General features: G+C 39.1%; 1 long non-coding RNA gene and 1 pseudogene across 1 annotated transcript; both read left to right on the plus strand.

Moving 5' to 3' along the window:
* The first annotated feature begins 26,886 nt into the window (after positions 1-26,886).
* Positions 26,887-27,599, plus strand: LOC148020759 (uncharacterized; annotated as a pseudogene).
* Positions 27,600-33,036: 5,437 nt separating this feature from the next.
* On the plus strand, positions 33,037-41,896 carry LOC148020760 (uncharacterized). Its single transcript, XR_015694596.1, has 2 exons — positions 33,037-35,767; positions 35,852-41,896. It is a non-coding gene; the product is annotated as an uncharacterized LOC148020760 (long non-coding RNA).
* The last annotated feature ends 30,193 nt before the right edge of the window (positions 41,897-72,089 follow it).

Here is a 72,089-nt window from a genome sequence, read left to right on the forward strand (position 1 = left end):
AACCACAATTCTTAAGGATCAGCATAAACAGCAGTCTGTGTATATCTAGGCAGTAAGCATCTTTCACCTCCCACAAAATATACCATTTCTTCTAGCTAAAATGGAGCAGATCGTGACATCCTTGAAGGCTTTCTTTACAGATTTGTGAGTGATCTACTCTCATAGCAGTAGGCCATCTATAGGGCATGACAACAATAGAAGGTTGCACAGACCTTTGTCTGTAACCCAGACCTGTAGAAGATTGAAATGATTCAAGAAGCTACCTTGGCAAAAGAGGTTCAAGAGGAAGGTGTGCCATCTACAATCTTGCGTGATCAGATCAGAATTTCAAGCTTTTAAGAAGCTTACCTAAAGCCACTATTCTTCGTCCACTGAAGCTCACAGCTCCAAACGCATAAGGTTTCATATGTGCAAGACGTTTACTCGCAAGAAGAAGTAGTCAAAGAAGAAATAGGGAGATCCAACACCAAAGCTAGCAAAACAAGCTCATAGGGCAACATGGACAACGTGAATTTAGGGACACAGGATAGCGCAGACAGGTGAAAATCGTGATGTTATTAACACCAGAAGATACCATCACCTTCTACATTGTTCCAGCGTCAACTTTGAAGATGACCCTTGCCTTGATTCCAATGCCAACTTTGGTAACCCTGCTTAATGTGCTATCCAACGATCAATATATGTAGCTATCAGATCCTCAAGCTGCTTTTGTTTGCTATGGTTAGAATTCATCGGCATGTTCTCTGACATTGGCACCCATATTGATCTGCAATCAATTGATCTCCTAAGAAGTATGAAGCCAAGAAAACGCACAAGAGAACCCAAACTATTCATTGACAAAGGCTCATAACACCTAACCTACATTCAACAACTGTCAATTTTGGGCTACCATTTCTAATCTTTAAGGAGTTTGGTTTCCATTTGTAGGATCTTGAGCTGCATATAAGAAACCAAATGCACTACAAGGACTAAAAGAGAAAGAACATGCTCCTCCTCTTCATCAATAGTAGAAACAGCATTGATTTTGGAAACAGTGCCATGTGTAAAAGGTGCAGGTGGTAATCAACAATAGCAAGAGCTGAGTCTTGTACTCCTGGCATTACTAGCTAAATGAGACACGAACAAGAAGAGTATGTGATTACTGAGCATCTCTGTGAGCTTGGAGTAATCAGTTTTGTTCACCATGTTGGATGCAGTATATATTCACTTGGAGAAAACAAGGTCTACTCTAATTCTTCTCTTGAGAAATAAAATGGTATCAATATGGACTATTGCATTTTCTGAGACTGATGAATGATATCAGAATATTTGTGTTGGGAAATCAAGCCACACGGGAACATCTAGAGGTGTATTGAAAGTCTGGGTTTCAAAAATTGATTCTCTCTCTCTAATGGCTCCATTCTAAACTTCTTGAGAAGATCTATCAAATAGCTCAACTTCAAGAGCAATATGTGGCTGCTCCTCAGTAACAAGCCCCATTTTATCTAGCAATGAGTGATTGCTTGTAGTTGGACTACTGCTTTCAGTGGTCATTTCAACTTCTTGTTATCTTTTGCATAATGCTATTGATCTTCAAAATAAGAAAAGACTGATGTGGAGCTAAATCATGTTGAGAATTAGCAATCACACCCAATGTAACCTCTTTGTATGAGGCAATTTGGGATGAAGACATGCAAGTTGCAGGAGTCCCATATGCACAAAAAGGGAAAATTGTATCCATCCAACAACTATAAAGCATTGTATTTGACTACCACTTTTGATAGATGAATGAATACATAATGATGCTTTTCTTTATCAGTTAGTGTCAGTCTTGTACTTGTTAGTCCTACACAAGATTGTGTTTATGAGTCCAAGCTTCCATCTTGGAACCTAATTCACTTATGTAACAGTTGTGGTCTTCAGTCAATGTCATCATGAGTTTAGTCTATGCTTACAAGCCGCCATAGCCATGCTCTAGATCCCGCGTATTTTAACATGGTATCATAGCTCAACTGAGCATGGCCCAACTCTCCTTTCACTCCTCTCAGCTCCTTTCCATCTCTGCTCAGCTCAGTTTGAGTACTGGACCCTATCTCCAACTTTGTTTGTATTCCTACCTTCAATGAAGCTTCCATGGCAGCCATAGCCAGCAGTACCATGTCAGCTTGAAGCTTTCATATCTCTCTCCACAGGCCAAATCTCTCTGAGCTTCCTTGTGGAGAAGTGTTTCTCTACTTTCAAAGCTCCTTCTTGGCACCTCAATCATTGAGATTGGGCAACTATAGCTTCAGCATTGCCTCTTTTCAGAGTCGCCGCCATAAGTGTGTCTGTGGACAACACCTACCTATCTCTGCTGGAGCAGCCATATCTCTTCGAGCTTTCTTCTCGAGAGTTGTTCTTCAGGTCAAGACACAACTTCTTGGCACAAAAATCAAGGAGATTGATGCACACCATGCCCGACATTTGCATTTTTCCAAATCTGGGCGTAGTTTTGACAGCGACCACTTTGAAGATTTAGATCTCTCGACTCAGAAAAAACAAGTACAAACCCTCTTAAGGGGAGTTAGACCCATTGGTGAAGATCCTCCATTTTAAAGGGTTTGAGCAAATTCGACCTGTGGAGCTCGTGGGAGCTCATTTACCAATCGTTGGTCCCTGTTTTGACAAGACAACCAAAGCCACTTACCTTCAAGCTCATTTTTCCTTCATTTTTTCTCTCCTACAACTTAAACCAAGCCAAGGCCACTCTAATCTAAAGTTTTCAACAAGTATTCAGCCATCAGATTAGCAAGGAGGGGAAGCTATGAAGAGTTTTTGAAGATCATCAAGTCAAACTCAAGCAACAAACATCAAATTTCAAACTAATATCTTTTGATACTTCACTGTCATTGCTTGTGTCTTTTGACACATACAAAGATCAACTCATTGGCTGGTTATTCTCAGTCATTTGAAACTAATTTCCATCATGGGAATGACCAAAATCAAGTCTTTTGTGAAGATACTTCTCATGAAGAGTAACATTACTCTTGTTGCTCAATTCAACTACACGGAAGACTTATTTATTCCGCTTGCATGGATGGATGGATTTACTTGTTTTGAAGAGCAATCGATGAATTTATTTGAAGATTTTGAAGACATTTCTGCTACCTCAAAGGCAATGATACATTTTCTTGAGGGGGACATGGACATAAAGACTGATGCAACTATTGCAAGCAAAGTCAATGAAGAAGCAGATCAAGAGGACCAAAAGAACAAGAATAAGAAGAAGAAGCAGAAAAATCACGAAGACTTTGAAGTGGCAAACAAAGTGAAGTACAAGTACAGAAAGCTAGACAAGAAGAACTGCAATGAATCGAAGATCTATGTCAAAAAAAATGCTAAAAACCGCAAGGGCCTCATGGTCCATGATCCTATTTTTTACTGCCTTTTTTAGCCTTGTAATGTCTAGCCCAAATGTCTTTATCATAAGCTTGTAAAACTCCTCATGTAGCCTTGTACTATAGCCTTTGTAAGGCCCCTGCTATAGCCTCTGGATGTCCATCATGTTTGTGGTACCCACACTTAGCCTTTTCTGCGACAGCCTCTGGTGTTTTGCCATGTTTATGGTGTGCCCACACTTTGCATGTGTTACTTTCACTAAAGCCTCTACACACTTTGTACTTTCTGGTTGTGATTGAGGAGGGGTGTTGAGATATTAGCAATCACACCTAATGTAGCCTCTTTGTATGAGGCAGTTTGGGAAGAAGACATGCAAGTTGCAAGAATCCCATATGCACAGAAAGGGAAAACTGTACCCATCCCACAACTATAAAGCGTTGTACTTGACTACCACTTTTGATAGATGAATGAATACATGATGATGCTTTTCTTTATCAGTTAGTGTCAATCTTGTACTTGTCAGTCCTACACAAGATTGTGTTTATGAGTCCAAGCTTCCATCTTGGAACCTAATTCACTTGTGTAACAATTGTGGTCTTCAGACAATGTCATCATGAGTTTAGTCTATGCTTACAAGCCGCCATAGCCATGCTCTAGATCCCGCGTATTTTAACAATTCCTTAATCCTGTCAACTCTATCAAAGACTGCAATAACAATAGTAGTAGTCAAAGTTGAGGAAACAAGTATTGCTTATAGGACAGTATACTGCAGAATATTCATGGATGTTGTCTTTAATACAAGGCTCTACCTCCTTACTGAAGGAATTCAAGCTTGAAATTTTCTTCTCATAAATCAACATCAAAGGATTCTCCAATTTGCATTTCAGAGCTTTCAGCATTGGTGATGAAGTAGGGAGAAATGTATTCTCTGTTGGTTTGTAATAGACAGATTAGTGCATGATCAAATGGGGTCACTTGCTCAAGCTCAAATCTAGAGGATAGCTATAGCTGAGTGTTACTACAAATGTGGAGTCCCCTTCTAAGCCAGTTTGCCAATCCCATCTTTGAAAAGATTAGTGTCTCTTCCACTATCTTCTTTTTTGAGTTCAGTCGTACCTAGTTTCATTGTAAGTCCCAATGGGTAAATCAATTCAGGATTGAACAACCGTCAGTTGTTGGCCCTGCGTACTATCTTCAACACAGAAGGATTATGATGGTTCAACCAAATAGTTTGGCTCAAATTTTCTAGTTTGATTAGGGAATGGTAAAGAAAATATAGAGGCTTCCTTTCTAAACTGTGTCTCAAGGTTAATGTCTTCAACATCTGTTTGCACAAGGAGTGACTTGCAGCATCAAAAGCTAAAGGAAACTTGCAAACATGTTGTACCTCTACTAATTCTACTTATTTAAGAGTCTTCCAAACTTTCAAAATAACATGACAATGAAGTGGTGCAAATTGAATCTAGATCAATTGAAAATAGAGTAAGAGAGAGTCTTCTCTTTCATATAGTCAAGCTATTGAAAACTACAGGAAAAGTGTTTTGCCATCCTGGCCTAGATTGCCATCTTGGATATCTAGGCCAGAGACTACCAAAATAGTAACTAAAAATGGAGAAGTGAAAAGAAGAAAAATCGGTAATTAGCAAAGCTATTGAACTACTACCAGAGCATTATCATGTGACAGCAAGAACTGTGGGGACTTGTTTTCAAACTATCCTGCTGGACTATAAGCATATGTATGAACAACAAGATACCTCCTGACAAGACAAAAGTCTTCAACATGATATCTAGCCATCTAGTGTGATACATAAAGCTTTCCATTTATCTAATTCAATGTACAATTTGGAATCATCTCTACAATAGCATATAAAGTCAAGTGCAAATGAGCTGCATGAGTGGTCAAGACAATCAGGCATTGAGAGCTAGATTTCAAAGCCAAATTTAGAGCGCAAAAGAGGCTCGAGAGCCATGAAGGAGACGTTTTTGGCAAAATATAGAACGATCATGGATCAAGGAGCTAGAGTTTCCCTAAATACATTTCAACGCCGAAAATCCAATGCAAGTGTCCGTTCGTCAATCGAAGTCCCAATCGAAGTCCGTTTGACTCCTTATTTAATAGCTATAAGGTTTGATATTATGAAGTCGCTACTGGATCCAGAAGTTGGAAAGCAAGTGACGGAGGCTACAGTAGTAGATTTCGATGCCAAAAAGTTGTGTGCCGAGTCGCATCGTAAATCCAAGGTCATTTGTCCATCCGTCCGGCCCAAAACCACTTGTGAAACAGTGTAAACATGAGGATGAATTAGTTTTTTTAAAGATTAGTAATTAACAAGATTAGAGAAGCCACAAAACTCAAGAAACACGATGAATTTGGGGGGTTGGGGGGGTGGGGGTGGGGGTGGGGGTGGGGGTGGGGGAGAGGGAGAGGGAATAGTGTCATGCTGCTACACGCACACCATGTAAAAAAAAATCTAGAGTGTGGCTTCCTTTTAGATTTAGAGAGCCATTGCCACTTTAGGCATTAGTGTTAGTGTCCATGATTCAAAATATTAGATTTTTTTGGATAAGTTTTTAGTCAATTATTTATATTCTAGATATTATCTATTGTAAAAATCCATAAAACTATAGACAACTTCTAGATTAGGATGACATGTAAAAGAAAGGATGTAGCTTTTAGCCAATTTGAGAGGATTTTATGTAAAAAGAGAGATTGATGAAATTGCACGACGCGCGATCGCTGTTTTCAGGCAGTGAACAGCAGTCCGAAGTGGAAGATGAAGAAGGAGTGATCTAGTTGAATTTTGGGTAGGTATCCTAGTAGTTAACCCCCCTTTCAGAGCTAATGGAGGCATCAAATTGGCGATCTGAGTAGCATAGAGGAAGGTATTATTTTATACACGTTTTTGTCTATTAGAGTTATATTTTCTCATAATGCCGAAAGAAATTGACAGGCTTCATCTCTGTTAGTATTCTTCTATATTTTCTAATTCTTTTTTAGAGTATTCTTCTACATCTTCAATCTCTTCGAACCCCTTCTCTTCTCTCTACTCCTCTCCCTAAATCTACCTTCACCCTATTGTCTCTTATCTTCAAGAACTTGGCTTGAAACATTCAACCCTTCTCTTATCTCTACCATCTCCGAAGTAAAAGCTCTTGAACCCCCATACATTCTTCTCTTGCCAAACCCTATGCGCTGTGACAATGGCCAGGTAGATACTTTTTCAGTGACCCCTCAAATCATGCGAAAATGGGATTTCTTGGTTGTCTACATCAAGCTTCATACTCCTGGCTATGGATTCCTCAAATTTTTTGCTCCCAATCGCTCAAAACCACGTGCAATTTGATGCACCAAGTGAAAGGATTAGATTTCAGTCTTTCTCTCTCCTTTTTCTCTCTCGTCATAAACGTAATTCATATGGGCTAAGAGAATGAGAGGGAATGGGTGTTGATTCATGACGAAATGTGAGGGATAGATCAAGGAACCACAAAGGAGCCATCAACTTTTCTAAATGAGCATCAACGGCTTCTTGTTTTTGAAATATGATGTGTATGTATACAGATTATAGTGTAAGCACCTTTTATTGAATTTTTATGATAAATCTTTCATTCTTGTGATGGAAAATGATTAGAATGGGTTGAATATGCTTGAATATGTCTGAAATCATAGAATAATTAGTAATTTCAACAATTCACGTAATCAAAATCAAAATCCGTAAAACTTGCAATGCAAGATTTAATAGAAAAATGATAATTTTATAATTCAAATGGTGTTCTTATGGAGTTATATTGAATGTAATGTTGAATCACAATCCATAAAAGCTTCATAAATCTAAAAAGTTAAAAAAATAGTACTTAATATTAAAACAAATAAATCATAAAAATATAAAAATAAGTTTTCAATAAAAAATTTAGTTTAAAGATGAAAAAAATTATTGAAAATTAGGAGAATGTCCATGAGTATATAATGGCTATAGAGCATGAGGTTGATCTCAATCTACATCCATTTACACATTAAAGTAGTTGTTTAGAGTGTGTTTTTATGAAAAAAAATAGTGAAACATAAGAAACACCCTACATAATAATAAACACATAAAAAAGTTGAAATGTCAAGAATTTTATATAGAAATATAAGTGCTTGTGCATTGAAATAAAGCATATAAGCTTCATTCAATATTTTTAAAGAGAATAGCACAAATTAGTCCAATGTTGTTTCTAAGTAACACACCACTTTGTTAGAAAGAAAATCATTAAAAGAATAGTTTTTTTACACGACACGTTGGTTGATTTGTGGCTAATTTTTGTTTAAGCATTGTATGGTATTGCACATTACATCTATATTCAAACATAATATTAAGAGAAAATCTCTTGGATACATGGCACTTGATTGCTAAAATAATTGACCAAAGATAAGTGTATGAGGACCCTTGAGCTGTAAGATAATACAATTTTCTTTTGGAGATTCTTATGTGAGGAAACAAAAATATCTCCTAAAATGTTTTATCAAAAGAGTGGACAATGTTATGATTGTGTTTTATGTTTGGACGACACATCTTGGGGCCAATCCTCGGGGTGTAGGAGAGCCATAGGAGCCACATCAATCAGCAGGGGGTGCTCTGTAGGTGTATGCAAGAAGGTGTCGATCAAACAAAATGCAATGTGCCAAAACAACATTCATCTTATTATCCAAATTCAAATGAATACCAGCTTCATGTACCCAATCAAATTTGGCAGTCCAATATAGGACCTTTTGGGTGGTATTATGTTTTTGGAGTTGGAATTGAGGATACTTACTACATTGACAACCTTCTAAGGGTTGATGGGAAGATATCATATCATCCTATGTCCATCAACCTTCTAAGAAAGATATATTGTTCCACTAGGAGACTTTTAGTGAGTAGATCTACAGGATTCTCATCGGTCAAGATTTTGACAACAATCTCAATAGACTTCTCCTCTACCACCTCTCTAATGAAGTGATTGAATCTCTCAATGTGCTTTGTCTTTGCATGAAAGACCTGGGAGACTTTTAGTGAGTAGATCTACAGGATTCTCGTCGATCAAGATTTTGACAATCTCAATAGACCTCCTCTATCACCTCTCTAATGAAGTGATAGAATATCTCAATGTGTTTTGTCTTTGCATGAAAGACCTGATTGTTGACCAATTGAATAGCACTCATAGAATCCAAATGTAGTATAGGAATGAAAGGGAAGTGGAACCCAGGAGGAATAAGCTTGGCGGTGAGAGCTATGGCAGATGGAGAGCAAGAGCTAAGAGAGAGAGAGAGAGACTCAAAAGTGGAAACTCCAACAACCACAATGTGTGACCGGGCCTTCCTTTATTCAAACTGTCACTAAAAGAATAAAGAATAAGTGACTGTGACGGGTGCCCGCCACCTGCAGTGTGCAGTGGTGGGTACTGTCAGTATAGTAATACACATGTGGCTAGGCAGAGGCGCCTTTACCCCCAACAACCTCCCACTTAAAGGCAAATTTGCCCCAGTGAGAGAGAAAAAAGAAAAGACAGTACAACATGTACACGTATACAACAGGATGAGGAAAAAGACGTCATCTCATCCAATGCCCATCAATCTCCAGAGGAAGGCAAAGCGCTCGGTAGTGAGGCTCTTCGTGAGCAAGTTTGCAGGATTCTGCTTAGTCGGAATCTTGACAAGGTCAATCTGGACGGGTGGCTATCATGGCATACATAAGACTACCCACGGCTGATGTATAGGGAATCTTGGCCATCTCGGCCCTCTGCTCATCTGTCTGCGGGCAATCGACATGTGAAACCTTCACATAGAAGGTAATGGACAGCCAATAGGCTTAACATCCTACATGTGAAAGCGCTCAATGACTTTATGAATATACTCCCTCTGTGACAAATAGAGTAGTCCCTGAGATCTATCGCGCGTAATGCGCGTACCAAGTATATGAGAGGCATGTCCCAGATCTTTCATCTCAAAGCTCTTCTTGAGCTGAGCCTTAAGAGCATCTAGCTCCTCATGAGTTGTCCCTTCTAAAAGCATGTCATCCACATAGAGTACCAAAATCAGTAAGGAACCGTCATGGGCTTTCTTCTGTACAAGCACGGATCCATAGCATTGCAGATGTAGCCCTGCAACGAGCATCAGGTGATGCCGCACACTGTCTAGCTGGCCATGGAGCGGGGGCTGAACGGGAGTAGGTGGCTCCTCCTGAAAGATAACTCTGCATACCTCAACCACTTTCTCAAGCTACATATGCATTTTGTCCTCATGAAAGATGACATCATGGCTACGGATCACTTTCTACACCTACGGATCCCATAGACAGTAACGCATCTCTCCTACATCTCCATAGCCAATGAAAATGCATTTGACACTTTTAGGATCCAACTTATTGTGTTTGTCCTTGGGCACATGGCAAAATGCCTCACATCCAAAGACACGCAAATGATCATAAGAGGGGGGCTTGCCTGCCCATACCTCCTCTACAACCTGAAAGTCAATGCCACTACTAGGCGACCTATTAATGAGATGCACTGCAGTAGTAACTGCCTCTGCCCAAAAGTACTGCGATAAGCCAGCCTGGCTAAGCATGCTACCGACCCTTTCCTGAATGGTCCTATTCATGCATTTAGCCATACCATTCTAGGGAGGGATGTAAGGGGCGGTCAACTAATGCTTAATACCCCACTCATCACAAAACTGCTCAAAAGCATGTGATACATACTCACCTCTATTATCTGACCTTAGGCATTTTAGCCTTTTCCCAGACTGGTTCTCTGCCAATGCAAGCCAACGCTGAAATGTGTCTAAGACATCGGATTTTCTCTTTATGGGATAAGCCCAAACCTTACATGAGTAATTATCTATGAAAGTAACAAAGTACTTTCCCCCACCAAAGTGACTAACAGGGCATGGACCCACATACATCTGACTACACAAGAGCCAAGGGCTCACCCATGCGTTTCTTACCAGACTTTTTATGCATATTTCTAGTTTACTTGCCATACAAACAATGATCACAAGAATCAAAATGCAAAGAGAAAAGGCGGAAGATATTGCAAAGCACGAAGCATTTTCATTCCTTTAATAGACATATGCCCCAAACGAGCATGCCAAAGGGATACATGGGAAATAGAACCCATAGACAAAACATGATCCAATGTAGCTCCAAATACAAGTAAGGGATAGAGGCTACCAGACTTGGCACCTCTTGCAAACATAAGCCTACCACAAGTAATCTTCCATGTAGAGTCTCCAAAAGACACAAAATACCCTGCATCATCAAGTTGTCCAGCTAACATAAGGCTGCGGATCAACGCAGGTACATGGCATACATCATGTGCAAAACAAAAGAACTGCCAGAAGGAAACTGCAGCCTAACATCTCTAATCTCTAATGCCCACAATATCAAGAGACTTGTCATCACCAAGACGCACAGAACCAGACATGGTATGATAGGTATGAAACCAATCTCTCTAGGGTGTCACATGAAAGGACGCACCCGAATCCAAGAGCCAACACTGCGCATACATAGAATGTATCTCAGAAGCCTGTAAGGCATCGCATGAAGAAGCTGCAAGTATGTAATCATCATTTGAATTAGTGGCCTGCATGACATTAACCTCTTCTATCTTCACACTGTACTTTGCACGTACAATACTGCGCTCAGAAGACTTTTCCTGCACTTTTTCTTTTCCCTTTTCCTTGCGCTTATCATCGCACATTTTATGGCACTGCGGCCTAATATGTCCTGCTTTCCCACAATAATGACAAGTAAGATCAGACTTCCGTCCACGGGACTTACTGTGCCCATGTGACTTGGACCTGGACTTCTAAGAGTCCTTACCCTTATGATCATTATCATGCATGCCATGTATGCCATCTCTAACGGTCAATGCATGTGAAGAGTAGGAAGCATCATTGTTTCTCCTATTGATTTCCTCGGTCAATAAAGCACTCTCAACATCTTTGATTTTCAGCCCATCAAGCTTGTTTGTGCATATGGCAATACGGAAAACATCCCATGATTCAGGCAAGGTGCCAAGCAAAAACAACGGGTGCAAGTTGTCTTTGAACTCAATACCCTATGACAACAGACTCTTCATGATAGCATGAAACTGACTGAAATGAGATGAAAGGGAGGTCCCCTCCTTCATGCGAAGGTCCATTAACTGCTTCAGCCAATACATCTGTGACGCAAGACTCTACTACGCAAAAAGCTCCTGGATCTTCTCCCATAAATCCCATGCACTCTAATTTTCATCTTCAACAACATTATGATGGACCTCTTCTGAGAGTGACAAAATAATGGTAGACTTGCATAGCTCATCAACTTCCATCCAAACATCATCATCCATATCCTCAGGTTTAACACCCTTGAAACGTAAGGGTTTAATCTGCAACTTCTACACCAAAACCTGCCATATTTAGGACTTCCAATACCCATAGTTGGTACCATCCAACTTGGCAATGTTAAAGAGAGTTGTATCTTTCAAATGACCAGCCATACCTCATAGAAGTGTGCAAATTTGCAGATTTCAGCTTGTTGTAATAAATGATAGTAGTATGTAAAACTGTCCCAAAATGAAGCAATCACTGATACATATGTCATTGCAACTGCCGGGTAGCAAGATACATCAAATAGTGAGCATCCACGGGCAAGAAGGTACTAAGAACTGTGACAAAGATAGGTGCCTGCCCCAATAGGCGTATCAAATCAACCCACTACAGACTAACTGCAGACATAAAGCTCTCAAGAGAGCAAATACATGTAACTGTCCCACAAGCTCAAGCTCAAGTGTAAATAAGACTTTGTGTACAGGCTCCCACTGGAAGTAAAGCTAGATGCAAAGAGAGCAAGCGACGCTCTAATACATCAAATACATAGCATCAGACATGCCAAATCCTAGTGGAGTACATCCGGAGCATAAATCCCTAGCTATCTCAGACCCGTAAAGCATAAGCCGGAAAGCATTCAAAGAGCATGTAACTGACAACCAAATGTAATGCCCAGTAGATCCAAAATGCTCAAATACATCTGAAGATGAAGCTCCAGGTAACTGTCAAGCATGGGCAAACCAAGTGGTTTCCATATCTGACCAAAGTATAACTGCAAGAAGCCTAAATGTCAAGCAGTGACAATAGGCATAGACCGGTCCAAAAGCATGCCAACTGAAGCCAAATGCCAGTGAAGAACAACCAAGTCGGAGCCTAATCCAAGCTCAAAAGCATTCCGGAACCAAAAAGAAGCATTTGACAATCTCCAAATACATTGGTATGATCATTCAAACCTCCCGTAAGCACCCCATATCCATGAGCCAATGCATACACCAAGTAAATGAGCTTCAGCCCACTGTATTACAACAAGCAATTTACTATTAAATGAAGCTCAAACAAAGCTCAAATCTGCTCCAAATCAGTCCCAAAGCATAGACATAGCATCCCATAACATCTGGGCATCAATAGACATCAAACGGGCAATGGCAAGTAGCATCAAACAACAAATGTCAAGTGTTGCCCTGTTTTGATAATCCTAGGACTATGTATGCAGCAAAGGGCTGAAGGGGGAAGCACTCGAATCGATCACCGGGAGCCAAGCACTAATGTCGGGGAGTCAAGCAATGGTCAAGAAGGTTGCCAAGAGTGCAGGGAAGTCGAGGAAGAGCAGGGAAATGTTGGGAGCAGGTCAGCCCATCCCCCTAAAAATGCACCAAAAATTGCGCTGGCTGTTCCTAGGGGATGGGGGGTCATCAACAGGCCTCAAGGGCACTTGGCAATGTCGAGGGGGCTCTAATGCAGCCTGAAAAGAAGCCAATGAAGGTTTGAAAGCTTGGGGAGGAGGCGGGAGATCAAAACATACCTACAAATGAAGGTGCCATGACCATTGAAGCTCGGGTTGAAGCTCTTCAAATCCGGGCTGAAGTGAATGTCGGGAAAGCTCCAATGCCTTTGCTTTGATACCACTTGAAAGGGAAGTGGAACCTAGAAGGAAGAAGCTTGGCGGTGAGAGTTATGGCAGATGGAGAGCAAGAGCCAAGAGAGAGAGAGACTCAAAAGTGGGAACTCCAACAACCACAATGTGTGGCCGGGCCTTCCTTTATTCAAACTGTCACTAAAAGAATAAATAATAAGTGACTGTGATGGGCGCCCGCCACCTGTAGTGTGTAGTGGTGGGTACTGTCAGTGTAGTAATACACGGGCGGCTAGACAGAGGCGCCTTTACCCCCAACAAGGAATAATAGTAATACCAAGGTGAGGCCCTAACCATAGGCCCTACTTTTGCAAGCCTTAGTGGACGTGATATACTCTACCTTAGTAATATAGATAAGGTCATGCATTCTTGTACCCTATGATGTAGGAAATTCAATGTTTCCTCACATGATCACAAGCTCAAAGACATGGCTATGGAGGATGGTACTGTAGTGCGCTCATGATTGTGTATGTAAGAGAATGTATATGTGGAAAGAAAAGAGAGAGCAAAATAGACAAGCTAGATGCAAAGCAAAATTGTAATCATATTGATAAATTAGAGAGTTGTGTTACAATGAGTACAAGCCTCTTTTATAAGCTTAGGCAAGTGGGTTGCTTACATCATCAGTGATGTCATGATCACATGGATCCAACTACTTCTCTTGAAGAGTCTAAATATATCTTCTCCTTTTGCCACTAACTGGAGGAGGATTCACATGAGCCTATTAGAGAGACATATTCCAACATTCTCCCTAGGTTAAATAATGTTGAGAAACACAGATCCTTAAGCAAGGTCTAGCAATGACTAAGAATCGACACACTGACTGTTACTCAAGTGAATTAGGTTCCAAGATACATTAGCTTGGACTCATAAACACAATCTTGAGTGGAGAGACAAGACTGAAAGTACAAAGTATAATAGCATTCATCATTTAACTCAATGTCAAGTACATACTTTTATAGTTGTAGGATGGTTTCCCTTTTCTCACTGTGCCTATGGGATTCAAGCAGCTTCTCCTAAGCTATTGTATGCCCCTTTCCCTATTGCTCCTTACAAAGAGGATGTCTTAGGAGTGTGATTGCATAAATCTCAACACCTATCCTCAGTCACAACCATAAAAAGCCAGGAGTATACAGAGGCTATCATGAGTAGAACCTTGCTAAATGTAGGCATGGAAAAATCCAGCCATATAAAGCTAGAGGGGCTGTCACAAGCACTCGCTAAGTGTCCAGAGGCTATAGTGCATGGGTCACATGAGGATTATAAAGCTTATGATTGGAGCATGCAAGTACATATAAGGCTTAACTAAGCCAATCTAAATATTGGGAATAGAAGATTGATGAGTCTTGACCTTATGTTCTTGAGTGTCTTCTTCTTCTTCTTCTTCTTCTTCTTCTTCTTCTTGGTCTTCTTCTTTTTGGCAGTTGCTAGAAAAGCCTTCTATGATATTTTATTGGTATAACAAAAATTTTCAATGTGTCCCGTTCTTTTGCAGAAGTCACAAACAATGTCTTTCTTTTCTTTGTACTTGTTATTGACATAGAGAACCTATTCTTCCTTTGAAGTGCTTGCTTATTCTTTTCCTTTGAGATTTTTCTCTCCTTCTAGGAGTGATGCTTTAATGTCTACCAACTTTGGATTTGGAATATTAATTAGTATGGTGGAGACATTACCAAATTTTGGAGGAAGACTCTTTAGCATAACTCCAATGCAAACATATTCATCCATTTTTAAATTAATCCCTACAAATTGAGTTAGCAAACTTTCCATATAATTAAGATGGATTATAGGGGATGTATTAGCCTTCATATTCAACCTAAAAATTTCAATCAACAATCCATATTTTGAATATTTAGATTGGACATCAAACAATGTGTCCAACTATTCCCAAGTGGCATGAGATGCATCACATGTGTTTACATTGTATATATAACTATCATCAAGCTCAAGCTTAATAATGACTTGGACTTTGTCTCATCATTCTTTTGCCATAATGCTACAAGAGCAACATCTTTGGGTTTCTTTTCTTGGCCACCCACGGGTTATTGACCAAAGGTCCTTTTTCATCAAGATCAACTTGATCCTTGTTTGCCAAGTGTGGAAGCCCATTCCTTCGAAGTGGCATGATGGTGAATCTTTCCCCATACTAGATGGTAGGAGCAGTAGCAAATCAACTTCAACAACTGAGGTAAATCCAACAAGAGAATTGAAAAGAAAAAATTGTTCCAAAAGACACAACAACTATTAGTGTTTAAACAATACTATTTAGTATCAAGAGATACTATCTTGAAGCTTAATATCGAATGTTGATGCGTGATCTTCTTAAACCTTCTTGCTGAGTTTGAGGGTTGCACTTGCTAGAACTTTAGTGGTACCATGGATCAGAGTTGCAATGGGCTATTTGATCCAAGGGAGTGAGAAAATGAAGTGATTTTTTAGCTTGAGATCAAATGGCTATTGTTGTCCTATCAAAACAGAGACCAACGATTGGTAAATCAGCTCGCACGAGCTCCACAGGTTGAATCTACTCAAATCCTTTGAGATAGAGGACCCTCACTAATGAATCTAAGCCTCTCTAAGAGGGTTTGTACTCATTTTGCCCGAGTTAAGATATCTAAGCCTTTGAAGTGGTCACTATCAAAACTGCACCCAAATTTGGGGAAATACAAATGCCAACATGATATGATCAATCTCCTTAATTTTTGTGCTATGAAGTTGCATCTTGACCTAAAGAACTATCCAAAGAAGAAATCTTGAAGAAATATATCCTAGTTGAAGAGATATGGTTACTCCAACAGAGGTAGGTGTTGTTAGCTATGGAGGTCAAGAATGGTAGAGTGAAAATGAAGTAAGAGTTGAAAAACTATTGTGGAGGTGAGCTAACCAAAGGTTGCGAGGAGATGGAGGAGCAGTGAGTTGAGCTAAATGGAGCTCACCATGGCTTTGATACCATGTTGAGAAATACTGATCCTTAAGCAAGATCTAACTATGGAGGATGAAAGTTAATGATAAGAAGCACGATGAATGAGACTAGACACACTGATTGTTACTCAAGTGAATTAGGTTCCAAGATAGATTTACTCAGACTCGTAAACACAATCCTAAGTAAAGAGACAAGATTGAAAATGCAAAGTACAATAGCATTCATCATTTAACTCAATGTCAAGTACATGCTTTTATAGTCATAATATAGTTTCCCTTTTCTCACCATGCCTATGGGATTCCTACAACTTCTCTTAGGCTATTGCATGTCCCTTCCCCTACTGCTCCATACAAAGAGGCTGTCTTAGGAGTGTGATTTCATAAATCTCAACAAATAATAGGCAAGAGATGGATAATGAATAATAGGGATAATTGGGCTAGGTAGAACTCTCTCCTAAATAAAGAAACGAATACATCTAGTACATTGTCTAGGATTACTCAAATGTGAATACATCTAGTACAATGACTAGGCTTACACAACATGAATACAATTAGTAGAATGTCCAAGATTACTTAATGTGAATACAGTTGGTACATTGTCTAGGATTACAAAATATGGAGTTACCAAATAACTAAAACCTAACCATTGAAAGATTAGACAATGATTTGTTGTTGAAGAACTATGTGGTTGGATACCTTCATTGAAAACTTTGATGATGCATAAACCTCTTTTGCATTATTTCTCCTGATCGCCAAAAATAGTGTTCTCATGAGAGATGCATGAAGCTTATTGTCAATGCCGGGCACCTTTGTGGATAACCTCCCTTGCTTGTAGCATTTGAACATGTTGTCGTCTTGATGTTGTGCATTTTAGTTTGAGACTTTGGCTCCATGTTTTGCAAGATTTTGTCAAGAGTTGGCTCCTTCTTTATTCCTTGGGAAGTACTTCTTCTTCACTAGAGATACTAATAGTACTGATTGTCATGTGTGAACAAAGGCTAAAAGATGACTTAAGCCTTAGTATGAACATGCACTTTGAAATATTCTTGATGTGAATTGGGCCTAAATATTATTAAGGTTAGAAATATCTTATTAATAGTTATAAGCTAAAAATCTTATTAGCATCGACTCTTGGCTACTACTGTAATTTACGTTGATGCCGGTTGGTGCAGTTGCTACCTTAGAACTCAACCAAAGATGTTGATGAGTTGGAGTTGTGGCCTAGAGCAAAAGCCATGATGTTGCATATGCCACAGTTGATGAATTGATTGCATGCTGCGTGGATTTGCCAAAACTATTGATGTGGCTTTTATGCTTCAATGGCACTAGTGTTGTGAGCTAGAGTAGTGGTGATGTGGAGCCACTTTGGATCTTGCTAATGGGCCATTGAATCTGCCACAGGACTAAGGCTAGTTAAAGCCTTAGATAGGTTTTAATAGAAACCTTAATGAAATAAATAATCTCTCTTTCAAAAGAGTAGGAAAGTAGGTGGATGTAGGAGAGGATGCCAAAGTTAGCAAGGAGAGATAAGTGACATTTAAAGAGGGGAAGGGAGAAAACAAAAGGAGAAAGAGAGTAGGTGAGGAAATCAAGAAGAGAGTATAACTCAAAGTGCCAAAGATGGCAAGTAGGTGGAGAGAGAAGATAAGATGAGATAAGGATGATAATAATGATAAAGAGGACAAATATATCTCTCTTATTCAATGTGGTAGGTGGGAAGCTTGACCAAGATAATGAACTTAATCTAATGCATAAACCTTGCTAATGATAGAATTAGGAAGGATAACAAGGTCCTAAGAGCTTTTTTTGCTCTGACACCATGTAGTAAATTCAGTGTTTCCACACATGTTCACAAGCTCAAAGACATGTCTATGGATGATGGTACCGTAGTGCACTCATGATTGTGTGTGCTGAGAGAGAATGTTTGTGTGGAAAGAAAAGAGAAAGCAAGATAGACAATCTAGATGCAAAGTAGAGCACGAAGTCAATGTAACCCATGACTATAGTATCCTGGCCACCATAGCAAATGCTCATATCTATAGTGCCTTTTAAGTACCTTATGATACCCTTCATGGCATCCCAATATCACTGGCTAGGTGTAGCCACAGTTGCCACAATTCCCACTACAAATGCTATGTCAAGGCAAGTGGCTATTACTCACAGGGTGCACCTATAAGAAATCATCTATATAATGTGCATTCAAAGAGTATTAAGAAATACCCTTTTTTTACATCATATAAGGCCATAAAACAACCCCTTTTACTCTACTAAACTTACATATTTTTTTCAATTTGTAATTAAAAACCCCTTTTATAAATATAATCATGTAGGTCTTATTAAATAAAATATCCATTCTTTAAATTCACGTGGTATCTTATATGTTTTATAAGTTGTACCCCTTGAGGGCTATCCTAGAATATATCAAACTGCCTACCATTGTGGATGCATAAGGGATCTTAGCCACATATGCCTTTTTCTCAAGGCCTTTTGCTCATCTAATTGGAAATAATTGACTTGATTGACCTTTACATAGGAAGATAAAGAATAGCTAATAGGCTTAACATCTTGCATATGAAATTGCTTAGACACCTTCTATGTGTATGCCTATTGTGATAAGTAAAGGAGTCTCTTAAAGAGATCGCGTGTGATACACATACCAAGAATATCTGAGGCTTGTGTCCCATATCATTTTCCCCATGCCCTTCATCTCAAATCTCTTCTTGAGTTGAGTCTTCAAAGCATCTAGCTCGTCATTAGGTCTCCCAATAATCAACATATCATTGAGATAAAGTACTAAGATAATAAGACTACCATCACAAGCCTTCTTCTTGTATAAAGATGGACATATATCACTACGAGTATATGCCTATGAATACATGGAAGCATCAAGATCATGGTACTATTCCCTAGGTGCCTACTTAAGGTCATAAAGGCTCTTTCTCAACATGTACACTATGTGTTCCCTGCCTTGTTCCATAAAGCCCTTAAACTACTACACATAGATATCCTCATGCAAGTCTCCATGCAAAAAAACCATTTTCACATCCATTTGATAGAGATCTAAATCTAATTGTGCAACCAAGTCCAAAACCAATCTTAAGGTAGTTATCTTGACTACAAGAGAAAAGACTTCATCAAGCATAATCCCACTCTCTTGCTTAAAATCCTTACCAACCCGTATGGCCTTGCTCCACCAGATCACTTTTCCTCGATAGTAATGTTGCTCTAAATATGGATGCTCAAGATAAGGAATGAATTTTTCCATCCAATAGTCATGGTACCCTCTACAAGTTTAAGCTAGATCCTGAAGGACATGCAAAGGCACCAAATCTGACATTAGTCCCTATACATAATAGAGCTTCATTAGTTAATTAAATCTACTTTAGTTTTGAACTCTACCCCTTGCAAATTTGCTAAAAGGGCTGTAGAGCCATTCTCTCCTATACAAATAATTTTATAAGGGCAATCCCATTTGGCTTTCAACTTGCCTGGGAAGAGCTCACAATGGGCATCATAATATAGGACTAATTGACCCTTATCAAATTTATACTTCTTAGCCTGAAGTTCATGAAGCATTTTCATTCGCCTCTTTCCTACTTTTTGATGTAACAAGGCTTACAATCACATCCAAATGTGCAAGGGAATTGAATCTTTCTTGTAATGCTTCCTCTTCACCCAAAGAATGGTTTAGGATAAACATTCTATAGGCAACTCAATCTCCAAAGGTAAAACACAATCTTCTTCATATACTAATTTAAAAGGGATGTGGCATGTAGCTCTTTTAAATGCCATATTATAAGCCCAAACATCCACATATAACTTCTTATCCCAATCACACTTACCTTCAAATATAGTATTGGATAAAATCCCCACAAGCTACTTATTAGTATTATCTGCTTGTCCATTAGCTCTTAGGGGTTGTATGGTATCGTCTTGTTATGTTTAATCTTCAGAGCTTCCATCAAAATCTCAATCACTTTATTCAAAAAAATGTGTCCTATGATCAAACACAAGCTCCTTAGGTGGAACAAAACAACAAATAATCTGTTCCAAAATAAAAGTAGTCGTTTCCTTAGCATTATCTTTCATTGTAGTGTGGGCTTTAGACTACTTTGTGAAATAGTATGTCAGCACAATGATATAACGCTTTCATGTAGTTAACAAAGGATATATATGTCCAACGAAATCAATACCCCACTTCTCAATTGGTAGTATAGCCATGATAGAAGTCAGTGGTGGGTGCTTCCTATTCTCCCTATTGTCATGTCTCTTACATGTATTACATCTCTTGATATACGCAAACACATCTTGAAAAATGGATGACCACCAATATCTGGCTCTCAAAGCTTTCTATAGAGTCAATAGTCCAACAAAGTGCCCTCCACAAGCAAAGTCATGATACTCTTCCAGGATAAACGGAACCTCATCAGGCATGGCACATCGATGATAAATGTCATCAACCCCTTGCCAATATAGTGTTCCTGCAAAGATCAAAGTGAATTTCAAGGCTTGCTGTCTAATTTTTCTCCTTTCAACCTTCGACAAAGCAGCTCCTGCCTCTCCTATGGATAGATAGTACATTATGGTAGCATACTAGGATGGAATGGAGGCCATATCAATTTTGAATAGACCCTCGAGAGATCACTACCTTTGGTAAGGCTTCCTTCGACTCCCCGAAATCCACAAGACATTCAACAATGCCCTGCAACTTTGGTGGATTACTCTTAATTTCATAATCAAACTCCTATAAAGTGATCAACCACTTTGCTAGGTGGTCATACGACTGCAACTTATTCAACAATAGCCTCAATTCCTCTATCTTTGTATAAAATACTACATTTTTATACAATATGTAGTACCTAAATTTCTTCATTGCAAAGACCATCCCAAGGAATAGTTTCTCCATGTAGATATAATTAATCTCAAACACTATCAATTTGCGACTAGAAATGAAATTGGATGGTACCACTTCTCCTCCCAAATTCGGGCTAAATAGCAGTTGATACTTTATATCATAACTGCTAAAAATAAAATGTCCCACCCCTTTTAGGTGCTTTTAGGCCTGGTGCTTTTGTCCATTCCTTCTTCACATCCTCAAAGGATACTTGACATAGATCACTCCAAATAAATAGCAAGTTAAAGGACAAAAGATTCATTAATTGCAATGTCCTCCAGCCAATGCATTAATAAATCGTTGATAATATCTGACTGTCAACAAAAAGCTATGCACTTATTTACGAGTACATGGCGGACTCATAAAGACGATAACCTTTATCTTTTCAGGATTAGTTGCAATACCAATCGAGCTAACCACATGGCCCAACAACAATGCATATGGCACTCCAAAGATGCATTTTCTTGAATTGAAAGTAATGTTGAACTACCTACACTGCTCGAAATATTTTCCTAGAATAATCAACTATCTCTCCCTTATGGTGTATGTCCCCAATTCTTTAATAAAGACTTTTAGCTCCTCTAGGGAAATATCACCGAAAGTTTTATCAATCGTACGTTGCTAAGAACCTGGTGCATTGTATAATCCAGAATCCATAACATGATATACAAAGGTACCAAATATAATGATAAATGTTGTTTTTAACTTATCTTCCTCTTAGATAGCCATTTGGCTATAACCGACAAAGCAGCCCATAAACAAATAGATATCTCTACCTGCTAACTAATCTAGAATTTGATTAATAAGTCAATGGATAGTAATCTTTGACCGTCTATTTATTGAGATCCCTAAAATGTACGCAAAGCCGAATTTGATTATTTTTCTTTTTTCTAATATCTACTGGCGAACACGACTCCGTGTGTTGTACAAGAAATAACAGGCCAGTCTTACACAAATTTTATAGCTCCTCAAATAGTCCGTCCCTTACCTCAAAAGGCATACACCTCACTTTTTGTCGAATAGAATGGCTACCTCCTTCAAGGGAAAGTATGCACAATTAAACTAGGAGGAATACCCCTTAGGTCATCATAGTTGTAGGCAAAAATATCACTAAATTCTTGGATCAAGGGCATGTAGTCCTTTCTCTATTTCAAAGTAAGCATAGATTCTAATTTAATCGGTTGTGGCTCATCCAATATACTGAGATCTAGCTCAATCACATCTGCATCTCTGATTCTATCTTGAGCTTCTATTGGCTCATTTAGAGTCACTTGGTAGACATCTTCTACAATGGACCCCTCTCTTGATTCATCGCTTGATGAAGTCTCACTGCCAAAAGGATCCTCTAATGCATCTAATTCTGTTGAAGATAAGGGTACTCTCTCGCTTTGAGAAGATTTAGGATATGTATCCACTATTACACATCTGGCACCTTTGCTAAAAATCACGTGACCAGCGGGTATATCAACTTGACAATTGGATTACAAGATCCATGGCCTTCCTAACAATACTTGATAACTTGGCCATCTTGCAAATAGTCATGTGGACTTTGGTAATGCAACCTTTTGATTATCTTAAACTGTCATTAGCCATCTTGAGAATTGTGGAGGCATCCTTTTGGATTTCCAGTCCTAGCCTTTCCATAAATTCTAAACTTATGATATTGATGGAGGATCATGTATCCATAATAGCATGATCCACTAAAACCGGTCATCTCCCACATGGGCTATTCCCAAGGGTTCAACAATATACCCAATGCAATGGATCTTCTTAAACTCTTTAAATACTCCTAGAGATAACTTGATCAAGTGCAAGAGGTTTACGTTAGGCTTTACCTCACAACGAGAATTAGCTAAGTCAAATTCATGATAATTAGCAATGGTTCTCTTTTCTCGCCAGACCATTCTCTCTCTTGGTCACTAAATAGGCTTAGGTGTTTTTTTCTTGGCCTTTATCTTCTTCTTCGGCAGCTCCTTATTGGAGTCAGCTTTGCCATCAGCAACTTTTAGAGGATCGGCTTTCACATTAGGGCTAATGACTTGTGTCTCCTTATCATCCTATTTAGGGTTTGTCTCAATAGGTTATACATTATCCCTATCACCTTCTTTAACCTTATGTCCTCTTGTAATGGCTCGTAAATTGAAAGCCCCAGTGGTGTGTTTGGTAAGACTAACACCACTACCACTAGGCAACTCTTCTACAATAGCTTTTTCTTTCTGCAATATTTGCTTTGGTCCCTCATCTTACTGCAGGTTATACCCTTGTGCTTGATGATTAAATGGATCTGGCTGCTTAATCCCTTACTGAAGAGAGCTTATCTTACTCCAACAAGTACTAGCTAGATGGCCGGACTTCCCACATATGTTGACATTAGGGTAGTTCCTCGAAAAGTGTTGACTACCACACCACTTACAACTAAATCTTGATGGACCATCCTCTTCAAGACGTCGACTTCCTATCAAGTTTTGTTGCTTCTTTAGGAAATTAACATCCATGGCAATTTGTCTTTACTATTCCGTTATCATATTGGTATAATGCTTCATTATGTCCTTGACTTCACCAAGAATATTTGATGCACTAGACTCGTAACCATGATCATCTGCTTGATGTTCAATTGGCCAAACCACCTGATTAGGGATCGGTCCCGGTGATTAATTGGCATGACATTAGAGTTTGTCATTTGGCTTCCATTATTTAGTGGAACCATTTGGCTAGCTATTGGCATAGCAATATTAAGAGGAGCTAGTAGTATGGGCACATTCCGCATTATGCTTCTTCTTCCATTCGGGTTGGTCATAGTGTACTTGTTGTACCTTGACTTCCACCGATCAATGCCAAATTACTTCTATGACCTAGACTCAAATTCAAGCTTACCCTTAGATGCATAGGCCGCTTATAAACGAAACTCTATCTCCTCTACTCATGTAATAATAGTGTCTATATCAACAAGAGCAACACCACTCAACTGCACTTGGATATTGAAATCCAATCCATGTAAAAAGTACTACAATTGGATAGTAGATGGAATAGAAATAAAGGTTTGCAATTTGCAAAACACCTCTTTTAGTTTCTTGGCATTTGCTCGAGCATTCTCATTGGGCTCTTGATGTATCATTTAGAACATGCAGCCAATACTGACCACCTCTCTCAAGGGCAAACTCTCACGATACCACATTGCAGCTCTTCCTTTCAGAGTCATATTGAAAAACATCATGAGATGTCCTTCGTTCTGAATTCAACAATTGAATATTAATTTTTGGAACCCACTTATGTAGATCTCTACATCTTCCTTTGCTAAAACCCATTAAAGATGGATAGAGAGAAACCTAGGGATGGTAAATCTGGCATTCCTATAGGTATTGCAATGGGTTGCGCCATCATGATGACCAAGTTTGCTCTAGGGGTTTGCATTGGAGGGGTTATACTCCCACTCAAAGTAGATAAACTTTTCAAGAAAAGGGGAACACTACAGCTTCCTCCTCCCCTTGACACATAGACTGGGATATTGATTGGGACAATAAGACCTCTCTTTCTCAAGGATATCAAACTACTATGCTTAGGAGAATACCTCCTAATGATTTCAACTCACTGTCTGGCCCTTTTAGCTCTTTTTTGTCGTTGAATCTTGGCTTGACAATGTCTATTAGGAAACAACAGATCTATTTCAATGCTCATTAGCATAAAATGAACAATTGATCCCTATTAACCAAGATTTGGAAACCTCCACTTATCAATGGCTCTTGAAAAATGCACCACTTGTCGAGATCTAAAATGGGCTCAACACAAGCTCTAGGGCTCTAGCCGGGGCCTCCTATGCTCACCAAACCATCCTCATAGCCTCACGGCCAAGAGCATTTTGAGGCAACACAATCCATTACCAATTTAAAATATTGGACACCGATGAATAGAATGGTAAATGACGAATGGTAAAGGCCAATAACAATGGTGCACCAATGAACGAAATGGCGAATGGTGAACAACAAATGACAATGGTGTAATAGTAAACTGATGAACGAAATGTCAAATAGTGAACGGCAAACGACAACACAACAGCAACTAGACCTACTGAATTGTGTATGGCACAATTGAACTACGCATGAACGATCATAATGCACAAAGTCGCACCTTCACGATTTCACTGCTCATCTTCATGACTTTATTGCCATGCATTCATGTGCGTGTTCCTCAAGATAAAAAGCAAGCCAAAAAATGTAAGTGTTTGCTTTTTTGTTTCTCAATTGAAATTAAAAAAAATTAAAAAAAACTTGCAAAAAACCACAAAAAAATATAAATCCAAAATGATGACTAGCTACACGTTTTAAATATAATATTTTAATGCTTTTCATTGAAATGCTTTTGTTTTTAATTAGCATGATGTGTTTGTGGCTACATCATCTGAGTTCAAATCTCCATTGATTCTTATTCTTCTATGACTCCAAGCTGTACATCTTAACTTGACTTTTGAAGCTTGTATTTTTGACTTTTTTTAAAATGTGGTACATTAACATAATGTTTTTCTATGTGAACTCATAGTTGTATATATATGCTCCAAAGATACTATGTGTGACTCATAATCACATACTCACTTTAATATTTTTATTTACATGTATTTCTGGCCAAGCATGCCCCGTTGGATCTTGCACTATACATGCATGATTTAGATCTTCATTGTGCCAAGTGGCGTATAATGTCCTACTAAAATCTCCATAGCAAGCTGCTTGCATAATGATGAGTTCGATTCCAACTTATCAATTATGTATACATTTTATATAAGTAACGTTTTTTATTTTTATGTCAATGCCTATTCTCTCATTTATTGCGTTAATAGTAATTTATTATTCCCTCCAAAATACTGTGATTAGAAAGGAAAAAACTTTAAAAATGCTATACATAATTTAATATTGCATCCATGTGTTTATACATGATGACATTGCAAATAGTTGTGAATGTTGTAGAATTATTATTGACGTAATCCTTAGATACTTACTTAGGTTTTGCATGAACATCATATTTCCATGGAATCAATTATGCTTTGCTTAATAGTTGCTAGTTTCCACTTCTCTTAAAGTATAATGGTGACTTATCACAATATTGATTCATTTGATTCTAGTTACAAAGATGTAAAGTGGAGCTTACACTCATAAAGTATAATGGTGACTTGTATAACAATACTAATTCATTTGATTCGAGTTACAAAGTTGTAAAGTGGAGCTTATACTCATACTTTATGATATATTAGTTTTTTAATTCATATTAGTGCATCTTTACTATATATTAACGAGAGGTCGGGGGCTGCTGCCACGTGGCAGCCCCTAGCCTCCCCACGAAGATGGCGAGGGCAGGTGCCACGACAGCACCTGCCCGCCTCGAGCTGCGCACCGCGTGCATCGCCTCGACCTACCCGCCTTGACCTGCGCCTCGACCTGCTCCCGCCTCGATCATCGACCTGCCCCTGCTGCCCTCCTCGAGCCACGACCCTCCTCTATATAAGGAGCTTCACGGCTCTACCCAAGGAGGCTTAAACACTATCTATATCGATTGTCTGTTGGAGGACGCGAAGCCGCCGTGCTGGAGCTCTTGCGGGGGGTGTCGACGCACGAGGAGAGGAGGAAGGAGAGGCCGAGCGCGAAGGAGCTGAAGAGGGGGCTGGGGATCGTGTATGGGTTCTCGTTGAGCCTGAAACAATGGGGGTGCTTCGAGGTGGAGGGGCTGAAGGAGATAGCCTTCAACGACAGAGCGTACGATCAGCTGGTGATGCGGAACAAAAAGCAAAAGGAGATGCTGAGGGGGGCTGGTGTGAACGTATCTGTCGGCGGGGCGGAGGATGAACACAAGACAGTGGACGTGATAGCGAAGAAGGGGGAGGGATGCATCGTGCTGTGCTACGGGCTGTCGGGGATGGGGAAGACGCTGACAGCGGAGACGCTGGTGGAGAGCCTGCACCGGCCGTTGTGGGCCATCTCGACCTTCGAGCTGGGAGGCGAGGCGGGGTAGCTGGAGACGAGCCTGCGACACGTGCTGAACACGACGCTGAGGCAAACGACTATCTGGAGCGGCGCAACGACGGCGTGGACATGTCGTAACCTGATGACGGGCGTGTTCCGCGCCTGCCGGAGTACTTTGGGGGCGTGCTCTTCCTCACCACCAATTGCGTGCGCGCCTTCGACGGTGCCTTCCTGTCGCGCATCTCGCTGTGCATCCACTACCCGGACCTCGACGACCTGGAGCGCCTCCTCATCTAGCGCTCTCTCCTGGCCCACGCCGGCCTGCCTGACCAGGCCACCCCGCCCAGCCTGGTGGCCCACGGCCACCCCCTCAATGGCCGGGAGATCCGCAACGTCGTGGCCCTGGCACAAACGTGGGCCCTTAGCCGGAAGCAGCCACTCTCCCTCGCCGACGTTCACGAAACCCTGGACCTGGTCGTCGCTGGCTCCAAAGAGCTCCTCCAGGACACCCTCAGCTTTTAACCCCACCGTCATTCGCATTTTCCATGCAACCCCAACAAAGAGTGCGCTCTTTTTCTACACGAGATAGAGAGAAAAGTAGAGAGAGAATTTTCTTAAAATAAAGTCTTCTTTTTCGAAAAGCCGGGCTGAGGCTAGGCGCGGAGCGCCTAGTGTAGCCTTACCAGAAGTATTCCTGATCATTGGAACAATATTGAAAATTATGGAGGTTGTGGATACTCAAAAGAAAGTATTGCAAGGTGAACTATGGGAGGCATAAGGACCACAAACTTTATTAATCTCCAATGACATATTGATGAAACTAAATGAGTACTAAGGTGCATTGCACTCAAATCTCCAAATGTGTGTATAGTAAAGAATGGAACCACTAACCTTCATGAAAAAATGTATTGATTAGTTTTATAGAATAATTTTTGCATACTATTAAGTAATACTACGACTAGATTACAATTGATTAGTACTATAGAGAATTTTAGAAAGAAAATGCAAAGTTTGCAAAGAGAAATAATGTAATGCAACTACTATCATTATAAGTAGTCCCCTAGATGTTGTTTGGACATAAAAGAACCTAGAATCCAAAAGAAATTTAGCTAATACTACAAATGAAATTTTGAAGGGTTGGTTTAAACTGTGACTCCTTGAATTTGAACCTCATCCTCTCCTTATGAAGAAGGGAGCATACCATTCGGCCAAGCACCAATTATGGGACTTATTTTGCTTTGTAAAAAGCTTTCCAAAAATAAAATGCTATTAATATGTGAGGTTCATCAAGGGTAGGGATTGGCTACATTTGGTTGCCAATGTTCAATGGCCCCCTCCACATGGATGCATTGAAAGTTTATGATCATATGACATATGGGTCCTCCCAAAATCCTCGTGATAAGGGCCAACATAGGGGACCCATACAATGTCGTGTCGCTTTTCATATCCTCCATGTGAAACCCTAGTATGTTTCATGTGATGGGTCGTATAAGCTGATGGGATAACATGATAATGGCACTATAGAAGAGGATCTCAAGAAACTTGTTAGTGATATTGAATAGAAGATGCAAATAAAGCAATGCTTTGGCAAGCTAAGGTTCATGCCTTCAATCTATTATACTTTGGCTTGGACGCATGCATGTTACCCATGCTAGGGTCCAAGTGAGTGTGAAGCATAGGATCTTGTAGTCCTTGACATGTTTCAATGGAAGATGTGGATGGTGCACTAGAAAGGGGAGGAGTAAAGGTAAGGCTAAGTGTGGCAAAAAGAAGGAGCTAAAAGCCTTCTAGCTTTTCTAGTGCCTTTAGCTAGCTATGTGGTGAAGAGACAAAAAGGAAGTGGCATGGTGCCCTATTGGGGGATGTAAATTGGAGGATAAAGAGTAAACATTACTCTAAGATGAAAAATCCACTTTTCACTATGTCTGTGACCAGTTTACTTACTTAGGATGCAAATCTTAGGCTTTCATTTTGGTTGCTATTATTAGCCTTGGGTTAGCCCTTGGGAGAGTGCTTTGGGAAAAGGCAAGGGGGAGAGAGAAAAAGCAGGCGCTGTTGTTGAAGGCCATGAGATTGAGAGTAAGCAGGGGTCTTGCATGGCCTAAGAGGTAGTGATCATGAGGAGGAGGCATGCAAGAGAGAATAAGCAGGTTTGAGGAAGAAGAGCATTGAATATATCACTTCGAAAGGAGATGAGTGATCATGAGGAGGAGGTATGCAAGAGAGGATGAGTAGGTTTGAGGAAGAAGAGCACACATCACTTCAAAAGGAGGTGAGTGGAGGGTTGATGAGATCTTGGATTACAGAATGTAGATGCTTGACCTTGGTTATGTAGATTATGCAATTGGGAAGTAACTTTAGATGTTTATCATAGGCTCATTGCCGCATATAAGCAATTGGTGAAACGGGAAGGTTATAAAAATATTCTTTTTGTGCAAGATGTACAAGTGGTGGATTCCAATATATAGATGATTGAGCTTGGGTATGTAGATTGCGAATTTGGGAGGAAATGTCAAAACTGGTAAAATGAGTAGAGGAAGAACAAAGGAGGTGGAAAGAGGAAGATGTAAGGATACAGACAAAGGAGGCACTTCAAATGTGGAAAAAGGAGGAAATAAGGATATAGATCCAAACTTCATAACATAACACAAGCCTAGGTTTCATTACTTTCTACTGAGGCTGAGAGTAGTCCTACCACAAATGTTTATGCTGAGTCTACTAAGGCTATAATTAGCCATATGGAGGATGCCTATGCAAAGACTAGTGATGCATTGAGTCTCCATACAAACGATGCCTACATAGATACTATTGATGCTTTGAGTTTCCATGCAAATGAAGCTATGAATGAGCCTAAAATGGATGAGATGGACACTACCTATGTAGATTTTCTAAGTGCTTATGAGGAAGCCTATGAGGCTCCTCTACTACTTGAAGTAGTAAATCAAAGAGCGTTTGTAGAGCCTATTGATGCTTTGAATAGCCATTCTGTGGAGGCCTTGAACGAGCTTAAAGTGGATGAGACCAAAATTGCATATGCATAATTTTCAACTGCTTTTGAGGAGACCTGTAATGCTCCTATTTTATGTGATGCAAGGAAGCGAAGCCTAAAACGAATGAGATGGACATTGCCTATGCAGATTTTTTGAGTGCTTATGCGTGCACATGTGTTTGTGTGTGTGGAATGTATCTTATGTGAGTCACCTACTACTACACACACACACACACACACACACACACACACACACACACACACACACACACACACACTCTCTCTCTCTCTCTCTCTCTCTCTCTCTCTCTCTCTCTCTCTCTCTCTCTCTCTCTCTCTCTCTCTCTCTCTAAGAAACACGTGCTAGAGACCCCCCCCCCCCCCCACATTCCCCTTATAAATATGACATAAAGCTTCACTAACAATGAGGGGCTAATAGGGTGACACTAAATGATGCATTATATTGAAGAGTATCTACGGATTTGTGTCATTTGTTTCAAGTAACTATGAAAGATACATTATAACACACAGAGTGCACCATTCACGTGCCATTTTTTAAAGTTTCAATGAGCAAAGTGGTTGCTTTCCTTTGCTCATGAAAGCATGAAGCAAAGTGTAGCCTTGCAAGCTTTGTAATGATGCCAACAACACAAACTGTGGTTAATGGGCTTGGTCGGTATGGCCAGCCATGCCAACTAGTACATCATTATGCATGGAGCATGCCGGTTGTAGCATGATTGCTTCCCTTTGCTTACACAAGTAGCCTTGCTAGCTTTGTAATGAGGTCAACCGCACCAAGTGTGATTAGCGGGCTAGTGTTGTTAGGTAGGCTAGCTAGTTGTGACCTAAGCTCGATCCTAACTAGTTCAGACATACTAGATGCATCTTTCGAAGAAGGCGTGATGGGGTCTCATAGCATTTGAATATCTTTATTGTATTCTTTTACATTCACATTAATTTTATGAAAATTTGATTGGCCTATTGAAAATGGGTTTGGCAAGTGTTGAAGAACATGTGAGTTTAAATCTCTAAAAGCACAAATTGTGCTTTGAAATGGAATTGGGTAGTATTCTTCAACGAAAAACCAAGGTTTAATATAAAGTGAATTGCAAAACTTTCAAAATTTAAAGAGGAAGGTTTAGAACCTTGAACCCTTGAAAAATTTTAGTTATAAAATGGCAAACATGTGTCATTTAACTAAAAACTCACCCCAAAATTTTGAGTTTGGTTGGTTATACACCAAATGACAGATGCCCACTTTGCAGTACTTCTTTAGGAGTTGGGCGTTTGCAATTTATTACACACTAGAGAGAATATGACTTGTTGTCTACTTGCTAAACAAGTGAACTCCTTGTACTCTTTTCGATGGGGAATCTAATCCTCCCTACAGTTTGTAAAGTGATAGACAAAGGTGCACTTTTTGCATTTGTAGCCAATTAAAAATGAAGAAACTTTTTTTTTTTTTTTGGTTTGCAAAAGGTGTCCTTTTGGTGTGTAAAGACTTTGTGCCAATGCCTAGGCCTAGTTTCCAAAATTGCATGCCTGCACTTTGGGTAGGGGTTGGGTGTTCATCATTTGGTGTGTAACCAGCCTTAAGGTTTTTGTATCTACTACCAAAAATGGTTTTTGTGAACATTGTTATATAGCTTGATCATGCTAGATAAATTTTTACTCATGCGGAGAGCTTTTCCCATGCCTTATATCATGACACATGAACATATGCTCCCATGCACACAAGTTATATAGATGGATGTGGAACTTTCCCTAATTAAGGCTCAAGAGAGTAGTGTTATGGGAGCACTAGACTATGCTTGAGAGACTAGACTAGATGCAAGATTTGTTACAAGAATTCTGATTACAAGATAATCCCACATAGGGGCATGAGGTACAATGATAACTTAATAAGATACAGAAAATCCCACAACCTGGAACCATAGGTATAGACAATAGGACTTCATAGGATATGAAGGGTCCCACAACCTGGGACCATAGGTATGGATACAAGATATTAGAATTATAAGATCTCCCTCAACAAGGATGAATAAGATACAAGATAGTATTAGACAAGATCTCGTGCTACGAGATTATTGCAAGCCTCTCCTTTTATAGGTGTTAGAGGCGCTAAAGATCATCTAGAATGTTCCATGATGACATCATTGATGATGTAGGCGATGACATAGCATATTTTCCAGAAGGTTATATGATGACATTATTGATGATGTAAGTGATGACATGGCATGTCCCCTAGAAGGTTCTATGATGACATGGCAAGGGTGGTATTGCATGGTTCGCTTGAGGATGCCTTATTAAGGGTGGGTTCGCATGGGTTGTGGATTCATATAGCATGAGCAAGAATTAGTCTGTACACTTGATCATGGTATGTCTATGTGACAGCTAGGGAGCTGTTCCCATAGGGGTTTTTGGAAGGGGGTTGGTTTCTAAATGGTTTTTCTAAAAAACAGGGAACCTTTCCAGGTCACATGGGAGGTTCTCGATTTTTTCCTAAAACCACCCGGTATTTTAAAAGATACCCCCAAGGTAGTGTTTGTCTCCAAAATCCCCTACTATTGTTGGAGAGACGCACATGCTTGTGCCACATGCCACCTAAAAGAAGGTTCTTCAACCAACCCTTTATCACGGTGGTCTCACCCGTGATACATTTTTGGAACGTGTTTGACCAATTTTCAAATGGAGAGGGGGACGGTTTAAAAATCCATATGGGAACAAGATTACCCAGAACGGGAAACCGGTTTTCCCCTTGAAAATGGTTTCGCCCTTGAAACCCCTGCGTGAACAGCTCCTAGAATATCAACGGGGATCGTCCTAAACTGTGAGCGGGGGCTCCTCCTAGGCTTCCGTGAAAGAATCAGAATCGGACTGTCCTCATGCTAAATAATTTCCCATTAAAAATTAAAAAAAAACGCTAAATTACTGAAAGATCAACCGACCCGAAACGAAAAGCACCTACCACCGACTCTCTCAAACCACAGACACACACTCTCTCGCTATATATATACATATGGCCATGCCACGCTATGGCACTCTACCTGTCTTCGACCTGGAGCGGCTTTCTTTCACGGGAGGCTGTGCGTGCGTGCGAGCTACGCAGGATAGGTGTTCGAACATGCCGACCGGGGACGTCCATGACCCTGCGAAAGCCCCACCGCGATGATGACAACCACAGCTATGTAAATCAAGCACCTGTCATGATGATGACGACAATCGTGTACCGGAGCTTGATTTGCCGTGCACCCCTGCATAATAGCAGATCCTAGACCCTCGGCCAGAGAGGCTTTGTGTTACTAGATTGATGTATCTGTGTTGTCGCAAATAACATCAGGTGAGAGCAGTCAGATCTTTCCCTTAGGGGTGCGCTCACGGGGTGGATCTCCCAGTAATTAAAAGAAGGAAAGGCTTGTTCTTTGTCGAGGGGGATTTTTGTTGTTTTTAATCCCCCTCGTGGTGCCGCGCGTGTTTCTGTGCTTCTGTGCTTCTGTGCGTCTGGTTTCACGTTTCTGGTTCTAAAATTTTTGTCATGGTAAGTTTCTTGAAATGCTCGAAAAGGAACGCTTGTAGGTGGGGTTGCGTGGGTCTGCTCATGTCTTAGCTGTGGGGGGCACTAACCAGAACACTAACACTAACATCAACACCAACGCAGATAGTTACCGAATCGTCGACAGCTCTGGTTATTGTATGTTATCTAAGAAAAAACGCTAAGCCTTGGTACAAACATTCTGCGAGATGAAAGTCCAGAGGAGTCGAGCTGAGTCAGAATGTACAGGGGCGATTTTGAGGGAGGCGGTGCTTCTGTTTTTGATGCGTAAGCGACACAATTTTGTTGCAATCAGAATATACGTTTGATGATCTTGAAGTCAAATTGCAATTCTGTTGTCTTAACTTGGCATTTTTGCAGCTAACTGGACCACAGCTTTTTAGAGTGTTGCGTTTGCAGTTTAACACAACTGTAGATCTTTAATCAAATCTATCATCGTGATGCAAAATCAGTCTAGCTCGAAAGCACAGCATAAACTTGGCGGTTATGCATCCATTTGGACCATAGCTAGAATATAAATCTCTTTTTCATCTGGTGTGTTTGGCAGTTCATTACGCTTTAGCTTTTCAAAATGGTGGCAATGGAATGCAATTTTTTGTGAATTACTGTTCATCTTGATAGGCATAGTGCCTTTCTCATTTTGTTTCAATGGAGCAGCCCATGCTATCCATCTCTGTCTTGAGAGGCATACTTCCTTTTTGATCCTGTCGCTCCATTCTGACTCTTGAGATGGGAAAATAATGTTTACTATCTTGTTGGATGTGATACGAGGATTTGGTATCATTTACTTTGAAAAGTTTGTGGAGTTTCTAATGTGGTCTACTAATTTAAAAGGAAAAAGGATATCAACAGCCTCACTTGCCTTGCTTGCACTTGGATCCAAGCAGACATCAGGAATGGACTCCTGAATCTTCTGCCCTTGTAAACACGGCTATTATTTACTGTGTGAGGCAAGAGCTCAAGCAAAGGTCTGGATGTACACAAGCTCGTTGACACTGTAAGAGGGTTGGCATGTTTTTGTGATTTCCTTTGGAGTGTATTTTTAAAAAATATAGTGCCGATGGATCTCTATTGCCGCTCTAGGAGCCTGTAAAGGGTACTTTCCTCTGCAGAGCCTGTCTGTAAAGGTGCAAGCACGGTCAAGCAAATCTAAGCTATGAGTATTTTGTGGGTTGAGGTAGGTGTCTGAATGTGTTCAATGATGAGATGAGAGATTACAGCCATTACCCTAATCTCCAATAACACCTAAAGAAGAGCGGAGGCAGGTTTGAGGAAGTCTAAGCACTCGCATTTGAAGACGTTGGGGATGGAGGAATGGAAAGAACTGGCTTCACCCTTTCAACTCATGAGGTGTCTTGCATGATTAGTCTCAAAATGCTTCCTTTTTGCTTTCAGATCTAGATTTCTTGCATTTGGATCGAACTAGGAATCAGAAATGGGCTCCTGAATCTTTTGCTCTTGTAACCAGGCTATTCTGGGTGTGCATGTAAGGCAAGAGCCAAGGGAAAGGTCTGGATGTAAGGTTGTTGAATTTATAATTATAGAGGGATGCAATATGTTTTTGGGTTCTTCAATAATGTATTTGTGATTCCTTCATTGTGCTAATGGATCTCTGCTGCTCCAGGAGGTTGTGCCCAAGGTACTCCTTACACAGCCTGTCAGTAAAGCTGCAGGTAGGATGAAGCTGAGTCTTAAGCTATAAGAATTTTGTAGATATAGATAGGTATAACAATGAGATGATTATGTCATCATTCTAACCTCCATCAGACGTGCAGAGGCAAGATTACTGTGATTATACTAATCTCTATTGACACCTAAAGAAGTGCGGAGGCAGGTTTGAGGTTATTGTCATCATCCTAATCTATTGACAACTGAAGAAGTGCGGAGGCAGGTTTGAGGTTATTGTCATCATCCTAATCTATTGACACCTGAAGAAGTGCAGAGGCAGGTTTGAGGAAGTTTAAACGCAAGTGCTTGAAGACTTTGGCAATCGAGGAATTTTGCAAAGCATATTGCTTGCACTTGGATCCAAGCAGACATCAGGAATGGACTCCTGAATCTTCTGCCCTTGTAAACACGGCTATTATTTACTGTGTGTGAGGCAAGAGCTCAAGCAAAGGTCTGGATGTACACAAGCTCGTTGACACTGTAAGAGGGTTGGCATGTTTTTGTGATTTCCTTTGGAGTATTTTTAAAAAATATAGTGCCGATGGATCTCTATTGCTGCTCTAGGAGCCTGTGTCAAGGGTACTTTCCTCTGCAGAGCCTGTCTGTAAAGGTGCAAGCACGGTCAAGCAAATCTAAGCTATGAGTACTTTGTGGGTTGAGGTAGGTGTCTGAATGTGTTCAATGATGAGATGAGAGATTACAGCCATTACCCTAATCTCCAATAACACCTAAAGAAGAGTGGAGGCAGGTTTGAGGAAGTCTAAGCACTCGCATTTGAAGACGTTGGGGATGGAGGAATGGAAAGAACTGGCTTCACCCTTTCAACTCATGAGGTGTCTTGCATGATTAGTCTCAAAATGCTTCCTTTTTGCTTTCAGATCTAGATTTCTTGCATTTGGATCGAACTAGGAATCAGAAATGGGCTCCTGAATCTTTTGCTCTTGTAACCAGGCTATTCTGGGTGTGCATGTAAGGCAAGAGCCAAGGGAAAGGTCTGGATGTAAGGTTGTTGAATTTATAATTATAGAGGGATGCAATATGTTTTTGGGTTCTTCAATAATGTATTTGTGATTCCTTCATTGTGCTAATGGATCTCTGCTGCTCCAGGAGGTTGTGCCCAAGGTACTCCTTACACAGCCTGTCAGTAAAGCTGCAGGTAGGATGAAGCTGAGTCTTAAGCTATAAGAATTTTGTAGATATAGATAGGTATAACAATGAGATGATTATGTCATCATTCTAACATCCATCAGACGTGCAGAGGCAAGATTACTGTGATTATACTAATCTCTATTGGCACCTAAAGAAATGCGGAGGCAGGTTTGAGGTTATTGTCATCATCCTAATCTATTGACACCTGAAGAAGTGCGGAGGCAGGTTTGAGGTTATTGTCATCATCCTAATCTATTGACACCTGAAGAAGTGCAGAGGCAGGTTTGAGGAAGTTTAAACGCAAGTGCTTGAAGACTTTGGCAATCGAGGAATTTTGCAAAGCATATTGCTTGCACTTGGATCCAAGCAGACATCAGGAATGGACTCCTGAATCTTCTGCCCTTGTAAACACGGCTATTATTTACTGTGTGTGAGGCAAGAGCTCAAGCAAAGGTCTGGATGTACACAAGCTCGTTGACACTGTAAGAGGGTTGGCATGTTTTTGTGATTTCCTTTGGAGTATTTTTAAAAAATATGGTGCCGATGGATCTCTATTGCCGCTCTAGGAGCCTGTGCCAAGGGTACTTTCCTCTGCAGAGCCTGTCTGTAAAGGTGCAAGCACGGTCAAGCAAATCTAAGCTATGAGTACTTTGTGGGTTGAGGTAGGTGTCTGAATGTGTTCAATGATGAGATGAGAGATTACAGCCATTACCCTAATCTCCAATAACACCTAAAGAAGAGTGGAGGCAGGTTTGAGGAAGTCTAAGCACTCGCATTTGAAGACGTTGGGGATGGAGGAATGGAAAGAACTGGCTTCACCCTTTCAACTCATGAGGTGTCTTGCATGATTAGTCTCAAAATGCTTCCTTTTTGCTTTCAGATCTAGATTTCTTGCATTTGGATCGAACTAGGAATCAGAAATGGGCTCCTGAATCTTTTGCTCTTGTAACCAGGCTATTCTGGGTGTGCATGTAAGGCAAGAGCCAAGGGAAAGGTCTGGATGTAAGCTTGTTGAATTTATAATTATAGAGGGATGCAATATGTTTTTGGGTTCTTCAATAATGTATTTGTGATTCCTTCATTGTGCTAATGGATCTCTGCTGCTCCAGGAGGTTGTGCCCAAGGTACTCCTTACACAGCCTGTCAGTAAAGCTGCAGGTAGGATGAAGCTGAGTCTTAAGCTATAAGAATTTTGTAGATATAGATAGGTATAACAATGAGATGATTATGTCATCATTCTAACATCCATCAGACGCGCAGAGGCAAGATTACTGTGATTATACTAATCTCTATTGGCACCTAAAGAAGTGCGGAGGCAGGTTTGAGGTTATTGTCATCATCCTAATCTATTGACACCTGAAGAAGTGCGGAGGCAGGTTTGAGGTTATTGTCATCATCCTAATCTATTGACACCTGAAGAAGTGCAGAGGCAGGTTTGAGGAAGTTTAAACGCAAGTGCTTGAAGACTTTGGCAATCGAGGAATTTTGCAAAGCATATTGCATGTTCGAAGTCTTAAAATAGTTCTTTCTTGCTTTCAAATCTAGATTTCCTGCACTTTGGATCCAAGCAGTAATCAGGAATGGATTCCTGAATCTTCTGACCTTGTAAACAGGGCTATACTTTAGTGTGTGCATGAGGCAAGAGCTGAGGCTAAGGCCTGGGTGTATGCAAGCTCTGACACTTTGGATTGGTGATTAATTTGTGGTGATGCATCTCCATTACTGCCCTAGGAGGCTGTGCCCTTGGTACTTCTCTCAGCACAGCCTCAGTTCATGTGCAGGCAGTGTCAAGCAAGTCTAAGCTATGAAATTTACTAGATCGAGATATGTATAATAGTTGGATGATATTTAGTGTGATCACCCTAATCTACAAACACCTAAAGAAGTGTGGAGACAGGTTCAAGGAAGTTCAAGTGGCTGCATTTGTTCAAGGAAGTTTAAGTGGCTGCATTTGGAGACCTTGGGGATTGCTGAATGGAAAGAACAGACTTCACCTTTTTAACTTGCAAAGTATGTTGTCTGATTGAAGTCTCAGATGCTTGTTTCTTGTTTTTAAATCTAGATTTCTTACATTTGGATCGGAGGAGAAATTCAGAATGGACTCCTCAAACTTCTGACCTTGTACAAATAGGGCTATTCTTTATTGTGCGTGAGGGGCAAGAAGTTGAGGCAAAGGTCTGGATGTATGCAAGCTTATTGAAATGTAAAAGGGCTTGAATGTATTGGTGATCTCTTCTGGGATGTGTTTGTGATTTCGTAATCGTGTTGACGGATTTGTATTACTGTTGTAGGATGTTGTGCTCAAGGTACTGTCCTCCACAGCCTGTTAGTAAAGGTTGAGGCAGGGTCAAGCATGCAAGTTATGAGAATTTGGTGGACTGAGATAGGTATAATGACAGGAGTTTTACTGTCATCACCCTAATCTCTACCGACACCTAAAGAAGTGTGGAGGCATGTTTGAGGAAGTTGAAGTGCTGCTTTTAGAGACCTTGGGAATTCATGGAAAGAACTTGACTTCCACCTTTTTAACTTCCAAAGTATCTTGCACAATTGATCAAATCCAAGCACCTCACCTTTTTTAACTTCCAAAGTATGTTGCACGATTAATCAAATCCAAGCACCTCTCCATTTCTGTTGATATGCAGGTTTGTGTGTGTGCATATCACAGTCTATTATTTAAGCTAATCATGGTTCGAGATGAAGCTAATATTTCTTTTTCACACCTTCTTCCTCTCCCCTTTTAGTGTCTTGGTGTAGTTAGAGCAAGCAAAGTCTAAGACCTAAATGTAAGGGTCTTCTGGGTGGATGGAGACACTCAACAAGACATATCGTAGATAATCTTCTTTCTATTTTGACTGTTGAAGTTGACTGTTCTGTTTTGACTGCAGAAGTTGAATATTCAGATCCATAATGGATTCAATGAGCCATGTTCTGTAAAACACCTGAGGATGGATGCAGGTGTTAACATTTTGACTGTTGAAGTTGACTATTCTGTTTTGACTGCAGAAGTCGAATATTCAGATCCATAATGTATTCAATCAGCTATGTTCTGTAAAACACCTGAGGATGGATGCAGGTTTTTAAAAGGTGGGAGGTATCTTACATTACTGTTTTGTATATTATGAGCCAGGTCCTGTAAGAAAAACACCGGAGGATGGATGCAGGTTTTCAAACATGGGGAAGTATCTTACATCAAGAATGAAGTTCCAATTCTTTTTTCTTGGCATTCCGGATCAAGCAGGGAGGTTCTCCAGACTGAAAAATCAATTAGCTGAAATAGGAACAAACTTCTTACTTTTCTCCCTCAGCTTATTGGTCAGGCAGTTTTTTCTAGCTAGCTATTATTCTTTCAAGCTGATTGTTTGGTCTCCCAAGAATGTCATGAGCATTACTGTGTTACAGTGGCTGCCAAGTTCCAGCATTTCTCCAAGAACCATCTATTAACAACATCATGAACTGGACCTGTATTTTCTGAGTAATCCACTAACTGCTCATCTTACCATATGCGGAAAATTTGCAATGGCTCATTATAGAAAAAGTTTTCGGCTCATCATAGAAAAAGCTTTAGGCTACAAAATTTCAATCAAGCCTTCTTTTTCAGTTATATGGCGGTCTTGCATAATGACAAGTTTTAAGGATGCCTTCAAAGTAGAATGGGTTGGTGACAAGTTTTACTATTGAAAGTATCTACTGAGCTGAAAATTTGTTCCAGGTACCTACTGATATGAAAGTTTGGTCAAAGTGATGGCATCAAGCCCTTTGAGGCTCTGTGAGAGGCTGCTGTCCTTTCAGATTCGTTTTGCTTTTGATTTCTCTGTGGAGAGAGGGGAAAAGCAGCGGTTTGTCTTTAAAAGTCATTGCTTGATAGTTCTTCCAAAAAGCCATTCCTATTTAGCTATTTGGAGACTTGTGCTTGGTTATTGTGGACTGTGAAGGAAGTTATTTTATTAGATTTTGGCTGGTCCTTAAATCCTTGGCCCTGCATCCTATGTATTTCTCTTATGATTCCGAAGAGCTGTAATTTTCTGAACAAGGATGATTTGGCATTGATACATTCCTGTTCTCTAAGATGCTGAATGGTTTTACTCCTCTGGACATGAGCATTGACCAGGCTATTGTGTAGCTATTGATTACAAAGTTTGTCATGGAGGAGTTAGTTTTCCTGATATTGACAACGTAAGTGGGCTTGCAGTTTGCACCTGAGCACATCTGGAGTTGAGGAATTATGTTTCCGAGGAGCAGTCCTTGGATGTGAGAGCTTTTGATAACCTAGATTTTAACGTTGAAGAGCATCTGTTTCAGTGAAGATACCCCTTGATCAAGGGTGATTATGCCAGTAGTTTCTTTGGACTAATTGTAGGTAGGATATATTAACACTTGATTCTTTATGGAAAGAAAAGGGGGTTTTTATCATGCAGTCAAACTTGCTTGTGCTCACACTTATTCACAGCTGCTAGGCTATTGTAGAAAATCTTATTGTTGTATGAAGCTTGGAAAGAAGCTTCTTCCTCTATGTATTGGACTTCATCTGGATACTCCACTACTTTCGAGACTGTAGTGTGACTGCTGTCTGAGAGGAGGTTGAAGTTCAGCCAACATCATGGTGGCTAGAAGCAGAGAACCATAACTATGACTGTCTCTGCGACATATGACAAGCTTCCAAGTGTGGTTATTGCTGATTGATTTGCTGTCGGCCATATTTGTATGAGAGAACAGGTAGTGGTCTGTGTAACTTGAACCTCCGCACATTAAGTGCTTTACATCTGCCATTCTTTTCTTCTGCATAGTATGTGTTGTTTCCACAGTACAGGAGCAGGAGAGAGTGGAGAAGAGGATATGGCTGCTATTTCAATGGCAGGTCTGCAGTTATTATCAAAGGCACTTGCATAATTTTGCCCATCGCAAGGACACCTTGTCAAGGGCATTTACTTAGATTTTCATATCATGAATTGTTCATCAGGAGGTGGTTCTACTTTATAAGACTTCTATTAGTGCTCATCTGTTATATACATATGAAAGCTGTGTCATCCAAGGTGTTAAGCTTGTGAGTCTGTTCAGAATTTCATCATCAGCCAGGAACATCATGGAGAAAAACACATTGGAGCAAGGGAGTGTGAGACATTAGTCATATGCAGGGGAGATGATGTTAGGTGTATGCATTTTCACCAGAAGTACAGCGTTTGAATTGACGTTCTTGATCTACATGTTGAGGTAAAAGATCATGAATGTATCACTATTACGTTTTTTGCCAGATCAAGCCTATTCAACACTGTCTACAGATAACCATTGTCTGACAACATATGGATTGATTATCTTCATTGTAAAAGATTTATAGGCAGATCAAAAACATCCTATTAAAGCTCACAATTTTAGAGCTATAGAGGTTGAGTTACCGTGGGAACCAGAAGAGATGTTGCAAGAACCTAATTCAGTTTGTGACAGTGATGGTCTTTTGATGCTTCTTATGTGCTACATCCCACCGCTTCTATTGTAAACGTACTCGCTGAATTTTCTTAAAAGTCCTTATTATTGCATATCATCTTCCATGCAAATTGCAAACACAAACTAGAATTTTAAAAGAGTACAGGTTTGGAGTAATTTGGAATATGATGGTCTCAAGACTCTGCCATTTTCAAATAATGTTGAGATTTTTAGCGCCATCTGGAGTAGAATCGTTCAGCTATTATGAAAGATGGACTGGTTGGATGACGATTGTTATTGGTGGTATTGAAGCATGTACTCTCTGTACCGATTGTACTGCAGTTGCATACTAAAGCCTCCTTATGCAAATGATATTCATCACAGGCTAATCTTAGTTGGACGTTGTTATGAAAGAGACATTGGACACTGACTCTCTTTATAAAACTATATGGCCAAGTAGTGGCCATTCTTTCAGAATGGATTGTCCTACTTTTTGATCGATGTTCAGATTATGTAAAGCCTTCTCAGCTGTTCAAAAAGTTCCAGCAAACGTATCGAGGTCCGAAAATAATGGCCATCACCCTCTTAAAAACTGTTGGACATAGTCAGTGTAGAAGAGGCATCATCCAAAAGTCAATGCCATCTTGTGGATGTCCAGGTTTCTCCCGAGGGTAAACCAGCTGGCTGTTGAAAAAGTTCCAATGAGCATAATATGTCTGAAAATTTTGGCCATCTTGCTGTTGGACATTACTGGAGAATTCTTCAATCTAGTAGACATGATTCAAAAATGATACAAATGCCATGTGGTGGATGTTGACTCCTCCCGAGGACAAAACAAACCTTCTAAGGTTACTTTGTGGATGTTGACGATTCTTTCAGATGTTGATCTGTTCTTAAATGTATTAAACCAACATGCTGCTGAAAAAGTCCAATGAACACTAGCTCTGAGAATTCTGGTTATCATGCTGTTAACGAGGACAATCCTGAAGTTTTCTTTATTGAGTTTGAATATGTGGCTTAATCATAATGTTTCCATCTTTTTGTACAATGGTTTTACCCATGTGTAGACTATTGCTGTTGTATTGGCTATTTGCGCACATGATGATTGATAAGTGTACAAAAGCTTTCTCATGCACATGAGGATCAAGAAATGTCGAATGCTCATTGTAAGGTTGATTTGGTTGGTTTGCTTGGATTTGATCTTCCTTTGAAGTTTCTCTTCGTAAAGACAGTTTATAGAGTAATAGTTTTTGGCTTGCAAGGTACTGTGCTTGGGTTTCTCAGCTTTCTTTTCACCATGTAAGGGTTAATTTTTCAGACTTGCAATGCATAGGAATGGGGCTTTGGATTTTCCAGCTTTCTTTTCACTATACAATGGTTAGTTTTCAAGGTTGCAATGTATAGGCCTTGGGGTTTTCAGGTTTGTTTTTATTAGGGTTATTTTCTAGACTTGTGATGTGTAGGTCTTGGGTTTTTTGCCAACTATGCAAGGGTTATTTTCCAATTATAGCAGATCTCCCCTTCACCTTGGTACAAGGCAATGGGGTGGTTCAATGTTTTTTAGGAAGTTTACCAATCATTTTGGTGCCCCTCCTCCTCCTCCCCTCCCCCCCCTCCTGTGTGCGTGCGCACAGAGGATTGTATGGTTATAAAAAGAGGTCAAATATATTACTAGCGAGTGGTAATGGTATGGTTGGAGTGAATAGGGCTGAGCTTAATAAGTTCGGACAAGGAAGCGTGGTAGGATGTGGAAAAGAGACTTTAGGTTGAGGGTATTTTTTACAAGTACTTTTTTGTTATTACTTGTTTTTATTAGGGGTTGGTGAGTAGGCTAGTGTTAGAGATGCAAGGGCTTTTGGCATCAAAATGAAGATTGGACTTAGTGATATAATATTTAAAATGAACTCTAATTTTGATAACCCCAACTCTTGGTATAGTGACCATTTCATTAACGGTGAGATTTGACATCGAGGTACACGATGGACTTGTGCAGGCTATGTAGTACAAGGCCAAGGCAAAATGAACAAGGTGTAGCATGAAGCTTTTATTAAATTGAAGGCAACTACGCGAGAATCAAAGTTAGATTGAAACTTTTGCCAATTAGCAACTCCCTTTGGGTGCTTAGATTCTTAGACCGGCCTTGAACTAAAGCTTTGTTTAGTGAGTGGCTCACTTATGATTAATGATCAGGTTATTAATTAGCCTTAATAAAAAAGCATGATTTGGTTAGTAGGTTATTCATTTGGAAACTAGATATTGATTATTTGGGGTGCTCTCTCTCTCTCTCTCTCTCTCTCTCTCTCTCTCTCTCTCTCTCTCTCTTTTGGAGTAGCCTAAGTTTGGAGAGCAATAACAATTGAGAATACATGCTTATTGATTTTTTTCGTGACGAATTGTGTGTATTATAACTCTCTCTAGATGTTGACAATTGATAGTTGAGAATCAATTATTTTTTCTTTTTTTTTCTCTTAGGTTGTGTAGGCTATATTTTACGTAATATATTAGAATTAGGGTTTGTAGAAATAGTTGTTAATAGTCTAATTAAAACTTTTAAATTTCTCCTTGTTTTGAGGTACTAAGACATCAAGAAAAATTTATTTAAATATGTATGATTTTATAGCCATTGAAAAGCATCAAACTTAGCATTCAATCTTAAGGCAAATGCATGTTAGAGAGATTAGGGTTTAAGAATAGCAAGTTAATATGTTTGAATTGGTTCAGTTTTACAATGAGAATTAAAGGTATATTGGTTAGGACAAAGTGCTAAGATTGTTGGATGATTAAGGGTGAGGTCTCTTTTGATGAATTGGATTGGTTGTCATTAAGATTTGTATGATGATTGTTGTGTGGCAATAGCAAGAGACTATGGATGCATTTCTCAATGTTGTGTTGGTCAACATTGGAGTGATTGTAGATTTGTATGCTCGAATTCTTACTAGTTTTGTGTGTAATTGAGTTTGATATAAAGCTCATTAGTTAAGGTTGACAAACATAATAGTTAGAGAGATTGCTTCATTAAAAAGCTAGAGATGCAAGAAATTATTAACAAAAAGTGTGTGGGCTTTTGATAATTATGTTAATCACATGGGTGGGTCATAAGTGGTTTTTGTAAAGGCACATCTTTAATATTAAAGAAAATTGTAAAGGATTCTTTGTGGAGGGTCAATTTAGTGGTCTATTGTGCAACAATGCTTTAGCTCTTAGGTTCAATGTATCATTTATTTTCTTTGTTGAATTGAATAGTGGATGTGTTGTAAGTTTATGTTCATTGTTGTATAGATAAGATCTACATGTCAATTTGACTAGATCTAGCTTTGTATTGTCTTTTCAAGATGTGACAATTTTAAAATTTCTCAAGCCTTGGAATGAGCATTTGAACTTACTTGAAATGCTTTGGTGGGAGTCATGGATGGCTATGTAGATTGATGGCCTTTTGGTGGAAGACTTAGTTATGTAGATTGATGGTTTGTGTTTGTAGTTTTGTTAATTGAGAGCCTTGGGAATAATTCTTTTATTACCTTATTGTGCAAGGCATCTTTTAATCCATATTCGTACTAGTTATGTTTTGTCATGATTTGGATATTACTTTGGTAGGTTAAATCTAACTACATCATAACTAAATATTTTCACTTCTTGGTTACAGCCATTCACATGCATTTATAGAAGGTGTACTTGAAAGGTCTTTTCCATGATAATGGTAGATGAAGTCTAGTTGTATAGACATTTGTAGGTGTGCTTGAAAGGCTTTTGTCGAGATGAGTCTACCATATCTAGTTTTCTTCTTAAATGGACCATTTTCACACGTTTATTGGCTACATGTGGGAAATGCAACTCAATATTCTCTTTTATTGTAAAATGTTTGGAGGATCATTAAACTATCAAACTAAGTTGCATCTTGGTTCCAACTAGGTTTGTTAGAGTTAGTATGACGTATTCAAACTCTTCTTCAATAATAAAAAAATATATTTGGGGGATTAGCAAGCAACCAAACCATGCTATATCTTGCTATCTTGGCCACTTTTGCCAAGGTTGAATATTATTAAAATTCAAATTGCACAAAATGTGGAAAGTGTCCTAGGTCCTTATGCAAGATAGAGTGCTTGTTAAATCTATTCCTTAGGCATTACGATTGTGATTGATTGTATAAATAGTGATTATTCATCATGTAGATCATCTTTGATCTCTAGAACTTGGATGATATTTGTGTATCCACCCATACAAGCTTTTAGGTGTTTTGCATGTGAACTTGGTTGATATTTGTGTATCCACCTGTACAAGCTTTTAGGTGTTTTGCATGTCGTAGGGAGTTTACTTTTTGGGAACGACATGACTTGTAGGATGAATGATTTGCAAACCCTTTGGATTTATGATGAATATTGTTTGCAAAAATTTGTTCAAATTGCACCAAAGAAAAATTTAAACCAAGTAATAGAATGGGCTTTTAGGAGTTTGTTTTTATAGTAGTAGAATATATGACTTGGCCTAGAGGTGTAATACAAAAGCACTTCTCTTGGGCCTAGTCCTATTGGGATATTGTAATGAAGTGTTAAGTCATTGGTATGTGAAATCTTAAAGTAAGAACTTCCATGTCCCTTGACCTAATTGAAGTCCAAGTTTATCTATGCCAATTCCTTTTACTTAAATATATATGCTACACCATTACTTGCCACATACCAGGGAGTGATAAGTTCCATAAGGGTGGACGTAGTGTGGATATGTTAGAGACGTATATTGCTATTGAAATTGTTACTTAGACAACAATAATAAAATTAACATACGAAGCACAATTGAACTAGGTTGAGTTTAACAAAATAATCAACTTAATGGAGCTAGAATCTTATTATATGCTTATTGGTCAACAATTTGGGCACAAAATATTGTAATCATTGATGACTATTGGATTCAATATATATTTTTGGGAATCATAAATAAAACATTAGTCAAATCATGTTACAAACTTTTCTTCACAATACTAAACCACATTTTGTTCAAATACTTGTGCATTCAAAATCATTCCAATTTTTTTCCTTGGACTTTGTATGTTGTTATTCTCACAAACTTTTTAGGAGAAATTTGTTTTAGATGGTTTCAAGAATCACACTATAAATTAGCACACAACTCTTACGTTGATTGTATGGTCATTACATTATATCCAAAGATGGGTGTTTATTGTAGTATGGAATCCTACAAAAATTGAAACCATAGTAGTGTTACTAGAAAGAGAGAATATTGTTCAACAAGATTGCACATAACCCGTTTGTTATTGAGTAGCATGAGACTAGAGAAATGATAGCTTTGTTGTCTCCAAATTGCTCTTTGTAGTGCTACAATGTTTTCTTTGTAAGAAAATGTACATCTTGATATTGTTCCTTAGTCCACTATCTTATGAATTCTCTTTGCAACTTTAGAATGGTTTCTCTTGGGTTGAACTTTACCAAAGTGGTTGCTTTAGCTTGTATGCAGTTTGAATGGAAAGGATAAGATGAAAGTGACTTTTTTGCGTTCAATTTACGATGTAGAAATTCTACTCTAAATAAAACTCTTATTATTAAAAGCTCAATGGGTTGTCCAAACTTTCAAATGGTTTTTACAAATGTTAAATTTTAAGGGTAGGCTTAAAGTTTGGGTTGAAGGCTCATATTTAGATGTGAAAGGATATTGTTTTGATCGAATATCAAGGGTTATATTGATACTTGTAACTAGGGGATGGTTAAAACCTTGAGTATTAATTCAACAAGTGGTGTAATTACAATATTCATCTTGGTGACTAGTTATAATCACTTATTTATAGTATATATTTTACAAAGTGCCTTCACTACTAGTGAGAATGGAACCCTTGACCTTAGGTTTAACACCATCTCACTACCACTTGAGCCAGTAGATCTTGTATAAAGTTCAAAATTTAATGACAATGACCAAAATTTGGTTGAAACCTTTACATTATGGTTCTACTCTCTCACTTCAAACAATTCAAAGAAAGAATGAATTGGCATAATTGATTGAGATAAGGCTTGAATGAGCTTCAATTGGGTGCATGGGATAAACAATTTGAGCATTGGAGTACTTGATGAAGGTTATAAGAGATCATCATTTTAGATTTAGAGAGAGTATATTGCAATTGATTGGGACTTCTACAAGATTTAAGACTCCCCTAGGGTACACAACTATGAGTCATGGTCAAGTTCATGTTAATAAACTAGCGTGAGTATCAACTTGTGAATGCTTTTTTAACTCTAGAAAATTGCATTAATAATGTCAACAACAAGAGGACCTTGGAACTAGTGGTTGTTAAAATGTTAAAATGCAAGAGTTTTATTTTTAGGTTACAAATATCTCATGTAGAGCATACACTAGGTCTACATGCCATCTTCATCCATATGAACCTTGCATGTGAAGCCAAATTGTTCCCTATATGACATCATCAACCATGTAAAGCTTGTATACGAAGTTAGATGAGATATTTCTCTAACTATGCCATAGTTTTAACTTATTGAAGTTTATAATCTTAATATCTTTGTGTGTGGGTTTATTGTCTTTTGTTATTCAGCTTCTTGAAATGACATATCTTCATAGGGAAGAACACTCATAAATAAGGGGCTTGTTGAACATGTGCAAGGTAAAAAATGAAATTAATTTTTTTGAGTTCATAGGGGTAAAATACTCACACATAAGAGGCTTGCATGGTATTTAGAATACTAGCGAGGAGCTGCATGAAGACCTAGTTTCATGTATGGTTTTGAATAAGAGATAATATACAATTAGCTTCTAGTGGGTATATTTCTATGATACAATTTGAAAATATTTAAAATATTAATAATAAGGTTCAAATAGAAGATTGGGACATAGGGGAGATTGGTGAGCACTGGGTGGAAAGGTGTTACACAATGACAATTTCTTGCACCCCTTCCTTCTAAGGAGGTCATCCTCATTCATTCGTAGTTTAGGCAAAGAAAAAGACACGTTTTCAAAATGTTGGGGAACACAAGGGAGATTGTTAAGCATGATGTAGAAATACACTATACAATGACCATTTCTTACATCTCTTTCTTCTAAGGAGCTCATTCATTTTTGTAGTTCATACAAAGCAAAAGAGAGGTTTGTCCTTTGTCGCATATTGTAGTTGCTTGAGTGCCATAAGTTCCATTAATAGATGGGCTTAATCCAAAGCATAATGGTGATATGTTGACTTGTACATTTGATGTAAATCATCTCCATGTTGGTGCATTGATTAATCCACTCATTCTAAAAAGGGTTTCTTTATGGGAAGAATATCTTTTGGACTTGCATGGCATTATACTTGAATGTTAACATGAAACAAGACTTGTAACTATTAGCTTGTATTTCTCCTCATTATTTTTACATGTAAGACATTTGATACAAGGGATTTGATAATATGGAAGAGGGAAAAAAAAATGTATTGAGCATAATTTCATTCCCTTACATGAGTCTTACACTTGCATTAATGAAAGTTTTAGAGTGTTTAGCCATTTTTAAGATACTTTTGAATTCTCCCATTCTTTTGCATGTAGTTTTGCAAGTTGTAACCATTTGTTTTTTTGATAAGAAGATGAACCAAGAGAGAGTGATGGTCTTGGAAGAATGACTATTCTATCCATGTCCAATTGTTGGGGTGATAGAGGCCTATATTTTGATTTTATCATAGGGATGAACATAAATCATTCCTTCAATGGTGTTATCTTGCTTGGTTGCATGATAGTAATTTGTTATGCAAGGTACAACATGTATTGGTTGCATTGTGCCTACCAAATAGACGGTAGGGAACTAATGTCTATTGTATTATGGTGAAATATTATTTGATTGAGTTATGTAGAATAATTATTTAGGATAGAATATGTTTTTAAAGGAGCTTCACTGGTGTATAATTATAATATTTTTAGATGCTCTCTAGTGTGAGATTATTATATGCGTATGTGTGATTATTAGTGGTTACAAGAATTTAGACTAATGAGAGTGGAACTCCAAAGTGTGTACATACTAGGTTAAGCTCCATTCACATTTTCACCTCTTATATATTAGGAATAGGGTTAGGGTATTCAACTTTAACACTCTATCCTTTGTCGTAGCTCTTGGCCAATCCTTCTCTTAATTTATGCATATAAAAATGCTTAATTGGACCAACCTAAGTGAAAGAAATAGAGGATGCTTGCAACACTTATGGGTCTTCAAATTGTGACTCCAAAAATGATTCAACTTATACAAGAGCGAGCATGGCTCTCATTGAAAATTAAATCTTTGAATTGTTTACTTAGAATTTCTACATATACATGTTATAAATGGAAGGCCTCAAGTTTAATTAAAGCACCTTGAATATCCAATGTGATAAAAAAAGTTCAAGCTTTCACACCATTTAGTCTTATTTTGCTTTTGTTCCCATTTCGCTTCAACATTCTTTTTACTTTCTCTTATGAGGGTTAATATATAAGCTTCTTAAAGTTGGGTTTATTTACAAGATTGAATACACTAACTGGGTGTGATTAATGATTGTGATACTCACAACAAATAGCAAAATCTGTGTGTGTTAACTATTAAAAGTTACAATTCTTCTACTAACATGAACAATTTCTTAGTATTATACATAGAACATATGCTTGAATATGTGGTAGGTAAGGATACTTATAGTATTCTTGATGGATTTTTGAGGTACAACCAAGTATAAGTTGATTTGGATGATAAACATAAGATTGTCTTTACCACAAGATCCCTGGGGTATTGCATACTTTGGCTTGACCAATACTCTAGTAAGTATCCAAAGTGTGATGTACATAATATTCTGGAATATAAGGAAATTTCTCAAAGCGATAATAGATGACATTTGCATCAATTCTAGTTGGAGAGAACAATTAGAAAGGTAATTCTTTGATAGATGTAAAAGGTACTATCCTTTCTTGAATCCCTTTAAATGCTAATATCGATTTGAGTAGTGGTCTAGTTATGGTCAATGTCTTCCTTTAGCAATGGAGGTTCATCTATACTTGGAGTGATAGATGGTGTTCCCTTCTTGGAGGGTTTTACGAAGGGAATATTCAAGTATAAATCTTGTGGCTAAAATAATCTTCAAATACTTCTCAATGTTTTAGTCTCCTCTTTTTAATAACAACCATATGAAATACTCATTAGATCATCTAAAACACTATGTAGAATTGCTAGAGTTTTGAAAAATGTCTTGAACTTGGGCTAATATAGATAAACGACCTTGCTCAAGAGGTAGTCTAGCATAAGGACTTTCAAGATAACTTGTTTAATGGCCTTAGAAGGCACGGGTTCTCAATAACATGAAGTAAACAATATTTTTGGGGTTTACTTTATAGATGTTAAAGTAAAATTTAGAGATGGAAATTAGCTAATAAATTCTCTTTCTATTTTCATAGGACTAAGGTTTGTAGAGCTACCACATAGGGGTTTTCACAATGATCTTAATTTAACTATGATTTTGTTTCAAAATTAAACTCTAACTCTCTTCTACTTTCAAATAGAATTGACTAAACTAAGCTCTTAGGTCTAATATAATCATTCAAGATAAATTAAGTTATGTAGTTAACTATCAATTGCTTAACTTAATCTTATTAACATTATTATGGACTTTTCTTTTGTGTATAATTATAGCAATTTTTTGTCCCATTTGACCGTTGGAGTCATCTCATTGACCGCTATGTGGCTCGAGATCGCACTTAATGTATCAATCTCAAATTTGAGCTTTAGGAGTTTTCCATTAAGAAAGGTGACAATTTGAAAGTCAAGTTGGCCTAATATTGGTGGTTACTCACCAAGTTTGCCACTATTAGGTCCCTGAAGTCAGACGACGATTGGGTTATGTTTTCCCTAAACAAGTTGCCTGACAAATACTTTCGTTTTATCCAATACATTATCTCACTACCTAGATTGCCAATCATCTACAAGTTTAGGTTATTTAAAAATATTTTACTTAGCTTTCCATGATGGAGTAACGTATAATTTAAATTTTAAATAAGACACCATAAGTAATATCTTATTAATTACTATACAAAGTTGAGTCATTTTCACACAAAATCAAGTGTTTTTAAAAGTAGATAAATTGCTCTTTTTATTTTGAAATATTAATGCATTTTGATTAAAATATTGTTGTTTATGGTACTTAAAAGTTCTAACTATTTTTCTCATTATTGAAAATTTAAGCTTTTGTTTTTTACAAAAATAGAATTTTGGCTCATGGAGTTATTGAAATATATGTAACACAACTAACTTTTTAACATTGTAATTTGATCTTCTAATCTTAATAAACAATTAGCACTAGACCTTAATGAGTATTAAGACTTTAATAAAATTGGAAGTAAAGACTTAGAGTTGTTATTGTCAAGTGGATCAAACAAAAGCATGCTTGTAATAAATATTGGTTTGATGTATTGATATGTCTTCTTTGAGCCATTAGCATGTTTGTGGATGGTTTTGGTACTATCATTGATTTTAGAAGGTTCTGCTAATGTAGAAAATTTTGTAGAATTCACAAAAAATTTGAATTATAATCAAAGATTGAAAGGACTTATATCAAGAAAAATTTCTAACGGAGAAAACAAAGTAAAGTTAGTTGGTGAAGCTCCAAGTGTATTAACTTTTGTATATCCAAGGCTTCGAGAGCATTAAGAGAAGTTTTGATAATGTTTAAAGAATAAATATTCATGGGGGTTTAAGATAATAAGTCTTCCTACCATTGCTTCAAATAAATGTCATTCGGCGTCCAATACTACACACACACACACACACACACACACACACACACACACACACACACACACACACACACACACACACACACACACACACACACACACACACACACACACACACACACACACACACACACACACACACACACACACACACACACACACACACACACACACACACACACACACACACACACACACACACACACACACACACACACACACACACACACACACACACACACACACACACACACACACACACACACACACACACACACACACACACACACACACACACACACACACACACACACACACACACACACACACACACACACACACACACACACACACACACACACACACACACACACACACACACACACACACACACACACACACACACACACACACACACACACACACACACACACCCCACATTGATTAGCCAAGAATATGCTAAAAGTCTAGATGGGGGATGCTATGAACTTGATCATCTAGGAGGATCAACCAAATGGAGTTTGCTTGCTACGTCTAGCCATTGAGGTTGAACATGTCTATGTTCACAAAATTCAAGTAGTTGCAAGTTGGGTTGTTTTGAGCTTTCATGAATGCTTAAGTTAAGCCTTATAAGGGCTTTATAAAAGCCTTGAGAAGACAATAAAAGGATATTATGATAGTTGATGGGGCTAGAGCAAAGTAGATCCATCCAATTCCAAGAGGGAAGGGCAGTGAACCAGAGAGTGGGGCCATTGCAATATGAAGAGGCCTCTATGAATGGTGGCAGAAATTGCGAAAGGGCTGGGATGCATCCATCAATATGAGGTCCTTAACGAGATGGGTGGGTGGATGTGGTAGATGCCAAACTATTATAGGACAAGGATATGCATTCATACAGCCCGTCGAAAAATTATTAACAACCGATGTTGCGACAAATGCCGATTTGAGGTGCATTAAAAATAAATAAATAAAAAAGTATACTATAGGGTGTTATCTCTGTTGATATAATGTGTTAGCCTCCGTACCAGCCCTGCAGCCATCGCATTTACTACTGCCCGCAAGCACTTCCTTAAACAACTCAGCAACACGAGCCCTGAATTCTTTTAGGACGAGATCATGGCGCCACCTCTCAACGAAGATACGTATCCTTTACAATTTACACAATTATTGCACCATTTGATGCAAGAGTTAAATCCAAGTAATCAAGTCTTAATGAGCAAATCAACAATTATTATCAACCTATTTTAGCCATGATGCCGAAGAAACATCCTCTCGAATGGCTTCTCAGGTGGATCCTAACCCTATAGGATTATCACTTTGACATAACATATTTGTTAGTTGAATTTGAGCTGACCTGAGGTTAATAGGGACTGAGAGAGCAAAGAGGAGAGTTATACCATGCTTAGCTAATCTCTCATACCATGTGAAAATGTTAGATCTAGAGCATAATAGGAGCTGTGGAAGTTGAAAGGTGAAGACTAAATTCATGTTGACATGGACAATGAGTAGATAATTGTTACACAAGTGAATTAGATTCCAAGATGGAAGCTTGGACTCATAAAGACAATCTTGTCTATTACAATGACAATGACAATGACACTACTAAAAGAGGAAAGCATCATGATATTGTGTTCATCATTGTAAAAGTACAATGCTTTATAGTAGTTGGGTTGTTTCATTCTCCTCACTATGCATATGGGATTCAGGATATCTCTTCCTAATGTATACATCATTTGCCTATTTTTCAACAAATCAAAGTCAAAAGTTTTTTGTTGATTAGGCTCTCAATAAAAAATAATATTTTTTATAAAGTGAAAGTGTTAATGGCAAAGCAATCAAAGAAAACTTATGCACAAACTTCATACAAAAGCTAGCTAAGCTAAGAAAAAAAATGTATGCACTTTTTGACAAATGACCTAGCTATTAAATTTTATATTGCAAGATGCATGTGAAGTTTTTGCATTCCTGATATGTCCCAGCATAGTATTATCAACGACTATAGATAGTCAATACATCATTTTTTTATTTTTTGCATTTTATTTTTTTTTCACACTTTTAATTCATTTACAGTCGTCGCAAGGATACTCAACTTTGACTCATTTTCTTCATCTAAAACGAAATCATAAATGCCTTTTCCAATGAGGAAGTTTTTCACACGGAACTTTCATGAAAGGTAGTTGTTTTTGTTCAACTTCTCAATGATGGGATTTTCACTATTCTCTACCATTATCACAAAAATGATACAAAATAATAAGCAAGTCTTATGCAACCTTTCATAGCAAGGGCACAACAATATACCAAAGCAACCTATTTCACTATGATTACTCAATAGTACATGTAAGTTGTAATCTATTTGTAGATGAAACTTATGTTTGCTTCGTGGTAAATACCTCAAAAATTACACGTTTGAAATTTGCAACCTATGCACCTACTTTCGATCGATACGACCAAAATCACAGTATACCTTGAGACTGTTGTCCACAACCTTGCGAATGGCTATAAAAGGGGACCTGATACTTGTCTCAGATGCCCAAAAAAATAGCAGTCCCTGCTTTGGTGTATACAGTGCTCTCCTCACACACCAAATCTCATAGCAATCTAAGATTTTCACTCTACCCTACTTCCGGTGCCTTCACATGCACTATCCAAGAGAAAGAGTAAAAGAATGGGACAGCTTCTTACCGGTTGCTTGCTTTCTCGAATCCTTACTTCTTCTCCTTTACTTCAGCCTTCAAAACAAGCCTCTCTTAGTGGCACTGCTCTAATACCATGTTAAGAATTGCGTGGTGGGAGGACTTGCTTGAGCTATTGCGCCAAACATACACTATACACATAAGAGGAAGCTTACTCAAGAATACCAGAAGAGAGATAAATGCCAAAAAGTTTTTTTGCTAGCTTTTTTTTTTCTTTCCACACAATACTATGTACACAAAGTATAGATAAGATACAACATAAATAAAAGTGGCATGCTAAGTCAAACAGTGCATAACTAACTATACTAATCGATTGGCACTATAACTATGCTAGCTCTAGGTAGGTGCAACAAACTACATATAATAAGTTATAAGTTAGTGGCGATGTGAGGATCATAATGACCACCGACGTGCTAAGTGTAGATATGCAGACCTATCTAGTCAGGCGGTCCATCATCGATGTCCGCACATGTTGAGCTTGCCATCAACACTCAATATCCAAGCAATCTCATTAGGGGGAATATGAACTTCAAAATGACCTTATAAGGAATGGATTATTGTGGAATTACTTTTGTTAATCCAAGAAGTATGGTGGGTCTCAATTGTCATGATAGCAAAAAGGTTTTGTAACAAGAACAGTGATTTTTCAATTAAAAATTGAGAAAATATTTCACGTTCTCAAATTTATAATAATAACTTACATGTTTCAAATTGGCCTTTGGCTTAGTGGTAAGGCTTTGCAATCACAACTAGGTGGTCATGGAGTTAATCCCCACATGCTCTAACACAGGTCAATATAACCGCTAGTTGTCCACATGTTGTGCACAAATTGTGCCTGCTTGTTTAGGCACTAAAATTTAAAATTTTTAATTGTTGAAAAGACTTTATTGCCTTGGCCAAAGGGGGGCTAACTTTGAGGCCCTTTCCATGTGGCATGCTCATGTTTACTCTCGCCTTCATAAGGCCTCCAAGTTGCCAAATTGGAAAGTTGGAAGATTTTATCAGCCCACTTGTCTCCAAAGAAATTTTTTTCTATTTGAAAAACCATATACCTTTCTACCAAAACCACTCCTTCCTCCACTCAACTGGATAAAAAGTGCACACCATCCCGTGCCCTACTAGTCCACCTCAAATCCCTTGTGAGGTGATGAAATACTAGGCTAAAGGGCCCTTTTTGAGTTCCTGTTCCCCCTAATGTGTTGTGTTTGTTGAATCTCATATATATGAGTTAAGGAATCAACAACATGGTCCCATTTCTCACTTCCAGCTCTACTTGACCTTGTGGCAACCATAGCCAAAACAACGCCTACCTAACTTTGAGCTTCTGGATCTCTCAGACTAGAGCATATCTTTTCAAGCTCTCTTTTGGAGATCTCTTCCTTGACTCCCTGGGAACTTTCTATCACTTCAAATACTGACATTGCCTTGGCTATAGCTCAGCATTGACAAAATTTGAGCTCGCTGTTGAAACTACACCTGCTGACTTTCGTATGGCCTGCTTCTCTTGCACATAGCACAAACTCGCCGTCACCAATAGGGAAATTGAAGCTCTACCCCTAAGCTTTCTCCAGCTCAAACGGTTCCCTAAATGATCTCCTATATGAGCTGAAATCTAAGAAAAACCAGTCGGGTATAGAGAAACCCTAACTATGGACTCCGTAGCCACTCAAGCTTCAAGCTCATCTTTCCTACATTTTCTCACTCCTACCATTGAGATCTGAAGTTTTCAGCAAGTCAAACCTCAAGAAAAAGATTTGTAGCAACCCACTTGAATTCAAGTAGTCCACTTGAAGATCAAGAAGACCACCTAAAATCAAGCAATATCAAGCCTGAAATCAAGCTAATATCTTTTGATACTATTTTGCTTGTGTCTCTTGACAGATTGAAGTACAACTCTATTGCTGGATGATTTGCTTCTAATTAAAAAATGGCAGAGCTTGAACAAATAGCAAAATTCAATGGAGAAGGCTTCCATGCCTGGAAGGAAAAGACTATGTACCACCTCATGAGGAAAGACCTTTGGGATCTCTTTGAAGATGATGAAGGTGATACAGATGGCGGGAAAGAAGATTCAAAAAGTGGAATCCTTATAGTAGCTCCACCAAAACCCAAAGAATGGAAGAAGATGAATAACAAGGCACTAGGTATCATTGCCTGGGGACTAAGTGATGATGTGCTACATCATATCTTTGGCATTAGAGATGCTAGAACTGCTTGGGAGGAACTTAACAGAAAATTTGGTACCCAAGCAAAGAATTCAAAGGTAAATTTACTCATGCAAAGTTATAAATTGAATATAAGAGATAGTGCTTCCATAACTATACACATTAACAAGTTCAAGAGCCTAAAAACCAAGGTTGCAACTCTTAAGAAGAATATTGATGAAGATAAAGCAATAGCTGTACTGCTTGCAAGTGTAAATAAGAATCTATATGAGAATCTTGTATTGTCCACCCTAAGTAATGTTCCAAGTCTCTCACTTAAAGATATTGAGCACTCACTACTTGATGGAGAAAGCAAAGTTAAAAGCAAGGATGCAAATGAACATACCACCAACAACAATCTCTTGTACACTAAGGGCACATATGGAGCAAAAGGTAGTGGTTGCGGACTCAACACCAACAACAACAAGGATTGGATTCTATGTCATTAATATGGCAAGAATGGCCATACAGCCAGTGAATGTTTCCACAAGAAAAGAGCACAGTAGATGCAGAATGATCACCACCAGAACTAGTTCATGAAAGAAGAAGAAGAAGAAGAAGAAGAAGAAGAAGAAGAAGAAGAAGAAGGAGAAGAATAAGAAGAAGAAGATGATGATGCTTTCGCTACCATCAACAACTCTGATATATTGTTCTAAAGAATTTTTATTTTTTTCCATAGTGGATATCTATTTTTTCCCTTAGTGGATTTTCTTTGTAAAAATCCTTGCCAAAGATGTAAAGTTTTAAGCTTTAACTTGACTAGGCTACCTATGAGCTAGTCTCTCGTGCCATGTCACCATGTAGGGGGAGCAAAAGCCAGCAAGTGTAGAGACTCATCATTTGAGGGGGGGTGTTGAAAAATAGACAAATGATGTATGCTCTAGGAAGAGATGCCCTGAATCCCATATGCACAGTGAGGAGAATGGAACAACCCAACTACTGCAAAGCATTGTACTTTCACAATGATGAACACAATATCATGATGCTTTCCTCTTTCAGATAGTGTCATTGTCATTGTCAGCCTAATACACAAGATTGTCTTTATGAGTCCAAGCTTCCATCTTGGAACCTAATTCACTTGTGTAACAATTGTCTACTCATTGTCCATGTCAGTATGAATTTAGTGTTCACCTTTCAACCTCCATAGCTCCTGTCATGCTCTAGATTCAACATTTTCACATGATCTACCTTAGGTGGCCTTAATAATGAGAAGGCTTAGAAATCATTTGTCACTTCTATATATGTACAAAAGCCATTTTCAAATTTTGATGAGTTGGTCTCTCTCATTATTACCTAATAGATCAATATGTAGGGTGACTTATATGAAAAAAATGGTGAACAGGTCCAAGTATTTTACTCAAGTTCAGGAAGGAGACATGGCAGATTCTCTTCGAGAGGTTGTAGTATGGGACGTGCTAGTGATAAATAACAAAATAGGTTAAATCAACAATTTGGTGAAATGCATGTTTTAGGAGACCGTGGAAACTTTAGAGGCAAGGGGAGCTCTAGAGGAAGAGGTAGATGGCATAACAGGGGTTCTGAAAATTTTGCTACTGTTTGTCATTATTGTGAAAAAATAGGTCGTATTATAGTCCATTCTTATGCTAAGAAGGATGATATCCACCGTGGTAAATTGTAGCAAGGAAACTATGCGTCGTCTTCACAACAATGAAAACAAAAATGAACGTCTATTTGCTATGCAACATATGATGAATGTTGTTACAGGAAAAGGGACACATGATGATGTATAGTATGTTGATTCATGTGTATCTAATCATATGACAGTCATGTTGAATGTTTTGAAGAGATGCAGGACTTATAAAATTCAGATTATATGAAGATGAGTGATGATTCATGCAACCTAATTTCACACATTGGAAAGGTTTCCTTATTCTTGCATGATGGCTAGACAATGAGTTTGTCAGATATATTCCATATGCCATCAATCACATAGAATTTAGTATTGTTAGCCAAATGGTAGAACAAGGGTTTCAGGTTTGATTTAATGCAAAATTTTATTTTGTAGAAGACTTTAATGATAAGTGTAGGTTGGTCACAAAAGGAAGTAGAGTTAGTCGCATGTTCACTTTAGATGCTTGAATTTTCGCAATGAATGCTACTATATATGCTAAAGAAAAAGTAGTGGTTGTAGATATTGAAATATGATATAAACATATTGGATATGTAAATGTGCAAAGGATAAAATTAATACAATCCAAAGGATTGGTTATAGGGTTGCCTACTTTTAGAGTTGTAGAATTTTATAAAGTGTGTGAAGCATGCCAACTTGGTAAGCAAGCAAGATAACCCTTTTCACATGACAAAGATGTGAGTAGAAATATACTTGATGTTGTGCATACAAATGTTTGGGGACCTATACGGAATGTATCTCTTGGTGGCATAAATACTTTGTCACGTTTATTGAAGATTGTTCAAGGAAGCTATGGGTATATTTCATGAAATAAAAGAGTGATGTATTTGAGCACTTCAAATCTTTCAAGGTAGCTGTTGAAACAGAAAGATGCTTAAAAGTTAAGTGCTTGAGATCAGATGGAGGGGGAGAGTATCTCTATAATGAGTTTAGTGGCTTCTTGAGGTCTCATGGGATAAAGAGACAATAAACTTGCATGTATATCCCACAACAAAATGGGGTTGCAGAAGTTGCACGGACATTGATGGTTGAAAAGAATATGCCAAAACATTTTTGGTTTGAAGCTGTTCATACTACTGTCTATATTATGAACAGAACTCCCACAATTGCAGTTCATGGGATGACCCCCAAAGAATGCTTTATAGGCAAGAAGCCCGATGTAATACTTGAAAGTGTTTGGCTGTATTGTATATGTTCATGTGTTAGATGAGCTACGAAAGAAGCTTGATCCAAAGGATGAAAAATGTATTTTTATTGGATACTCTTTAGAGCAAAAAGGATATTGTTGTCATAATCGTATCGTAGGTGAGTTCAGAGTGAGCATGTGACACTCTTCTGGGGCTTCAAGTTGCAGGCTCTAGGGTTGCATATATTGTTTGACTGACCTGGAGAACATTAATGAGACACTAGGGTTGGAAGTTAGCATTAGCCTTCAGGGACTCCTCTTCCTCATCATCACTTAATCCTCTGACCATATTAACTATTTCGACGATAGTTGGTCTCAGTGAAGCGGGGCAGGTGGGGTAACATTGGTCAAGTAGATCATTACCTTGTGCTGGTTTCTCCAGATAATTAGCTTGTCCTTATTCCAATTTTTACTGACTCATGCTTGGCATAGTCAAGGACTTCCCAATAGTAGGTAGTAAAATCGTCGGCAACATGCTTCATGTTTACCACTACTAGAGATACTAGATACTGCACTATGGCAATTTCTAGAAGTACCAACTTAATGATGTCAAGAGGGCATACTCTCTGATGATTGGCCATCTATACTAGGAAAGAGGTGGATTCCTAATCCATCAATCCTAGTTGTTGGCAAGTGGCCATTGCAATGATATTTACCCCTGATCTACTATCAAGCAAGGCATTTTGGATGATTTGGTCTCTACATCAAACATAAATGATTGGGATGGTACCGTATATGGGGTCTATTATCTGGCATCGGTTGGTGTTGAATCTTTCTCACTATTTTCTTTAGGGATTGGGACGTCATGGCTGCTACTTCTAGTATTGGTAGTACGAGACATTCATGTTCAATTATCTCTAGAAGATGATATGTGAAAGTTGAGACTAGGTTGAGGATAATTCCTTGATCTCCATTGTATTGGCTCTCGGTATATGTGCTGTTCCTTGTCCTTGCCTCTTTTGAGCATCACATGCTTGGGTACCACGGCATTCAACTTGCTAATGTCCTTCATGTATACAAAAGAAGAAATGTTTAAAAAAGGGCTCTTGCACCTCAACCACACCCACCACGGCTATTGCCAGGTTGCTAGTAATCTTGATTGGTATATGCCATGGTTGATGTAGGAACTAAATTAGCCTAGAGGTTTGTCCATTAGCCAAAGTTGGTTGCTCTAGTCCCTTGCCAACCTCTTGGATGGGCCATCTAGAAATTGACACTATTTAGTGTCGTGTGTGGCTAAGTAGCAAATGTTGTACCATTTTTGGTTCAAGTTGCATTTAGCCTAGACATCTTCGAGATTGTTGCACTATGTGTATGTACCAAAGGTTGCTAACCTCATTCTTCTTCTTGTTGTCTACTTCTTTCTTTCCTTTATCTTTCTTCTTTCTTTTTTTTGGTCCTTTTTTCTTCCTCCTCGAAATCAAACTCTATACTACTCGACACTACGTTCAGGTCAGAATAAAAAAACGATTCACTATTGTTATCATGTTGGTGTTTTTCGACTGACTTACCAGACTTCTTTCCTTTTCTTGACTTCTCTTTCGATAGGAACTGCTCTAACTTGAGAGTTTTCTTATAGAATGGGTCAATGTTGGTATCAAAGAGATCATCGAAAGCAAATGCTTTCTGAATGGGCTTATTGAAACCTTGGACATACAGGGTATTCAACATTTCATCATTCAACTATGGATTTGGATCAACATTTCATCCTTCAACTATGGATTTGGATCCATGCAACTATTCAATATTGTGAACTTAGTGGTATACACCTGAATCGCTCTGTCACCTTACTTGAGGTGGTAGAGTCATTCAAGTTTTTGCACACTCGTTCAATCTAGTTGGAACTCTATATGGGAAGTAGTTAGGGCTTCATTCCATGATGGCTAGTTATTTTTAGCTAGCCAACAGGTTGCAACCTTCTTCTACATCGAGAATTAAAAAAATAGCAACCTTGTGACCTTCATTAACATGACTAGGGCAATTTATTGTGTATGTTACACCAAACTACTAGATAAGGCATCCAAATATTCATTAGAAGATATTGAGAACTTTAGGAGGGAAATACTAGGATGGTGTGCTGTTGGAATCGAGATGACAAGTAAGTGGAGATTACTGGTGGGACATCTTTTGGGTTGAGTGAATCGAGAAATTGGCTAGTCAGTTTCAAAGGTATAATAGGAAAGAAGACATAAGAATTTGATTTGCTTCCATTCGAGGGAGTAGAACATGAATGATGTGTCTGGAATTTTGGAGTAGCATGTGTGCGTGTTGGCTATAGCCTCACTCATGAAACGGGACAACCTCAGGAGGTGGTATTGTCTAGAACCAAGACTACCATGTATGGCTTACAACACAAATTGCCTTAGATGGGTTGAGTGAATCGAGAAATTGGCTAGTCAGATTCAAAGGTATAATAGGCAAGAAGATAGAAGAATTTTATTTGCTTCCATTCGAGGGAGTAGAACATGAATATGTGTCTGGAATTTTGGAGTAGCGTGCTACGTGTTGGCTATAGCCTCACTCATGAAAAAAGGACAACCTCAGGAGGTGGTATTGTCTAGAACCAAGACTGCCATGTATGGCTTACAACACAAATTTCCTTAGATGGATCGTGCAAAAGTGTATGCATTTAGCTTAGTGCGTGGAGGAATGGAATTCACGGTCACCATGTGCTATCATCTTCCTTATATAAGCATCACAAAAGTGATGACAAACACACTCAAAACCAATATAGATAGACACTAACATCACTTTCAACATTTAGAGCCCATGTTAAAGAGTGAAGCATAATTACATCATAGGATGCAAGCACAAAAGATATTCAAGACTCGCCACTTACATCTTTTAGTACTTTTGGCTGTCCCACTCAACAACTTGGTGCATGTGCCTAAAGCAACTTACCAATGGAATGAAGATGCCAATATGGCATTTTGACACCTTTGATTGTTACTCTCAAAGGCTCCCATTATGATTCCACTTGATTAGGCAAAGCCCTTTCATGTATTTACAGGTGCTTCTGACATAGAAATTGAAAGTGTACTAATGCAGTAAGATGAAAATGGATGGCTTTAACCCATGTTCTATCCTGGCAAGAGATTGTCCAATGCAGATAAAAACTACTTCGTCATCATTGAAAGTGAATGTTTAGGCATGATCAAATCCACTAAAAAGATCTATTCCTATTTGTTAGGGAATGTATTTGCTTTTCATGTGGACCATTTCATCTTGGTCTATTTGGTCAAACAACAATATGTTACAGGGCGACTGGCTGTGGATCCTCTTATTGCAAGAATTTGAGTACATAGTGGTCCATTGCCCTAGAACTCAGCATGTTGTTGCAAACTTTTTATCTTTCTTGGATTTTGGAGAACCACCAATAGGTATTGATGAGAAATGCCTGGATGCACAACTCTTTGTTGCAATAGTAGATGCCATAGAGCTTGAGCCATCGAACCCCCTATGGTCTTGGTGTGAAGAGATGATGACTTTCCTACAAATAGGTGTATCCCCACCCCATCTCCAAAAGGACCAATGACTCTCCAGAGCTAATGTTTTGAGGTCATCATGCACCAATTATACTACCATACTCTCTTTGGAGTACTATAAAAAGTGGTTCACTTGATGGAGCAGCTTGCTGTCCTGGAGGAAGCACACCAACGACTTACCAGAGTCACTTTGCTTTTGAGGTCACAATTTGAAAAATTCAACAACATGGACTATGATGGCCAATGATACAGTAGGGGATGTTTGCAAGTGGATGCATCACTACGATTCCTCCCAATGAATGGGCTAGCCTAGAGCTAGAGATTGCCTACCACTCCAACCAATCCTACCCCTACAACCTTTCCAAAAGTGGAATTGGACTTTGTTGGGGACCCATCTCTCCAGCTGCTACCTATACTCGCAACAAGTAGATACTGTGACGACAATCGAATACTGCACCAAATGGGTAGAAATGGACAACATAACCAAGTCGGTAGTCAAATGCCTATTCTAGGATATCTTTATCAGGTATGGCATGCTAGTAAAATTGGTCAATGAGATTGAGGTACACACTTTGTAAATAAGGTCATCAAAGATCTCACATCATTCTTTCTAATTGTCCATAAAAATTCATCTCCTTACTATCAACAAGCCAATGGTTTAGTAGAATCCACCAATAAAGTTTTGTGTAAGATTTTAATCAAATTGGTAGATCAACACTGGAAAGATTGGGATACCAAGATTCGTGCCGCACTTTGGGCTTTTCAAACATATTTAAAGGTTCCAACTGGCATGACTCCCTAAAAGCTAGCATTTGGATTGGAAGCCATTACACCATTGGAATTTGTAGTCCCTAGTTTCTAACTGGTGGTACAAGATTGGTTGATTCCAGAGAAATCCCTTCCATTCTAGATGGAAGCCATCACTAAGCTTGAAGAAGATCAAAGTGTGGCACCTATATCCTATTCAAAGTCCAAGTTGGTAGAAACACCAAGTCAATAGACTATCCAAGAAGCCATTGTTCTGCAAAGGATAACTCGTCTTGGATTTCAAAATCCGGATGGGGAAACTTTCTAGCAAGATCTCAAATTCCAATGGAGTGGTCCATTTTGGGTATTTCATGACTTTGGCACTAATTCATTTTATTTGGCTGAATTACATGGTAAGTTGCTGTCAAGCCTTGTTAATGGATTTTGGCTATGGCATTACCATACGAAAGGCTTTCAGTGCCCATTTCCCCTCAATTCGAATCCCCCTACTCCTACTCCTACACTAAATCCCAAATTGCCTTCTTCCTGGTCACCCACCTTTAAATTGAATTCAATCTAGAACTTACAAGTCTTGCTGATGTGACGTGCATTTATGACATCCACTTACTTGAGAATATGCTCGAAGGTTGCATAATTTCTTGGGAACCTCAGTCACATCAAATATGGTTATGGACTATTTTGTTGGTATGGCATGCATGCATTGGCCACAACCCCTATGCATTAGCTCACCAACCTTTTAAGGTAGTTCTTTTATCTCACTACTCTCATTTGTTATCTCCCTATTATGATCATACCTTAGCTCCCCAATCTTCCTTCTCTATGTCCTATGCACATCCTTTGCTACATGTATGGCTATGGCAGACTTCTAGCTTTACATTGAGGAGGTATACCTCCCTACTATAGAGGCCATCAATAGTGCCTATGGATGCATTGCAAGTAACCCATCTCATCACCCTCCCATGGGCCACCATTCTAGTCCACCCTGATACGATCCTAGAACAGCTTGAAAAAAGCAATGCCATCCACATTCAAGGCTGCAAGTATAATCTCTCCACCCATTGCATGCAGGAGAAGTTGACTCTACCATCGACTGGCACCCAATGACACTCTCTACACAAGAGATGCAGGACATCTTCAAGACAATCACCAATAAGGACTATCAGCACTCTTGGCACTGCGCTTAAATCAAAGCATGAGGCCCTCAAGTTCTTGGTCGAGGCACTCTACTTGTAGGTGAAATCCTTCAACATATCAATGAAGGTAGCCGCTTTGTTCTTCTCCTCTTATTCTCTTTGTTAAGAAACACGGATCTTGAGCAAGTTAGGTATGGAGGTCAAAAATCATAGATAAGAAGCACGATAACTAAGACTAGACAAGAATCTTACTCAATTGAATTAGGTTCCAAGTTTAATTAACTTGGACTCATAAACACAATCTTGAGTAGAAAAAGACATAGACTAAAAGTACAAAGTACAATAGTATTGCATTCAAATGATTGTCAAGTACACTCTCTTATAGTTTGAGGATGGTATCACTTTTCCCTCACTATGCCTATGGGATACAAGTCATCTCTTCTAGATTGTTGCATATTCTTTGCCTTATTTTTCCATACAAAGAGGCTATCATAGGAGTGTGATTGCATATTTCTCAACAACCCTCCTCAATCACAATCGGGAAAGCACTAAGTATACAAAGGCTATCATGAGTAGAACCTTGCTAAGTGTAAACATGGAAAAACCATCCATATAAAGTTAGAGGCTCTCACAAGGGCCTCACTAAGTGTGTAGAGGCTATAGTGCAAAAGGTTACATGAGGAATACAAGGCTTATGATTGGAGCATTAATGCAAGTACATATAAGGCTTAAAAAAGTTGGTTTGAATAGTGGAAACATAAGGATTGATGCGGCTTGTCCTTATGCTCTTAAGTGTCTTCTTCTTCATTATAATCTTCTTCTCCTTTGATAGTTGTAAGGTAGGCCTTATGTGATCTCTTCCTGGCATGACAAAATTTTTCAATGTGCCGAATTCTTTTACAAAAGTCACAAACAATGTCTTTCTTTCCTTTGTACTTGTTAACATAGAGCACCTGTTTTGCTTTTGAAGTGCTTGCTTCCTCTTTAACTTTGAGATTCTTCTCTTCTTCAAGAAGTGATGCTTTGATGTCTATCAGCTTTGGATTTGGTATATTAATTAGTGTGGTGGAGACATTACAAAATTTTGGAGGAAGACTCTTGAGTAAGACTCCAATGCATACATCTTCTTCCATTTTTAAGTTAATACTTGCAACTTGAGTTAGTTGACTTTCCATATAATTAAGGTGAGCTACAAGTGATGTATAGCCTTCATATTCAACTTGAAAAACTCATTTAGCAATCCATATTTTGAAGATTTAGATTGAGCCCCAAACAGTGTGTCTAGTGGTTCCCAAGTAGCATGAGATGTATCACATGCATCTACATGGTGGATATGACTGTCATCAAGCTCAAGATTGATGATTTCTTGGGCTTATCATCACTCTTTTGCCATACTGTTGAAAGAGTAGCATCTTTGGGCTTCTTCTCTTGGCCATTGGTTATTGACCATAGACCTTCCTTCATAAGAATCAATTTGATCCTTGTTTGCCATGTGTGGAAGCCCGTTCCTTTGAAGTAGCAAGAGGGTGAATCTTTGCCCATTCTAGAGGTTTGAGCAATAGAAAATCTATGAAAATAGATCAAGAGAAGAGTTGAAACCAATTGTGTTAAGAGACACAAGTGGAAGTAGTGTCAAAGGACACTATGCTTTGATGATTGAGGTTGACTCCTCCCCTCCTTGTAGATTTAATGTGTGCTGGAACCTCAGTATAACACTTGATCAAAGTGGCAATAGAAAGGTTTGAGCCAAACAAAGTAAGAAAATTAAGTGAAAAGTGAGCTTGAAGTTTGACGGCTATGGCTACTACAATTAGGATTTTGATAGGGGCTTGGTTTTTCGCTCTATGTGGTTGAAAGAATGAATTGTTTGGCAAAATATTTGAGCTAGAGATAGCTTAGACTATGATCTTAAAACCCCCTTAGATTGTGGGGAACATTGTAGCATGTATGAGTAGTGCTAGCTGTACAACAAAAAAAGCACAGATTTGGACATTGAGCAATGATTTTTGCAATGCCTATTATTGGAGCAACAATGTTGATGCTTATTGTATTGAATTCAAGGGTCTTGATGTAGGGAACAATACCTAGAAGAAATTGTGATGAGATATAGCATGGAGTGTGAGATCTTAGCCCTCCAAGTGAAGCAAGTGCTTTTGTTTATGGAGGTCAAGAAGAGTAGAGCGAAGATGGAGTGAAGAGATGGAGACTTCTTCTGGAGCCGAGCTGAGTTAAGGTTGAGGAGAGTTGAAGAATTAGCATGCAAAGCTAAACCAAGCTCACCATGGCTATGACACCATGTTAAGAAACATGAATCTTGAGCAAGGTTAGCTATGGAGGTCAAAAATTATAGACAAGAAGCATGATGACTAAGACCATATATAAGACTCTTACTCAAGTGAATTAGGTTCCAAGATTAATTAACTTGGACTCATAAACACAATCTTCAGAAGAAAAAGACATAGATTGAAAGTACAAAGTACACTAGCATTGCATTCAAACGATTGTCAACAAGTACACTCTTTTATAGTTTCAAGATGGTACCACTTTTTCCTCATTGTGCCTATGGGATACAAGGCAACTCTTCTAGATTGTTGCATGTTCCTTGCCTGACTAATTTATACAAAGAGGCTATCATAGGAGTGTGATTGCATATTTCTCAACACTCTTCCTATTGCTTAGGCCCATATTCTTCAGGAGCGCCTCTTTGTTAAGGCCAGATGTGTTGCCCCCACTAGGCATCCACCATCAAGCCCATGAAGGTGATGTGTGGGCAACACTTGTCCCTTCTTTCCACCCCTTATTTGGTTGAACTTGCCCACCTCCTTACCTCCCTAGGGGTTGAAAAAACCTGGTCTCATCTAGAGATGGCAACCACTACTACGTAGCCCCAAACTTAGTAGAGGAACCCATGGAAGTTGAGGAAGGACAAGGACTAAAAGATGAGGTCTCGGCTACCATCAAATAACAAGTCCTCAAAACAAAGGATCACTCAAAGAGCAACCTTAACAAATAGGCCCCATGGAAGATGAGGAAGGACAAGGACTCAATGATGAGGTCTCGGCCACCATCAAAGGCCAAGTCCTCAAAACAAAGGACCACTCAAAGAGAAACCTTGACAAGTAGGCCACCACCCAAGCATGCCCCCACTAGGAAACCCTAAAATCCTCCTCGCCCCAGAAGTCCATCTTAGTCACTAGCCTCTCCTCCAAACTCACCCTCCCAAAGTTGAAGAGCTCGAAGTACCCATGGAAAGACAAACCCCAACAGGAGACCAAGCTGTGAAGAATCAAACTCAGTAAATGTACCAACTCTCTCCAATAGTATGTTAGCTGGATGATAGGTGTGCCATAATAATGTTGGTCAGACCTAGCTGTACTAGTCAGTTAGTGACTAAGTCTCTTTCACATTGTTATGTAGACTTAAGTCTTACCTAGTATGGTGTGTGTAAGTTAAAGAAGGATTGTTGGGAGCTCATGTTCGATGGCCAAGACCCACGGACCGCTTATTGTTTAAGCATTTCAAGCTGAGCACTAATGGATACCTCTTACATAGCTGACGCACTATCCCTATCTACGAGTGTAGTGAGCTTATCTCGATGCCCGATTGAGTACCCTCCTCCTTCAAGCATGCTGGGAGCTCCATGATTTGTGATGTAAGCTCAAGCAACCTCAAGCCTCCACCTTCAAGCTCCATCCTCCATAGCTGCGCACAAGACGAGAGAATAGAAGAGAAAAGAAGAAAACAAGAGAGGAGATGATGGAGAGCTTCTTGTCCTTGATCCCTCACCCTCCCACACTCACTCCCTCACAGTCTCACACTCCCTCTCTCAAGCACACACAAGCAAGCAAGGAGAGAAGAAGAGGAGTCCTCTTTGCCACACGCCAAAGAATGAGCTTCTCATTCACTTTTTGAGTTTATATACAAAGCCCTTATCCCTTTGTGCACCCATCCCATTTTTTACATGACCGGCCATTATGGCAAGGCCCTCTTTTCCCATTCCCTTCTAGTTGCCCCTTCTCTTTACCTATGCCCATCTACCCTTTACAATTTGCACAGGAGGGAGCTTGGTGCTCTTTTACAAAAGTTTTATGGGTGCCTTACATTTAACAATGCGCTTTTGCCTTGACTTAGCTTTTGAGGCCGCCCTTGCACTTTTGGCCATTTCCCTTTCTGCTTCTTCCTTTGTGTTTGCATTTGACTTCTTTTTCTCCATCTTGAACTGGGGTTAACATTATCCCCCTCCTAGACGAGTGCCAGTCCCATGGCACTTACATGTTTGTGTTGTTGTTGAGGATTCAGTGATTTGAAGGGTGGTTGTTGGTGAGTTGATGATGATGGGGCCTCACAATGGGGATTAGCCATTGGAGAGAAGCTAATCAAAATGTTGAGGTGATGGAGGCCAATAATGGTTGGAGTGGATGACGGGGCCTTCGAAGTTGGTGGTTTACCACCTTTTTTTGTACTTGAAAGGAAAAGAAGTGTGCTACCTAGGGGCAGCGTCTACCTTGTTGCGTGTGGTGCATTATGCTCGTGTTAGTGGAACTAGGAGATTTGGGTCTCAAGCAAGCCTGTGATGTTGTCCCACACTTTAGGACCCAGTTCATGCATCATTGTAGGTGTGGTGCATGGCTTAGGGAGACATGTCTAGAAGTCCTTCCCTTGAGGTGTCCCAAGCATGAAGTGGGGGATGGGGCTAGGCAAAAAATCCTAGGTGCAGTGATTGTGGCACTCGAATTTTCTTTGTCTTCCTTTTTTTATTTTTAATATAGATAAACACAATTGACATTATAGATACGGGGTTGCTTTTAGGCTGTACCTAGGTCCTCTTTTGATGATGCATCATGGGGTGGCCTAAGGGATTTGCTAAGAAAGACACAACTTTGCATATAGCTCTTGAGATTAGCCCTGATGTTTAGAGATGTGGTTAACAAAAAGGGGTGTCCACACCTCGTAAATCGGATATCGTTCATGTCTTTGAGTACCTTCATACACAAGGAGGGTAACAACGTAGCCCTCATGAGGCCATGGCACAACTATCTATTCCTAGGTTGAGATAAAAAAAGAGTGGAGGTAGGTGGGCCTCCTCGGCAGCTCGCTTTTTCTTTTATAGAAACCTAATGGTCCTAAGATAATTACAAGTTGTGATGAAAGTGGGGTTGGACAGGATGAGAAATCCTCAAGGAAGTGCGTGATTGAAGGACAAATGTCTCTTGCCTTGAAGGTTAGGCACTCCTCAGGATTCTCTGCATTGGCATTGTAGATCTTGTGAAAGTCATACTACCATGCTCCTCCCTATTGTAATTCACTCCGTTCGTGCGAGGGTAGGGCATGTAGATAGGATTGTTCCTTTTTCCAGGGAGTGTGCCGTAGAATGCCATCCATCCATCAACAAACTCCAAGGAATGCAAGAAGAAAAGCTAGTATTAATAAGCCAATTTCATCAAACAAATATCTCAAGGTTTGTATCCCAGATCCTTCTCCACCACTTGGGATATGCTTCATAGCCTTGGAACGTCTTGGGAATTTGGTACACCTTGTCCTTGTAGTAGTTTGGGACCTCCCATCTCCATCTAGTGATAACTACGCTTTGCTTTGCGATCCATTGATTCAAAAAGTTGTTAGCCATTTGAATTATGCTATCCACTACTTCCATTGGTAGGAATCGGCCCAGGGCTTGTGGGTAGAGGAATGATAGCTCGAAGGGCGAGGTTTGGAGTTCTCCTTGCTCCCAAATACTTAGTTCCTAGGGCCAGTTGATAGGGTAGAAATCCTTGTGTTGTGGCAGGGGCTCTCTAGGAAGTTGTTGGGGTTGTGCTCTAGCTCTCTGCTGCACTTGCTCCACCAATTCTTGTCTTCTTCTCTTAGTTGCAATGATGCACTCGCGTACTTGGTTGCATTTTGGATATTCCTGGGGTACATTTGGCAGTGTTAGACTAAGCTCTCGGGCCTGTTGCTCTTCTCCTAGCTCATGCTTGAAGTCTGACCCTTCCTCTGGCGGTTGCTCTTGTGGGGTCGGAGCTATGGGTGGATGCAACTACTCCTGCTCTTCAAAACCTAGCTCCTTTAGCTCATCAATGGAGAGGATGGCTTGCCTCAAATACTGGAATTGTTATTTTCTCATTGGGCTAGTGTCAATTGAGAGAGCACGCTCTTGCAAGCTGTGCTTCAGGGGTCTAGTGGTAAATTCTAACTTCCTTCTCATCCTCTCCATGGAATCCTCGCTGTCCACTTGTGTTACATGGAGCATTGTACTTAAGAAGACTTGCCATTGTGCCTTTGAACTTGCTTCTACGGCTTTGGCTCTAGCCTCTACCAACACCTGCTCGCATTCCGCTATGGCCGCGCTCTGCAAGTTCTTGCACCCGTTCGAAGTTGTGCCCTTCCCACT

This window comes from Lygodium microphyllum, chromosome 18 (genome assembly GCF_053477565.2).
Source record: "Lygodium microphyllum isolate KBCC chromosome 18, Lygodium_microphyllum_v1.1.10, whole genome shotgun sequence".
In the NCBI taxonomy this organism is placed as follows: Eukaryota; Viridiplantae; Streptophyta; class Polypodiopsida; order Schizaeales; family Lygodiaceae; genus Lygodium; species Lygodium microphyllum.